Below are 72,089 nucleotides of genomic sequence, written 5' to 3'. Positions count from 1 at the left end.
GAGCATGATGTGTACATGAGCACAGCGAATTTTATAGGTTCATATGTTCATAGGTTGGTATTAGGCTATTGGCCCTAGGACCTATACAAGCCTAGCCATAACAATTCCCTGACTATTTCTTCCCACACTATTTACTTCCCTGGACCCCTGTTTAGCAGGATGACTAACGTGATCCCCAGGGTGAATTTCCTTTCTCCCATCCAGTCATCAAGATTTCTTTTGAAGAGGGCCAAAGAGGCACTCTTCTTGACATGTATGGACAGTTTATTTTAGAGTCTGGGGAGTCTCTGGGTCAGGAACCTATCCCTCCAGCATGTTTTGTTTATTGTGATGACAAGGTTTAGATCCATGGAGCATGTGGCCCTGAGGGATTGGGATTTCTTTAAGTGTAGCATGTCTAATAGCTTTGGGTTTGACATGGCCTTGTATGTTAAGCAGAGATCGCCTCTGAGTAGACGATATGTGACAGAGTATAGCTGGAGTTTTTTAAGGTGGTCAGCGTAGGGCATCTGCTTTACGCCTGTGATTCCTTTAGTGAGGTATTTCTGCGGCATTTCCAGTTGTTGCAGATGCCTTGAGAGGTACATGCCAAATGGGGCATTGTATTCTATAATGGGTCTAATGAGGGATGAGTACAGGGGGACAATGACATCCTTTTTTCTGGATGAAAAGCCCTTAGTGATGAGGTGTGCCACATAGAAGAAATTCCTGACTGTTGTGGTGATGTGGTTATCGAAGATGAGACCACTGTCCACCTGTGTTCCTAAGTCTGTTATCACACTTTCAGTGTTTAGTGTACTGCCATCTATGTGGTAATTCACGGGTACATGTTTTTTCCCAAAGGAGATAACTATATATTTCTTGACATTGAGCTTCAGCCCATGGCTCTAGCACCAAGCCTCTGTTTCTGTAAGGTCATTTTGTAGAGTATCTACATCATTTGGGGATTCAATAATGGCACCCAGTTTGCAGTCATCTGCAAACTTTGTTAGCCAGAGTCCCTTTGTGTTGGCCTGTACTTCATAGTAGTAGATGCCAAACAAGAGTGGTTCCAGGACTGAACCCTAAGGTACTCCACATGTCACTTGCTGGAGCTGGATTTAGAGTGGGCTACCTTTACAGTATGGGGTCTGTCAGTAAGCCAGTTGGCAACCCATTGAGTAACGTAGGGATTAATGCCCTGCTTAGTAAGTCTATCTATGATTCCAGAGTGGGGGATGGTGTCAAAGGCCTTGGCAAGGTCCAGATAAGCTGTGTGGATGGCCTTACCCTCATCCACGGCTCTGGAGACTGATTTGAAGAAGTCAATCAGGTTCAGGAAGCAAGATTGGCCCTTCATGAACCCAAACTGGGTAGGGTCTAGTGTTTGAAGGTTGCCAATGTCTTTGTTTATAAGTTCCATGATAATACATTCCATGGCCTTGCAGATCAGGCTCATCTGACTGATGAGGCAGTAGTTCACGGGATCCAAGATGGATCCCACCTTGTGGAGTGGGATAACTGTAGCTGTGCGCCACTCGGCACGAAGCCTGAGGTGAGGCTATGATTAAACATGACACTTAGGTGAGGTGCCAGTTCATTTTGTAGTTCATGTAATACACAGTCTGGGATGTCATCTGGTCCCATGGATGCTGTATTCTTAGCTTTGGAGAGCGTGTTTTTTACCTGTGTGGCCGTTATTACCGGAATTTGGAAATCTTCCAGTACTGAGATGGGCCATTTAGGAGGTGAGAGGGGGGTTAAGTTGGCACTGAATTGATCTGTCAGGATATTGGCAATTTCCTTGGGATCAGTATATTTAATGGCATTCTGTTGTAGCTCAGAGCAGATCTGAGCATCGCCATTTAGATTCTTGACATAGTTATAGAATGCCTTGTGGTTTTCTATGGAATCTTTGGCAATTTTATTTTCATAACTAGCTTTGGAGGATTTTATGAGGGATCTCAGCTTCTTACTGAGGCTAGTAAGGGAGTTTTTTGCATCCTGGGATTTTCCTCTTTTCTGTAACAGTTTCTTCCTTTTGTTGTAAAGTTTGTTTATGGCAGGGGACCACCAGATTGGCTTCCTTTTTTTGGAGGAGAACATCTTGGTTCTATTTGGGATGGCACAATTCATGCATGAGTGGATGTATTTGTACAGTGCCTTAGGGTAGGATTCAGCAGTTGAACTTTCAGTTCCCATCTGCATGGATGTCATGAAGTTTGTCACTTCTGACTTGAGTAGCATGAAGTTTGCTTTGGAGATATTTTTTATGGAGGTTTCCTTACAGGGGGTGGGGGTGGGATGTGGATGTTAAGGGTGATTAGCTTATGGTCAGACCTGACCAATGAGGGGGTAATCATAGGTGTAGAGCATTGATTTCCCATGTTGGTAATGACCAGGTTAAAGATATTGGAGCCCCTGGTGGGACTATGGGTTAGTTGATCCATGGCATTGGAATTTATAAATCCCAAGAACCGTTGGGCAAAGGTGTTGGTACATGACTAGTTTTCCCAGTTAATGGCAGGGTAGTTGAAATCACCCCATATTAGGGTGTTTGTTTGTATCTTAATATTTTCCAGTATGTTTAGAAATGTGTATGAGAATCTGGGGGCATGGTGGGGGATCTGTAGCAAGCTCCAATTTTGATTGCAGTCTTACCTAGTTTTAGTTGCACCTGGAGAATTTCAGACACATTTTGTTGGGCAACTAGCCTGGTGGTGTGAATATCCTTGGTGAATATGGACACTCCTCCACCTTTAGTGTTTTGGTCCTGGTGTGCTGGCTGAAAAGTGTGGTAAGAGTTGTAGCCTGGTATTGCAGGGGTGCTCTCTGAAGCTTTGAACGAAGTCTCAGTTACTGCACAGATATCGATGTTCTTCATTTTTGGGAGTGCCTTGAGAGAGTGCATTTTGAGGTTTAGACTTCTAGCATTCAGTAGCATTACTTTCAGAATTTGCATGCTTGTACCTGTTACGGTGGTGGTATTGTTCTTTGAACTTTGCCTAAAAAATGCACTATAGGGGTGGCGAGAACCTTAGCCAGTAACCTGAATCCCAGGGGCAAAAGGTGCAGACCATCTGTGGCAAAGTATTGTGGTCTGTCGATCATGTCGTCCCAGGCAGACAGATACTGGATCCCCTTTGAATGACACCAGAAGCTTAGCCAATTGTTGAAGTAAATCATTTTGTCTTTATATTGTAGTATCATTCTGGGTGAAGGCAGGATGCTACTCAGGACAAGGGTCATACGTGACTGGGCCACATGAACCAAGAGCTCTTTCATGTCTCTTTTCATGTAGTCCAGGGGGGTACATCTCAAGTCATTCACTCCAGCATGGACAATGACAGAGTTATATTTTACTTGTTGAGGAGTGACTTGAGTGCATGCATTATGTGGTGAATCCTAGTACCCAACAGGCAGCTGACTGTAATTTTCTCTTTGTTCAGCCTGGTGAGTGGGACATCAGTGTGCTTGACTATAGAGTCACCTATGGCTAAAGTGTTAGGTACGTTGTCTTGCCTTAGGGGCTGTTGCTGGGTGGCACACTGGTTTTGTGAGCTATGTGATACTTTGGTTGTGATTGGTGTTTGCGTTTCAGCTTCAAATGTCCTTGTTGCTTGGGCAGGTTACAGTTAAGGGCCTCCGCATATGTGGATTTAGTGCTGCTATGTGTGGGTGTTGGTGGTGTGAGTTTAGAAGGGCTATGTGTTGCTTGAAGTGTAGTGAGGGTGTTAACCTTCTCCTCTTGACTGTCTAGCACAATCTTGGGTGGAGAGAGCTTTGGTTCTAGTTTGGCTATGTAAGTGCATCTCTCACAGGTTGTAGTGTTGGGTGGTAGGAGGAGTGGGTTGTCTGTGTACATGAAGAAATTGCTGCATTGCCCCAGTATGCCCAAATTCACCAGGTGGACAGGAGAAATCAACAGAAGGTGACCCTTGGACATGCATGGTTTGGTGCATTTTTTTTAAAGTACAGGAGCTGTTTCCCTTACCTTAGCAAGGTACTTTGCAAATATAGGCTGTTTAGTGCCTATGATTAATTTCTTCTTATTAATAAGGAGAGTTGTATCAGTTTAAGGCTTCCTAGTACTTCCCAGCAGGTATTAGAGCAAGTGCTAGTCACAGGGATGCTTAAAGGTAAGATGAAAAAAAAATGGTTTATCCTAAACACTGCAGTGTGTACTAGAGAATTTAGATGTGAAAGTAGGTAACTTAAGTTTTACCTGTCTAAAAAGTTATATTTTAGTGGAGAGTCACGATTTTTAAAACAGCAAGATAGACTGAAAGGGGGTGATCACTTTTGTATTCAGGTACTATGGAATACAGTAGAATGGCCAATAAATTTAAATAGTTGAAGGGGAGTGATTTCACAAAATGATAATTTTGTGCTTACTCACACAAGCCAGTGAAAGCAGAGAGGAAATGAGATATATGGCCAAATTAACATAAGAGGCAGGCAACTAGAAAGACAGTGGCATTTAAGAACACAACAGTAAGCGGGTAGGTGGGGAAAAACTTCTGGGTGACTCACAAGAGACAGAGATGTGGTCTCTTTTCAATTTTTAATATGCAGTTAAAAGCAGAATAAAAGTAAAGCACAAGAGAAAGAAAACACGTTACAGTATTGAAAATAAAAAAGGCAATAAAGTAATAAATAATACAACAAATAAAAAGCAAAGTAACATTTCCTTCACAGCAAAGTGTAGTAGAGTCTGGTGAGCTTTGCTAGTAAAGCTCTGAAATGTTTTATTTTACCCCTTAAATAGAAGGTTTAGTTCCTAGCTCCACCCCCTCAGTTCACAAATGATTAACCTTAAGCAACTTCTTCTATCCTATGTCGGAGTCCTTAATTGATCAGTTCTAATTTCTGCCTGACTCACAAGAGACATAACTGTGTTCTCTTTTGAAGTTTTAATATGCAGTTAAAAGCAGAATACAAGTAAAACACAAGGTAAAGAAAACAATTCACAGTATTCAAAATATAAAAAGGCAATAAAGTAAGAAAAAATACAACAAATAAAAAGCAAACTATCCTTTCTTTCACAGCCACGTGTAGCAGAGTCTGGTGACCTTTTCTAGTAAAGATTAGATTCAGTAAAGTCCATGTAGCGGTGCACAATCACGTGCATTCATGTGCATCAAAGGAAAGTTATGCGGGATGCAAATTCCAGCATAAATAGTTGAAATTTGTGCTAATTAAGCAAACCAGCACAGTGGGGAGATCCAACAACCCTTCTCACAACTGTGTAGGCTCTGTGTCCATGTTGGAAATTTTCTGCATACTAGAGCTTACACAGAAGCCATGGCATGTAGAAGTCATGAAATATGGACAGAATGCCCATGAAGAGCTAAAAACACATATTTAATGGCCAAGGATGTTCAAAAGAATCAGGGAGGTGTGTCAGATCACTTTAAATTGTATAAGTTTTATTTTAGCACAATTATGCACAGTGTGCTGCTACGTGCAAAACATTTGAAAATGATTAATATAAATGCAATTTAAAAGATGAGTATGATGTATTGCCACAATAGGTACAGTAATACCCTGCATTATTTCTTTAACTCCATGTTTTTGTGCTGTTGCCTAGCTTACACGGCTACTATCCATGTAGTTTCCATGCTGTCAGCATGGTTATTATATAAACAATGTAAAAAAGTGTGGATTTCTTGAATCACAAAAAGCAGGACCCATGCAGGGCTGTTCACTCTGTGTAAACTCCTACATGGCATTTATATTTTCCATGGATGTCAATGACATCGAAGGGGGGTGTCAGGTAACATTGTTGTTATTTTATTGGGTCTTTTGCATGTGTGTGCACAGTGCACAGCTTCAAGCACTCTGCAGTGATTATGCACTCATTATTTGTGTGAGCAGACCATCCTTGTACCAGACATGAGCTACACATCCAAAAATAGAAACCAGATGCATTCAGTCAATATTGTTGAGAACTTCTGGCCATTGAACAAATGTGATCTGCGGGGCTGCACTATATTAATTCCCTCTAGTTAGATTTTTGTGCTTCAGTATTTTTGTAGTGATAATTGTTAAGTATTGGAGTAGGGTGCAGATACTCTTGGGTCAAGTACAGGGTATGACAGCTTTTATCATACTGTGCTGATATTGTACATCATAGAAATGAAGCGCAATTACCAGTAATTAGCATACTCTGTATGTATCATGAGAATAGGAATGAAATTATATAATGTTTTACATGAGTTACTGTCATTATGCACAGCTGCTCTCTGCTGCATGCCGGTGAGCAAACCGCAATACTGCACACTGCAGCAGGAGTTTTAAATCCTGTTAATTATATCCTAAGCAGGTGACTGTCATTTAAATTAGCCAATACCACATGGTGGTCTTAATCAAGAAATGTATAAAGTATGCATACAGCCTACATTCTGATTTTCCACTGATACTTCAATGACATTGAAGTAGAGACTTGGAACTTTTAACTGACATAATGCAAGGGGCTGCTGCAGCTACTCTACACATGTATACTGAATAGCTGCAGCAGCACCTAGCTTGATGCTGAATTCATTGCTGCTGGTGCTGATGACAATAGGCCTAGGCCAAGAAAGAGAAGAGTGTTTAGGGCCAGGGTAACCTTCTATGTGCTACATGAGCTGGAGATTGTACAGCACTACAGGGTGGACAGGGAAGCATTACAAGAAATCTGTGAGGTCTGCCAGCCTTGATTGAGAGCCAGAGCCAGCCGAGAGGAACCTATCCCATTGGAAACAAAGGTATGTGTAGCCCTTAGGATGTGAGCTACAGGTACTTTTCAAAGACCAACTGGGGTATGATGGGGGTTTCACAGGCGTCAGCATCCAGGATCCTCCATCAGTTCATGGATACTATGCTTATACACGCCAAAGAACAGATATATTTCCCCACACTGTTGAGGAGAAGACCATCAATATATAACACTTATATCATGTAGCTCATGACCCTGAAGTACTGGCTGTCATAGAGTGCAATCATGTACACATCAAGGCACTACCTAGTAAGCAGGGTAGAATCTACATTAACTACAATGGATACCACTCCATCAACTGCCAAGTTGTGTGCAATGCCCAGGGGATTATCTTAAATGTGTGTGCTGGCAACCATGGCAGTTATCATAACTCCCATATCTGGCCCACATCACAGTAACAGATGTTTGCTAGGGGGGACATCCCATAGGGCCATTTACTGGGGAATGCTGGCTATGTCCTGGAACTGTGGATGATGACACCCATCAGAAATACACACACACACACCCACAGAAGAATGCCATAATCAAGCACATACAAACTAGGAACATCATAGAGTATGTGTTTCAGCTTCTAAAGTCACAATTCCAGTGCCTAGATATATCCAGTGGAGCCTTGTGGTATACTCCACACACATGTGCACAAATATTCGCAGTTTGTGCTATGCTCCACAATCTGATCATGTGGAAACAGCTGCAGCAGGATCAGCAAGGGGAATGGACACACATCCCCCTACCACCAACAACTAGGTAACCATAGCCACAGTCACAGGAGGACTCAAAGGATGAAACCCCAGCTGCTGAACCTGTAGGTGTGCTCAGTATGCCCTTGCTTTGGCTACGAGACAATACATAACACATTCACTGACCACCTAGGGTCTAATATCTTCATCCTACACATATACATGTAGTAAAATTGATGCCAGGCAACTCACACAACCTTTATCTATACATGTATTGGCTGTGTACTGCTTACATCAGACAAAGTCAGCCCAGAACTAATGCTGTGCCAACTGCCGCATTTGCAAGGTAAGGCCCAAACTTAGACTGTAGTGTTGAAGACTATTATGACATATCCTTGTATATGTTTTACCTTGTTACAATATGCAAATGTATAGTGATGCTTTGTAGAAAGCTTAAGTTAACATGTGAGTACACACACTTATATTAATACAATGTTACCATATGTAATGTTTATGCATTAGTCATGAAACACTCACACAGTCCAACCACAACTGAATACTGTTACATCATGCAAGAGAGAAGTTAGGAAGTGGTTCTAGTCCATTACAGTTTCTGACTTCAAACTAGTTTGCTAGTTTGTATCCTAACAGTAAATATGTTATTTTCCTCCACCCACAAAAACAGGATTATAAGATAGAGAGATGTATATGTGTAATCATAATTATGGCAGGATTTGTATCTGCTAACTGGTCTGTGTCCAAATATAAGTCATAAACATACTTGTACAATATGCAGTGCATGGTTTGATAGCAGTGTAAATTTTATGAAGGTGGTTGTGTGAGGAATGACTCCAGTTCTGGAAAGCTGCTTCTGTGGCCAAAAGGACCCAGGCGGCCATCCTGCTTGATGAAGCTTTAATGGTGTTGAGAGTTCAAATCCTGATGTAAGCTGAAGTTTAGGAGGTGTTTTTGCAAAAGTTATTTTTCTTTACAGGCTGCAACTCTGTGTCCCATAATGTTTTTATGTGTATATTTTTAGTACACATTTGTGTGATGTGTCACACAATGAAAATTGTTTAATAATGTTTAAATATTTTGTGAGAGGCACAAAACTGAAGAAAAAGGAAATCAGTACATAAAAGTTATGTCAAACTGGTGATAGCATACACTGGATACATTCAATTATTGCCTGTTACAATTGTGAAATCATGGCCTGGAGCAGTGATAGGAGTAGGCTGCAGTAAGACATATATATTACATAATAGGAAGGCAGGATGTTAGCAATGTACCTCGTGTTTGCACACTGCTTACATGCATGTGGGTGCACTTAGCACAATAATCAATGCATTTTTGCATGCCTAGCTATCATAGTTCTCAACTGTCCAGATTTATAAAGAATGCCCATATTTTTACATAATATTTGTAGTGTGTTCCCGCAAAATGTTGGTTTCTACAAAATTATTGTAAATTCATTGTGAACAAAGTCAGAAAACAATGACATATATTTCATTTGTGGATGTCATACCCTTCAGAAAATTCATGCTAATGCAAAACTTGTTATTCCATCAACATTTTAGATTTGTAAGGCCAATATTTAAACATTGACCCCATTTTTGATCCTTTATTCCTGCATTAATTATGGCTTTGTGTAGATTTCTTGCAGTAAGAGGTTGAGTGTATGATAACTATTACATCACATACATAGATCTGTGTTCTAACTGTTCTATATTTCTCAGAATGCTTTGTGTTACCCAAGACTACATGTGAAAACATTGCAAACTGAGGGCACAGTATTACTATCTGTACAGAAATGTAATAGCCATCCATGTGTTTCCTCACAACCATCCTCAACAACAATCGCTACAACCATGGGATCTTCTTAATTCTATAACACATACATCTGATGCAAAACAAAGGTATAATATATAATGGTGTGCAGTTCCTCATGGACACAGCCATATAGTTGTGCTCACAGGCTTGAACTGCCAAAGTAAAATATCCAAATATGCTCAATAATGGACTTGTGTTGTCATACAGCTATGACTTCTAATCGGTAAACTACTGTTAGTGTACCTGCCTCAGATGGCACTAAGGAGCAACGTGCCTATGCAGGCCTCATAAGCTGGTGTTCCCTACATCCCTTGATGATGTCATCTACTATAAGTTTGCATGCAGTCTTATCCAAATCAAATGTATATAGTGGAGCTTGTGTTAAAAACTGTGTTCTGTAGTCTGTCTACTTAAGTAGTTGGGGTTAGGTTCTCACTGCAGTAGTATATGTGTGTGCGTGCATGCTTCTGTGTGTGTCTCCATAAAGAAGAGGGGGAGGGTGCATCCACCCTTTCCTTGGCAAATGTCATGGTTTTGCAGTGTTTTTGTGCTTGCAAAATCATCCATTTGTAACAGCCCTCAAACCTCTTGCCCCACACAGGGTCTGATGGTGTCATCTACTATATTATCACCAGCAGTCCTCTTAAAATCAGACTTGTGCTGTGGCATGTGTGTTAAGTGTTGTATTCTCTAGTATCTAAACTTAGATTAGGTAGGGGGGTTCTAATCTCATTGCAGTCAACTTACTATGTGTGTCTTCATGAAGAAGAGTGGGAATGTGTATCAAACACTTCCTTCGCAAACATCATGGTTTTACAGTGTTTTTGTGCTTATGAAATCACCCATTTGTAGACTTGTGGCAGGAGTGTACATTAGCAGTATTTATTTGAAGGTTAGTGTTTCTGGACCCAGTGTGAGCTTTAACAGTGTTACCTTGGATTACCCTGCTCTGTTCTGGTTTATGTTCAGAGGCCTTAACACTTTGCCCTCATACATACAGAAATGCCATTGCACTCATTTTCCAATACAATTGGCTGCTGCTATGCAGCACAGCAGAGAAACATCTCTTACTAGCTGTCATACCTTGTGTTACATAAGAAGCAGCAATTAAACCACTTACCATTCAATTAGAACTATAGAGCCACCTTATGAAGGACCTCCTAATGTACACTCCATAAGGTACTCCCCTGAAAATACGACTCAGATCACATATGCCCCTCCTTTTAGCATTCTCTATGCAGATACCAGGTTCAAATCTCCCATCCTCACCTATTATTTTCACTCTCTTTAGCCTAGTTGACATGATTATTTCTACTCAGTGCACATAATGCCTTATATGGATAATTATAGGAGGACAAACTGACTAGCATAAACAAAGCTGGAGGTTGAAAACTAAAATGCCATTGAAAAAAATAGTGCACCACCACGCTGGGGTCTATAATATGTCAGACCTGTTCCTCAACTATATGAGTGAACAGTGTAATGGCATGTGTGGAGTGCCTGCGCTGTTAATCCAACCATAGTATGTGTAGAATTTGGAATACCTAATGAACTCCCTAAAGAAGGACTCGGGTTCAGAAAAATCATCCAAGGTAACTGCTCCTTCCTAAGGGACGAAACAGATTTTTAATGAAAATTATATATATATATATATATATATATATATATATATATATATATATATATATATATATACATCAATGGATCCACTTTCAAATTTCAAAATTCCACAACTTTGAACCTCTAAATATCGAAGCCTAGAAGATCGAAGTTGTAGAATCTCAAAGCAAAAAAAAAAAGTCTAAAACAATAAAACAGCAGAAGTCACATTTTTGCAGGGGGGCAAGCCTTCCTGCACCCCCTGATTCATAGGGCCCCTGTTATATAAATAGACCAACTCCGAGATCACACTACAGTGAAGAGAATGATAAAGTTCTCATTCCGCACTGTTTGGTGATCTCCATTGACAGGTTTCTAGATTCCACAACTTTGATCTTCTGGGCTTTGATATTTCAAAGTTCAAAGTTGTGGAATTTCTAAATTTTAAAGTGGACCCACACATTTATATATATATATATATATATATATATATATATATATATATATATATATATATAAACTTCAGAAACGTTTGCTACTTTGGAAGGAACATAGATGCTAGGCTATTCCTGGTGTTTTGGTTAGTCTTTTATTCATTTAAATCACATTTTGAGTGCTTTCATTCATTATAAAGTTTTTGGTCAAACTTCATCAGAAAAAACATAAAATTAACCTGGTCTTATTATTTAACTGGTGTGGTGGTGGTGGTGGTGGGGTTAAGGAGTTCCCTAATCCATGAACCTAGACTTATTGTTTAACTGGTTTGGCAAGCGGGGGATGAGTTAAGTAGTTACTTAATCCATTTAAGGACAATGGAAATGATCAGGTTTTCATTTAGTCCTGAGGGTGGGTCTGCTTGCAATTGTATCTGCATTTTAACTCTTTAAGTAACAGTAAATTCTCTGTGTTCCAAAGAGGGTCAGTAATCCCTATGGGATTTGTGATTTTTTCAATTGCTGCAATCTGGAATACAGAGAACTGAGAGCTCGTTCTACTATGCCTAGTTAGTGCATTGTAAGATTCTCACTTCCTGATGGCTCTCATGTATTCTTTTATTTGGATCTTAAGTAGTCTTATGGTTTTTCCAATGTAGCATTCTTTAATTTGAGAGCATGCTGCAATGTAAACTACATTGGGGGTCTCACAGTTTAAAATGGTCTTTTATGTGAATAACCACCAGTGTGGGTGAGATGTACCATGAGGATTTGAATGATAAAATTGCACCAGTGGCATTTCCTGCATTGGTGCATGCCTGGGGTGCATTTTCTGATTCAAAAGTGGCTTTGAGGGACACATTCTTTTTGTACCATAATTTCAGCTGGTTTCCAAGGATTAGGGCTATGTCTGGGTGCTAGGGTGTGAGTGCCCAGTTTTTAACAAAGATGTCTTTGGTGCTGGTCTCATCTAGAGAAATGGGCAGGGGAAACCTTGGGATAAAAGTACATGCGGGAGCCATCAGGAAGTGATCCTGATCTGTTCTGGGTAATCTACCAGTGTAGTACCTCACAGTTAGTTTTGCGCAGCTTTGGGCATTCCGTCAGTGATTAGCACGTCAAATGGGTGGGGATATCGAGGAAGACTGGCATGCATGCTAATTCATATGTCACGTCATGTAAACTGCTAAATACTCACGCACACAACGAACTCCATCATTGTAGAAATTATTACTTTTTCTTCTTTTTCAGGGGGGCAAGCCCCCCTAAACCCCCTTGTGGGGGCGCTGCACCCCCACAACCCCCGCTTCTTTTCAGATTTGGATGACTTAAGGCTGGGTGACCAGTTCAGTACTGAACAAGTGCTGTGCAACAGTGCTGCTAGCATCTTCGGGAAACATTTTCAGCCGTTATACCGTAACAGTATCATTTAGAGAAACAGTTTGGTTGTGTGAACTGAATGTCTACAATAAAACATTGGGTTGCTTTCTGCACAGATGCTGAATATTAATTACATTGCATTATGCACACTGTTGAATAATCATGCTGCTGCTGCCTCAACAGGGCTGGAGGCATGTTTGGGGCAGGCTGTGCTACTGCCCATCCTATGAGGTGCTACACTGGTAGATTACTCTGTTCTGATGATGCACATTGTTTTCATCACATCTATCTTTCTGAGTACTTTTGTTGATGTCTTCCCTTTTCTCTACTTTTCTAACAGTGACCCTTCTTGTCTTAATTGCTTTGTAGTCTTCTCAATTCGATACCTCCATGATGGTATTTGATTTCTTCCCTTCCTTTCCCTATTTGTCCTGTATTTTTATGGTAAGACTTTATTTGTTATTAATTTGGCTGCAAAGTAATATACCCTATTTATTTCTGTTATATCATTTGAATTTCAGTTAACAGTCTTGATTACTGTGTTCATTTGTTTTATCAGACTCCTAACATTTTGAGTCTTATTGACTTTCTATAATCTATTTCTTTCACTGATCTTACTATGTTATCCATCGGTTTACTATTGCTTATTCAAACGGAAAAACATTTTCCATTCAAATAAACGAATGGTAATACTGAAAGTAAAAAATATAGCTTACACAATGTCAAACCAAATGCTCGACATGTTTGACTCGACATTGTTGTCAAAAATACCACGTGATAGCTGTACAGGAGCTGATGTAAATCAAACTCTTATACAGCTATCACGTTTTTGCAGGGGGGCAAGCCCCCCTGCACCCACCCGCACCCCCCTACTTATATATTCTAACTCAGAGATCGCACTACAGTGGAGATGTGGATGAATTTCCACTCCCCACTGTACTGCGATCTCCATGCATATAGTCAATTTCAACTTGTGCAAATGCAGTTGTGCATTCGCATAAGTGGAGTCTACAATCTGGTGCAAAAGTGCTTGTGCGTTTGACATTCTGTTTTTCGGCACATTGCAGCCGATAGAATGTCGTTCGCACAAACAATAATAAACCTTATCCATCTCTGTTAAATCAAGCAAACTTTCCCTTAGATATTTTTCTTCTAAACTGATGGTGCATTCTTTATTCTCTACAAAAAGTTCCCAAAACATCCTCCTGTGACATATACTCTTCAGCTGCATCATGCATCATCCATTGCTCTTTTATACGGGAACTCACTCGTGTATCACTTCACAACATTTACTGTATCACAGTTGCCACCATTTCCTTTTTCTTCCCTTGCTGTGCAACTCCAACTGAACTTTTTTGCTGATTTCCTACTGAAAGCTCCAGAGTATCTCCATGTGGAAACTGATGGGATGCTTCCCATTTCATCTGCTTCTCCTTAATTTGGGCACTCACTGTTCCATCATGCTGTGACATTACCAAGAGTTGGATTTTCTACACTAAATCCTTCATTTCAATGGTAATCCATAACTTCAGTTTGTATTTCTTTAACTTTTCCATTACAAATCCACTTGTCTACTTTTACCCTCTGTTTTCTTATTTTTTTTAATATGGCAAAATGTTCCATATCTGATGTCTTTGCCTGTATTTCTCTTTAAATATTTTTGGTGTTGCATTTTATATTGATTAGTTGTGCTTTCTGCTTTACATAAATATTGCACTATATTAAATATTTTTTCATTCCCATGTCCATATTTCATCTTCGGGTATCTCCTGTTCCACCTGTTTCTCCTTACTTAGGGGGACTCATTATTCCATCATGCTGTAACATAACTGTGTTAGACTTTCTACACTAAATCCTTCACTTTGCAGGTATTACATAACTTCAGCTTCTATTTGTTTAACTTCTACTTTACTAATCTTCTGTTCTAGATTCCCCGTTGCGATCTTATTTATTTGTAATGTTAAATTTTCCATAGATAGGTGCCTTTGCCTGTATTTTCTTCAAATATTTTGGAGTTGCTTTTTTGTATTGATTAGTTTGGCTTTTTCCTATGCATAAATATTACACCATATTACACCATATTAGATCACTCTTTCTGTCCCATGTCTATGTTTCTTGGCTATACCTTTCAAAGGTGTTTTTCATAAATCTGTTCCATTAACATGAACAAATTTACATTGAAGCTTGTGACAGTTTTCCTTGTGCAAGTATTTTCCTTTCCTCTATTTTCTTTCTTAGTCTTTTTGAAAATCTTCTCTCTGGAAACAATGGGCTTCTGGCATAATAGCAACAATTCATAATTTCTTTCTTATACTCGATAGTCCACTCTATCATCTTTATAAATCTTTTTTGGCCTGTCAGTTTTTGTGTTTTTTGTGTTCTACTAATTCCTTCTACAACTTGGAGCCATCCTCTTCCTGAGCCTGACCTAAGCCCATTGAAGGAATGTTTCCATGTCTCGAGGATTCTATGTTGTCATTTCTTCCAGTCCTGGCACCAGTGCACCTACCAGAACTGGACACTTTTTTTTATCCTTGGACTTGTACACCCAGCTGTCTTTTTTTATTTTTTAACCTTCTTCTGTCCATGACATTTGTTGTATAAAATAAAGTCTATATATCAGTGTTGTCTTGGGGATTTTTTTACTGTGTATAAAAGATCATCTTTTACATCAAACTATGGGTATAAAGCAACTGGAATCTTCCTGTGGTCTATCTACCCTGCAGCTTTATATGTAGTTTCTTTTGCATTAAAGTATTGCCTTCCTGTTTGCTTTTTTAAAGTTGATACTGCTTACCTATAAGTCGGCACATTCATAGCTACTTTCTTCTCAAGTGTTTTTTGAGATGGATGGTATAGCCTCCTCTCATAAATACACATAAGCATTGGAACATCTCCTATGCCTTCATTTAAAGGGGGGCAATCCCATATAAAAGTCTCCTTTTACTTTCTCTTCCTCTTGGATGGAAATGAAAACATTGCATTTTAGCCTATCTCTCGTTTAATGCTCACCACAAATTCTTTCCTCTGAGGGCCATCCTTTAAGTGTCCTTATTCCTATATTTTTATGCTTTTTGTTTCAGTACTACCACTTTTTGTGATTCTCTGTATGGACATTTGTCATATACCAGTTTTACGTAAGAGTTTTCAATAAGTTCACCGTTAATTCCTATGCTGACATATCTTATAGGTTCATAGGTTCATAGGTTCATACTAGGCTATCTGCCCTAGGGCATTTATAAGCCTAGCCAGAATGTGTTTGGCTTTCGCCACCCATTTTAAATTTATTTTGCTATGCCCTTTTTTGAAGTTAGTATACTGTGCCTCTGTCTAACAGTGACACAGAAGTGATACCTGGGGTAAACCTACGATCTCCCATCCACTCATCAAGATTCCTCTTGAAGAGAGTCAATGAGGGACTCTGCCTAACCTGGACTGGGATTTTATTCCAGAGTGAAGGGAGCCTCTGGGTTATGAATCTGTCCCTCCAGCATGTCCTATTTATTTCAGTGCTGAGGTTCAAGTCTCTTGAGCGTGTAGCTCGATGGGATTTGGATTTTCTGAGGTGCAGCATGTCCATTAATTCCGGGTTGGACATGGCTTTATAAGTCAGGCACAGATCGCTTCTGAACAGGCGGTATGCCACTGAGTAGAGCTGGAGTTTCTTTAACCGGGCAGCATATGGCATCTGTTTGAGCCCTTTGATCCTCTTGGTGAGGTACTTTTGAGGTCTTTCCAGTTGCTGCAGGTGTCTGGTAAGGTACATCCCAAAAGGGGCATTGTACTCAATTATGGGCCTGATGAGGGATGAGTAAAGAGGCACGATGACCTCCCCTGCTCTAGATGTGAATCCCTTCATGATTAGGTGGGCTATATAAAATGTTTTTCTAACCACTTTGGCCACGTGGTTGTCAAATGAGAGATTGCTATCAACTTGGGTCCCCAGGTCCCTAATTACTTCTTCTATACTTAATGGATTACCACCTATGTGGTAATTTGTGGGCACTTTGTTTTTGCCAAAGGGGATGACTATACACTTTTTGGCATCTAGCTTGAGGCCATGGCTCTGGCACCAGTTGTCTGTTTCTATGAGGCCCTTTTGGAGGATGCTTGTGTCGGCTGGAGAGTCGATTATGGCACCCAGTTTGCAGTCATCTGCGAACCTGGTCAGCCACAGTCCTTCCGTGTTGGCCTGTACCTCCGAGAAATATATACCGAACAAGAGAGGTCCCAGGACTGAGCCTTGTGGGACACCACTTGTAACTGGTTTGGAGTCTGACATGGCTCCAGCAATTCTAACCATGTGGGTTCTGTCCTTGAGCCAGTTTGCAATCCATCTAGTGACATAGGGGTTTATATTTAAGCTGGTGAGCTTATCTATAATGCCCGAGTGGGGTATTGCATCGAAGGCTTTTGCGAGGTCCAGGTAGGCTGTGTGGACCACCTTCCCCTCGTCAATGGACTTGGCGACTGTTTCAAAGAAATCAACCAGGTTTAAGAGGCAGGATCTGCCCTTAGCAAAGCCGAACTGGGTAGGATCCAGTGTTTGTAGGTCCCCAATATCTTTATTTATGAGGTCCATGATGATCCTTTCCATAGCTTTGCAGACCAAGCTAGTCAGGCTTATGGGGCGATAGTTTCCAGGATCCGTTGAGGCACCACCTTTATGGAGAGGGACCACTTCTGCTGTACGCCACTCTTTGGGCACATATCCTGTAGTAAGGCTGAGATTGAACAGTAGTTTTATGTTTGGGTTTAGCTCTTCTTGGAGTTCATGTAGGACGCAGCCCGGGACACCATCTGGTCCCATTGATGCTGTGTTTTTTGCTTTGCAGAGGGCGGCTCTTACCTGAGCATCTGAGATGTCAGGGGGGGCACACTCTGCTGGGATAGATATTTGCCCTTTTGGTGGGGAGGGGGGGGGAGTTTGCACTGAACCTTTCAGCTAGGATGTTGGCAATGTCTGTGGGTTCGGCGTATTTTTTGTCATTTTCGACTAATTCTGAGCATATCTGGGAATTACCACCCAGGTTCCTAACATAACTAAAGAAAGCCTTGTAATTATCCTTAGTGTCCTGTGCAATTTTTCTCTCGAAGCTGGCCTTAGACAATTTTATGTGTGCCCGTAGGTTTTTGCTAATACTGATCAGTGATGCCTTCCCTTTTTTGGATTTTGCTCTATCATTTAGTAGCTTCCTCCTTCTATTGTATAGTTTGTTTATGGCTGGGGTCCACCAGACAGGACGTCTGCCTTTGGAGGATTGGGTCTTGGTTTTATTTGGGATCGTATGATCAATGCATTCCTGAAGGTGTTCATAGAATGCGTTTATAAAGGATTCTGCGGTCTGGGCTGTATTTTCCACAGGCCCGGGGGCTTTGAAGGATTCCACCTCAGTTTTGAGGAGTGTGAAATTTGCTTTAGAGAAGTTTTTCACTGTGGTTTTCTGGGCAGGGGGTGGGGTCGGGATGTGAATATCCAGTGAGATTAGTTTATGGTCTGATCTTACCAGTGAGGGATACACTTCTGGTCTGGAGTCCCCATGTTGGTGATGATCAGGTCCAGTATGTTTTCCCTTCTTGTGGGAGTGGTAACAAGTTGTTCCATAGCATTTGAGTTTATAAATTCTAGGAACCTTTGGGCTAGGGTGTTGGAGCTGGAGTAATGCTCCCAGTCTATGTTTGGGTAGTTGAAGTCGCCCAATATAATGGTGTTTGGAGAGATCTTCATATTTTCCAGTGTTCTCAGGAAGGCCGAGTGGGGTTCCTGGGTTTGGGAGGATGGTCTGTAGCAGGCTATAAACTGGAAGGCAGTTTTACCCACTGTTAGTTGCACATGGATAGTCTCTGATGCTTCGTGCTTTGCCATCAACCTGGAGGTGTGGGTATCTTTGATGAATATTGATACTCCCCCTTCTTTTGTGGTTCGGTCCAAGTTTTGGGGCTGAAAAGCATGGTATGAGGTATAACCTGGTAGTGCTGGGGTGCTCTCGGGAGCCCTGAACCAGGTTTCTGTTACTGCACAGATATCGATGTTCTCCATGCTAAGGAGAGTTTCGAGTGTGTGCATCTTGAGGTTTAGACTTCTGGCGTTGAGTAGCATTACTCTTAGTTTCTTATCCCTTGTGATACCTATGGAGGTGGGTTTGCTTTTTGAGCCTTGCCTAAAAAAGGCACTATGTGGGTAGCAAGAGCCTTTGCCAATATCCGAAAGCCCAGGGGTGACAGGTGCAAGCCGTCCCTAGCGAAGCATCGTGGCTTGTCGAGCATATCATCCCAAGCTGATAGGCATTGGATCCCCTTTGAATGACACCAGTACTTAATCCAATTGTTGAAATTGATCATCTTGTCTTCATATTGTGGCATCATTCTTGGTGAGGGTAAGATGCTACTCAAGGTCAGGGTCATACCGGCCTGGGCTACATGCTCAGAGAGCTCCTTTATGTCTCTTTTCATGTAGACCAGGGAGGTACGTCTCAGGTCATTCACACCAGCATGGACAATGACTGAGTCATATTTGTACTTGCCTTGGAGTGACCTGAGTGCTTGTGTTATGTGGCGGATCCTAGCGCCCAACAGGCTGCTCACCGTGACCCTCTCCTTGTTCAGCCTGGTGAGCGGGACGTCAGTGTGCCTGACGATAGAGTCACCTATTACAAGTGTATCAGGTGTGTTGTTTAGTCTAAAGGGCTGTGACTGTTTGGCACACTGGCTTTGTGAGATATGTGTTGCATGTGTTTTGTTTTGGGGTAGCGGCTGCTTGGGTGTCTGCTTTGGAGGTCTCTGCTGCTTCGGCAGATCTTTATTTAGAGCCTCCGAGTATGTTTTTGTGTGATTATGTGTTTGGTTTGCTGTCGTGGTAGGTCTATGTGAGACTGGAATTGTAGTGAGTGTGGTTTCCTTCTCCTTCTGACTGGTTATGCCAGTACTGAGTTGAGAGAGCTTAGCCTCCAGTTTGGCTATATGGTTGCATCTCTCACATGTGTTGGAATTTGTTGGGAGGAGGAGAGGGTTGTCTGTGTACATGAGGCAGTTGTAACATTGCCTCAAGATTCCCAGATTCACCAGCTGGACTGGAGAGGAGATTGACAACTGACCTTTGGACATGCTAGAATAATATTGGGAATTCCTTAATAATTGAAAACCAGGGCAAGTGGGGAGTGAGGGTGTAGTGCTTTTAATTTTTAGTGCTGACTTATATAATTGCTTTAGTGAGCAAGTGCCAGGTAACTTAAGTGCAATGTGTGAGTAAAGTGATTGGTCACTTAAAGTGATTGGTCACCTTCTGATCTATCACTGGGACTAGTTCCTGTTAACTCACAGTATTCTGTTACCTATCTAACCACAGCCAAATACTAGTTGTTTTTGCAGCTGCAATACTAATTCCCTTCTTCTGGTTTTGGGTATTGATCTCCATGAAAGCATGACTGGTCTGCTGTCCTCATCCTTATACTAATGGGTATACAAAGCTTTTGGTTTCTCTCTTTCTATGTATATTGGTCTGGCACATATGTCTATATATGTTCCCACCTCTTACATCCTCCACAATACCTTAAGATATGGAAAATAATTTCCTACTATAACATTATGAGTCATGTTAGAAGCCACAGTTAGATGATGCAAAAACTTTGCAGAACTGTTTGAACATCTATGTGTATGTGAGGAGATATTAGCTTTTATCACTATGAATTTATACCACCTCCACCTTTTTTTTGTTATTAATCTTATACTCACACAGACACTGGAACTTCTGATAAGGGTAATCTTACTTTTAAGAATCTAGTAAGGCTTAAACTTTTCTCCTTTGAAAAAAAGGTACAGTTTACTAACTTGGGTGTAACATACTGACATAATGCTAACATCACATAATGCTGATTCAATGATCCTTGCTTCAACCTTCTCACTTTCCCTCGGAACCATTTCATCTTTAGCACGCATACATCTTTTCCAATTTTTAATGCAAGTATTCTCCACAGTATTAGAAAATCTGGCTTGACAGCCCATTTCTCCATATCTGAATCAAGTTATCTCATTATGTGCTTCTTTTTTTTTTGTTGCTTATGAAATTATACATTTCTGATTGCAACTCTAGATTTAAAAGTAGACAACACAGGTTATAATGTGACATTAATAGCCATTATATTAAATATATTAACTTGTCAAAGTTCTGGGTTCATTTTGCAATACCCATGTTTGCCTATTATTAGATGTTTTTTATGTCTTCCCACTGTTAGAATTTCTGACATTTTCATTTTAGTGCTATAATCATGGTCTAGCTATGGCTCTGTAATATGTTTTAAGTCATGTATCTTCATACTTTCCAGTGTTTAAGCATTAAAAATCCAGTTGTGAAATGTTACTGCTTGTACTTCTGACATTATCAGACTTTATCCCATCCTTAGCTAACAGTTACATTCAGTTCTTTTCATGGTCAGTTTTATCAAGCCTTTCCTTGTCCATATACATTTTTGAAGCTTATCCTTTCAGATGGAAAGAGAATTGTGGTCCAGCTTGAACTGTCCCAGTTATCTTGCATCCCTAAACATGTTGATTATTTATGGTTAAATATGCCATTAAACATGCCTTTCCTCCCAGACCACAACTAGATAGTCATGTGCATGACAGGCATTCATGTGATTGCCTGCTTCTTAATAAAATGATACCCCAAAGTCCATGTCTGGACTGACAAAATAAACTCCCACCTGCTTGAACTAACTATATATAAAATAAAATAAACAACTGGATCAGGTCTCTTAGGGAGTCAGCCTTCTGGCCTAATATGCCACAATATTGATGTGTCCTTGCAATATTTTTTCCTTGATGCAAAGTGTATTTTCATATGCCTCTCTTATGGCTGTTTATGCAGATTTATTGACATATATATGGATTCATTATTAACTGTATTTGTTTCACTGTGGATCCATTTAACAACTGTATATTATTAACACAATGAATAAACTAGCATGCCGTCTTATAACTTCACTTTGATTTCTTTTCATTGAGGCTACTTATTAAATGCATTACTTAATATACCTTTATAGCAGTGCCTTTTGTGTTGTTTATAACCACAAGTAATGTCATAACTGTCAATGCCTGCTTAATTCAGGTGTTTGTCAATCTTTCCTTGAGTTCTACTTTTGCATCATCATATAACTGTTATGTAGTACATGAAACATTGTTATTATACTAAAAAAAATGATTAAATGATATCCTGGTCTGTTGCTGCTATAGCACAAGTTAAGGCAGGGTCTGCACTAAAAAACAGCACTAACCAGTCAATAACAACAGCAGAGCATGAAATAGCATCATTTCAACTTGCGTTTCTGCTTGCTGTCTGCTAAAGTAGACAAACTACTTTGGGTACAACAGCTTCTGTTAGAAAGTGAAGACAAAAGGACATCGACCACTTCCCACCTGCTTTATTGGATTTTAAAGTCAACACAACAAACCATGTTTTTTTTTTAACTTACGTTTGACTAATTTGTAGTACATGGTGAAAGTAAATTTCCATGCACTACAAAACAATCATTATCAGATCTGCAATCACAACTACAGTATGTGTTCTTAACATGGTTGCCAAGATTCACCTGTTGAGTTTTGCTCTCAAGGTGAATTTCTTGTGATGTGCGTCTCAAATACATAATAAATAAGTTATGATCTGTGACCTAATTATATTCCTCCGTATGAAACAATTTATAATATATATATGTAAATTAATAACTAAACACTGCTTTGTTCATGATTTGACTGTAGCTGTTGTGTGTTAGAGCATGTCAGGTGGGTGAAGCATCTAAGAAAATTAACATAAAAATTAAAGTGAGTCCATAAAATCTGTATACAGAACTGCCTTGTGGGCACTGGTGCTTTACAAACAAGCATTATAATCGCATGTATACATTGTAAAGGCACATATTAAATTATATAGTGGTGGTAGGCCAAGCTATTAGTCACAAAATAATCTAAAATCAAGAGGAGCAGGCATGTGTAGTACACTTATAATAAAAGACCTGAATCAGTGAGCAAAGTAGCATGTGGAACTATTAATTTTACTGAAAAAATAAATAAATAAAAAATAGGGGAAAATGTCTATGCAAGTACAGAATTTACTTAATTATCTGTTACTTTTTAAGCCCAAGAGTGGCTATATTTGTGGTCTTTCTGAAATATCTTCCCTACCAAACCATCCGGTTTAAAATACACATTTTCTTCCATTTGTCACATAAGCAGATTCCAGTTTATTTCAGCATGGTATTAGTTTAGTTTATAATAAAAGGCACTGTCTCATGTATTGATTGCTTCATTTTCACAAATAAAATAAGAAAAAAAAAAAAAAAAAAAAAACATTAGATAATCTTCATCTAATAATGCAGACAATTACCAGACAAGCAGTACTGCACCACTATGCTGTTGAATTTCTCTTGCAAACCTATTTAAACACTTTAATATTTCTTATATTTTGTGGCCGTCAATATCAGACAGCAGGAGTTAAGAATGGAACTGCTTTTTCTCCAGTGTTTTTATTGATTATAGGAATGAAAAGTTGCTTTGTAACCTGTGATCTTAAATAACTCACATATAATGATCTGAGCAATAAACACAGGTTAAATACTATTATTGTGGAGGGTAGACTGCTAATCTGGATGTGAGAAGAAAGTTTAACTGTTGGAGAAGATTCAATTATGGCCATTTTTCTGTGACATTCAGAGAGTATGAAAATGTCTTAAGATGTTAGTTTAGAAAGCTGATATGTTTTTAGAAAAATAGCTTCAACACTTTAAACATTCAACATGACCAGCGGTGTGCATCTGTTGTGGCAAGCAGTGTCTGTATTCATTCTAATTTCTTATAAGAGAACCTAGAGGAAAAAGCAACACTCATTTTGTGTAACCTTGAAAGTTTGCTGAGTTACCAAATGTCATTAACTGATTATCAAGAATAATTTTTGGTAGGTAGACATTGCCCGTTCGATTCTCAGTTAGAGTGTCTTCTGTGTGGCGACATGCGTGAATGGGCGTTCCTTCGTTGAAGGTTGTGCGTTAGGCCCGGCAAGCCAGCATGTAAAACTCTACTGCCAATCATTAGCGGACCGGAGTTCCGCTGTGGTGACCCCTAACTGGGAAAAGCCGAAAGATACAAACAATTTTTTTGTAACAGTGTAATGTTACAAAAATGTCCAATAAAAATGTTTTGATTAAGCGATGCTTTCGCATGAATGACATTTAATATGTACTAAGTCATCAAAATCTAAAAGCTGCTTTAATGACCTCTTTCATCTGGGGGTACAGATAGTATTCCATATAGTACATGTGATGGCTATTAAAAGCAGTGGCTACCCATGTATCATCTTAAAAGCATTTGTGACTGTAGTCATGGTCAGATAATGGAATGAACTGGATAAAAAAGAACAGAATGTGCAATTATACATACCGTATATTAAAAGTAAGATGGGTCAGACAGGGGCAGTTTGTAGATGCCCCTATGGCATATAACAAAGCCATTTTTAGTCCATATACATTGATAATTGAAAGATTAGGGCATGGATGGCTGGGCTTAAGATGGCTCTATGGCCATTAGCCTAGTAACTTCCTCTGATTCGGTTTGACTTCTTGTTTCTTAATGAAAGGCAGACAACTATGAGATTTCTTTGACACAAAGCATATTATATGTTGAAAAACAATTGTAGTTTAACACATTTATGTTTAGAAGAAATATTAGAGACCAGTAGATCATTAATGTTGTTACAAAAATGTAACTGTATCCTTACTTCCTATACAGGAATGATCAGTACAGTAAACACAAATAATAATGTCAACAAATGTTAATTATTAAGGATAAGATTCTCAAGGAATTGAAATATGTCAGAGAGCAGTCTATATGAGACATGAATGCCTTGCACACTTTAATGCTATAATTTACATTATTACATGTTCTTGTCTTACAATGTATAGGTTCATAGGTTCACAGGTGTGTACTAGGCTAATGGCCCTGGAGCCCTTACAAGCCTAGCCCATCGAAGTGCCCTGGCATTGTGCTGCCCAACGTTAATTCCCAATGCCTCTATCAAGTAGAGCCACTGGAAATCCCTGGTGTGAACTTTCTATTTCCCATCTACCCATCAATATTTCTCTTGAAGAGGGCCAGTGAGGTGCTCTGCTTGACATGTATGGGAAGTCTATTCCAGAGCATGGGCAGTCTCTGGGTTATGAACCTGTCCCTCCAGCATGTTCTATTGATTGTGGTAATGAGGTTGATGTCTCTTGAGGGTGTGGTGTGGAGGGATTGAAATTTCTTTAGATGTAGCATTTCTAACAGAGCTGGGTCAGACATGGCTTTATAAGTCAAGTAGAGACCTCTTTGTAGATGATATGAGACAGAGAATAGCTGGAGTTTGTTGAATCTGTCTGTGTAGGACATGTGTTTAAGGCCTAGGATCCTCTTCGTAAAGTACTTTTGTGGCCTCTCCAACTGTTGCAGGCGTCAAGTGAGGTACATGCCAAATGGGGCATTATACTCTATGACTGGTCGAATGAGGGAATAGTAGACAGAAATGATGACCTCTTTCTTCCTGGATGAAAAACCCTTGGTAATGAGATGTGTCACATAGAAGGACTTTCTGACCACAGTGGCAATGTGATGATCAAAGGAGATGTTGCTGTCAACCTGTCTCTCCAGATCTCTTATAATGCCTTCAGTGTTCAGTGGGCTCCCATCAATGTGGTAATTAGTGGGAATTGAATTTTTCCCAAAGGGGATGATGATGCATTTTTGGCATTAAGCTTAAGGCCATGGTTTCGACACCTGTCATTGGTATCAGTGAGGCCTTGCCTTAGGATGTCTGCATCACTTGGGGAGTTAATAATGGCTTCCAGCCTGCAGTTGTCTGTGAACTTGGTCAGCCAGAGTCCCTCAGTGTTGGCCTGGACCTCTGAGAAGTAGATGATAAACAGGAGAGGACCCAGGACCGATCCCTGTGGGACTCCACTCATGACTGGTCAGCAATCTGACTTGGAGTCCACTACTTTCACACTGTAGGTTCTATCTGTGAGCCAATTTGCAACTCACCTAACAATGTAGGAGGTGATGCCTAGTTTGGTGAGTTTATCAATAATTCCTGAGTGAGGAATGGTATCAAAGGCCTTTGCCAGATCAAGGTAGGCTGTATGAACTGCCTTACCCTCATCCACAGCTCTGATGACTGATTCAAAGAAGTCGACCAGGTTGAGCAGGAATGATCTGCCTTTCACAAAACAAAATTGCATGGGATCTAGAGTTTGGAGATTCCCTATATCCTTGTTAATTATGTCCATGATGATGTGCTCCATAGCCTTACATATCAGAATCATCAGGCTAATGGGGTAATAATTTCCAGGGTCTGTAGTCACTCCTCCTTTATGGAGAGGGATGACTATAGCAGTCCACCATTCGGTAGGGACAAAGCCTGAGGTGAGGCTGTGAGTGAACAGGGCACACAGATGTGGTGCCAATTTACTTTGTAATTCATGTAGAACACAGTCAGGGATATTGTCAGGACCCATGGAAGCTGTATTCTTGGCCTTGGACAATGCAACTTTAACCTGTGCTGCAGTAATACTGGGTGCCTGGCATTCTTCCGGTACTGAGATTGATCCTTTTAGGGGGAGAAAGAGGGGTAAAGTTGGAACTGAATATGTTGGCTAGTATGTTGGTATTTGTTTTTGTTTGATTGTGTTCCTTGAGGTTGTGCCTGAAATTAATTAAATGAGATCAGCACACTACCCAAGTAAACAAAAATAAATAAAATAAAATAAAATATGATTCTACCATGAGTGCATTTACATTTTCTGCAGTGGCATAAAAGAAACCTTTCACAATTGGATTGAATAGTGAGGAAAAAAATCACATAGTATGGCAAAAGTGTCGTATGTAGATCTCCATTATTGTGAAGTATTGTACACATTCTTAACATATGCTGCTTCCTTTCCCCATCCAATATAACATTTACATAACTCATGCAGTCAGTTTTCCCAGAATGATGGTAAAATGTGGTCTTTGTTTAGTGTGTCTTTCTTCAATTAGCAGACCAATGGCATCCTTTTATTGTGATTGTTATCCAGTGGCATCACCCATCAGATCTGTGATGTAGTGTTGCTTTCTCTCCTAGTATAGCCCCTTTCAGTTTCTTATCATAAAATACTAGTGATCATTATCCAAAAGTACACCCGCCTGTCCTTAGTAGAATGTAGTAATGCTCATTTTGCAGGTCAATGCCTCTTTCTTAACTACCAGGGATATGCTAAATCAGTCTGGTATACTATGTCTGAATGTGCCATACCAAAGTATTTAATTCATATTATGCTGATTCACTACCATGCAATTTGTATACCTTTAGGTCACCAAGGCACTGCACACCTAGTGTTTCCTGGAGTCATGCACATAATGCAGGGATATCTTGCTGCAAGATGCAGCAGACAGCAGCACAGGACATTTTAGCAGATGTGGCACTACCATGATAATAAATGTGGCTTTGAGAAGTGTCATTACCCAGTGATCAAGAGAACAGCTTCTGTCCATGTGCGGACCCCAAGTATCATAATATATCCCAGAAAAGCATAGCTTGTGCCAGCTGGATGTGCCATACACCACCACTGCTTAAGGATTTGGGAGGTTCTGGAGCATAACATAGGAGATGCTTTATTAACATTCCTCTTTATCATAACCCCAAAGCATAGCACAGGCATACCCCTCAAACTCTTAGCGCAAAAAAATCCAGACAAAAGCAAAAAAAAAAAATAGGAACAATTTTTAAATATTGCTCTTACAAAAGTTGATAGAATAGCAGGTTTTACATTAGCATGAATGTTCTGAATGATATGAAGTCTGAAACTCATATGTCTGTCATTATTTTCTGACTTCAGTCTTTAATGATTTGCCAATGATTTGCTGGAAAACCACAATTTTATTAAAACTGGACCAAAAATATGAGACAAAAATCTGGACATTGTGCGAAAATCTGTACAGTTGAGAGGTATGAATTAACTCCGTACTCTAGTCTGAGCTACACTATTTTATTGGTAAAGTGATGCATTCTGAAAACAGTGTTACTCATTGCTTAGAAACATCTGCATATGATAGGCAAACCATGCCTCATAATAATTTTTTTTTTTTTACAAATTTTATGTGTCATCCCCATTTCATAGTTTAATTGCTCTGCTGTTTAGATTTTTGTTACACAACAGTGAATGTTAAAGCCATTCGGTAATACCAGCCATTTACATTTAAAGTTGTCTTACTCTTTAGAAAATATGTATTAATTCACATTGTACAACTCATTTAACTTTGAAAGTGAATAGCAACAATATATAAAGTTTGGGACATTGATCCATTTAGTTTTGCATCACTCTGATTTCTGAGAAAAGAGCCTGAAAGTTGTGAGGGGGTTAGGGTTGGCATAATGGTTAAGGCATTTACCCCTATGACAGTAATAATAATTAATGCATTCATGTCAGTAAATCTGCAGAAAGAGCCATGACAGAAGCATATGAAAACAGACTTTTCATCAAAGAAAATTTGCTAGGTTTAAAATGGCCCCTAAGAGCTAGCCTTGTATGTACCTATGAACATTATGCTATTTGACGTGAGTTGCTGTTTTGTTGTTGTAGTTGAATAAGGCACAGCACTAAAGTAAACTAGGGACTTAAACCTTGTCACCACAATAACCAGGACATACTGTAGGGATAGATTCCTTTCCCAGACACTTCCTATATACTCTAAAACAAGCCACCCATCTGTGTCAAGCAAAGTTCCTCATTAGCCCTCTTCAAGAAAGATCTTGATGAGTGGATGGGAATTAGGAAATTCACCCCAGGGATCACTTCTGTGGCTCTGCTAGACAGGGGCACAGGAAATTAACTTTCTTGGGTGGCGTAAGCCAGGGAACCTTGTTGGCTAGGCTTACTTAGGCCCTTGGGCCGATAGCCTAGTACCTACCTATGAACCTATGACCTAAACACAGAGTAGGGGTGTTTAACACTACCCAAACCTTGGGGGGGGGGGAGTGCTAGATTTCTGACTGCAAACCATTTCTAGCTGACCATCAGATATGTATGTGTTACAAAGGTAAATATAAGTATGTTTCACTTTATGAAGCCAAAAAGTGACAATAAATCAGTTCCTGAAAAAAACATTGCTATTACTGCCATTTTACAGATATCATATGATAGAGACTATGATGAGAATTGAAATTAAAAAGAAGTAGTAAGGGAAGGTTGGAGTATGTAGTCTATAGAGGGATTCAATGCAGACACAAAAAAACTTGGAGTATCAAAATATGTTGACAAAACTCTGCCAGCTAGCCAAAGACACCCAGTTATCAATCTCAAGTGACTCTTGTGAAGAAAGAAACTTGCAGTGACAAAGAAAAATGTGATATTATTCTCAAATAATTGAAGCAAGTAAAGAACTTCACCAAGTAAGTTGCCACCAATATAGCAAGGCACTCTGCAATACTTGATTAGGCCAAATGGATAATCTTTGATGTTGATAAATGGAGTTCCTATTGAATTGTCGACAGATTAGATTGTCAAATGCTTAATCATTGACACCTAAGTGTAGAAAGCTTGCAATAACAAATGGCCACATCATCAAATTCTTTCCTCGGGAAAGAATTCACATGGCCGTTAACGGGGATTTGCCCTTTCCCCAATGTAGAGCAATCTCGGAGTTGGTATATTTAGTTAGAGGGGGTGCGAGGGGCACAAGTCCCCTACTATGTTTGGGCGTGTTTTATTTTGTTTACGGACAGCCACTCAAATTATTTCCTGAGGAAAGAATTTGATGATGTGGCCGTTCGCTGTTGTTAGCTTTCGACGCTTAGGTGTCGATGTTTTAAGATTCGACAACCTAAGCTGTCGATGTTATGATATAGATGCGATAAAAGGGCCCCTTTACTTGAATATCTCCTTAAAAAGGTTAGAAGAACTTATCAGACACTTCTAAATAAATTCCTGTTTCAGAGCAACGGATTGCTAATCTAGAATGAAATTCAAGGACAAGTGGTAGTATAATTTCTAAATGAAGGTATGAAAAGCATGCAAATGCATAAATGGGTACATAAAATAAATCTTTCTTATCTTAGCTGGCCCTCTATCTTTTATTGCTAAGTACCTTTTATTTATTTTATTGGATTAACCTCTGTTGACCGGATTAGTACCACTAGGCTAATGGACTCTTTTTTATGGAGACCTGAGGTGGTATTTCTACTACTAGAGGAAATTTGACCAGGGCATCAGGCCTATTATTTCTGATAGGTGGCATGGGATTTTTTATATCCACCTGAGCTATGACCAGCTCAAGGAAATGAGACCTTGGTTTAACTTCTCATCAAAAGGATGAGTTTGAATTACCTACATGAAAATAGATGCATTTTAAGCGTCCTGCATCCTCTGGTTGCCAATGCAAGGCTTTGTTTTTGCGATATTATCTGTTAACATACAGACAGTGATAGTAAAGAAAGGGCTGCCAAATAAAAGGAGAAGAAGCTGCCCTTTCATTTGGTAATTTCTCAGAGGGTAGAGGAATCACAGATGTCATTTCCCAGCACAATAAACGGCTTTAATCATCCTGAATAAAGATTTCACATGTACACCACTGAGGCACATATGACATACACACAGTGAATGTTTGAATTTTATTTCACCTACATGCAACTTCTCTTATTCAGGATATCTCAAATATAGAGAGAGACACAGGCTGCAGGCAGACAGCTTCATCAGCAATTACTTTAGGCTATGGAACACCTACAGGTACTAAACCATGTGGCTTAAATTATGAAGTCTGATATGAACTAAAGGTACAAATCCCTTACTACAATATACATAATACATTACGTCCTTTTTCAAAAGCTAAAATCGCCTGCTTTGTAAAAGTTAATTTTTTATGCTCACAAATATATACCAATATCAAAACTTTCCATTTACAGTGGTTTGGATATTAATGACACTAGCTAACAATTTATATTACTTATGTGAGAAGACATTTCTAATATACCGTAGCATGTTTTATTACAAAAACAGAACCTTTGAGGAATATAATCATTATTTACCATTTTTTTCAACTGTTTGAGAGTTTATCCACATTTCTAAGTAATTTAGAATATCCGAGAAAGTCATTGGCCTGCAATTCTGATGCCATAGTGCAGCATAAGACATCAACAAACAACATATCAAGTTATTGCTATTTCCACTGAATACATTTCTGCTCATTTTCTGTATTAAATGCCACTTGGTACACTTCCATTGATTATTTCATGCACAGTTAGAGGCATGAAATATTTATTCTGAAAAATATCTCTGATAGCTTCACATACATTTGCATTGCTCATTGTGTAGTACAAATGATGTAAGGTTCTTAACTTGCTTCACAACCACTGTTGTTGACTATTTCTTCATGGAACCATGTTGTATTCTCACTCTTTCCCTCTCTTCTGGTCCTTTTCTACTCATACCATGTTGCTAAGGCCTGAAACTCCTTACCAGTATCTATCAAATCATTACACTCCCTCCCATCCTTAAAAACCATTCTAAAAGACCTCCTAGCTAGTTCCTAAATGTGAACAAAAACCTATTCATACCTTACATCTCCTATTCTCCCTTCTTCACTCACTTCCTTACCTCTATCAATTTCTCTCCCCTGGCTTTCTCTATAAATATACCATAAGCCTGCTTTTCTCTTGCTTCGTATTGCAATTCCTGTTTGTACTATATTAACTTTGTTTTGTATATAAATATTGCATATAAATTTTGTATATAAATATTGCATGTCAGTATGTTTTTGTATTATTTTTAAAGACTATAAAATTATTGTTCTTAAAATGTTTTGTAATACTTTGAAGATTTTCTACCCAGGCCACTGCTGAAAATGGGTCATTTCCCTGTAATCAAATGTCAATAAATAAATAAATAAATTTACTGAAGAAAGTGTTTTTTCATATGTTCATCGGTAAGTATTACCTGCCCTTGCAGGCCAATTTAAGACCAGCTAATTTCCCTTTTATTGCTTGAATTAGAATATCCCATTTGGCATTAGAATGGCCTTACTGATCCCATGTTTGATAATTATATATTATCTCCAATGAAAATACCATAGATAATTTGAGGTGACCAATGGGTGGGGTAAAGCATTTACGAGCTATCTCTATCCATTAGTAGAGCAGTAGGCAGTCCTGGGGTAAATTCTTTATTACCTATCCATAGATCCAAGTTGAGCTTGAATATGGATAGGGATGAGCTTTGATTTCCATAGATGGCAAATCTGTCTAACAGCAGTGATGTTCTCTGTGAGATCTGCCTGTCACTTTGGATTGTGCAGCTTATAAACTCCATTGATGGCTGGTGTCTTTGTGGAGGTAGCTTGTCCTATTTTCATCTCCTACATACTGTCTGTGAGTCAGATGGCTAAACTGTGAGTGACAAAGGGACTGATTCTCAACTTGTTTAGCTTTTCTACTATGCCTGCGTTAAAAACTTTGGTAAGGGCGAGGCATGTGGTGTATACTGTCTTGCCTAGATCCATTGCTTTGGTGATATTTTCAAAGAAGTCCAGCAGATTGAGTAAGCATGATTTGACCTTGAGGAATTCAAACTGAGACAAGTCCAGTGTTATAGGATTCCTTATGTCCTTATTGATTACTTCCATGATAAGTCTTTCCATGGTATTACTTATGAGGCTGGTCAAACTTATTGGTCTGTAATTGCCTGTGTCCATGTAAGGTCATCCCTTATACATGTGAATGACAGTAGCTGTTTTGCATTCACTTGGTGCAAATCCTGTAGGTAGAGTAAGGTTGAACAGTGCTGTTAGGAGGACAGCTAAATCGTGCTTCATGCTACTTAAAATACATCCAGAGATGTTGTCAGGAACCATCTGATGCAGTATTTTTAGCTCATGATAGCAGTTTCAGAACTTGGTTTTGTGTGATAACTTGGGATGAGTAAGTGTCAGTTATGTCTTTTGGGAAAAAGAGGTAAAGTTTGAGCTGCATTTATCTGCCAGCAGGTTAGCTATATCTTCAGCCTTAGTGTAGACATTCACAATCAACTTTGTGCTTTGTTGTGCTGGGTTTCTGAGATTACAAACAAAACTAATAAAGGCCCTGTGATAGTCTTTGACTTGAGTTTTTATTTTACTCTCAAACTTCAATTTATGAATCTTTTTAAACTCCTGAGTTGTTTGCTGATTTTAATCAGAAGGTCTCTATCTTTCTGGCAATTATTCTTCATTCTTTTGGTCAAAACACTTTTCCTTTTATTGCAAAGCTTGTTGATATTATGGTTCCACTATAGGTAAGTACTAGGCTAGTTGCCCTTATGAGTCAATTGAAGCATAGTCAATTTCTGTCAAATGTGAGAATCAAACCCTGTATGGTGTGCCTGTGTGTTGAATACCTTTATCATTATGCCATTCCTCAAACCAAGGCGGCATGTTTCGCACATTTGCCCTGTGCTTCTTCCTACAGGGTACAGCTGCATCCATGCAGTTGTTTACATACTGGTATACTGTGGTGTTTTACATTTCTGCATCAGACACAGATGGGTTTGGTGAGGATTTGAAGCTGGCAATGTATCAGTTAGGTGGAGGTAGTTTATCTTGTTAAAATATCTAAAGATGCCTTTGGTAGAAGGTATCTCTGGCTTCAGTTTTATTTCAGAAGAGACAGCTTTATGTTCAGATCCAACAAGTGACAAACATACACAAGGGATGTTGTAAGATGTCCCCATATTAGAAAGGAAAAGAGCACAGATGCTGTTCCACATAGTGGGTGCTGGTGCTGTTACTATTTGTTTCAGGGTACTTGAATCAACAAAGTCCAGGAATCTCTGTACTTCTGCACTATTGATGATGTAAGTTTCCCAGTCTATAGTTGGTTAGTCTAAACCATCTAGGAACATGGTATTGGGTTTAATACTGAGTTATTCCCATTCCTTTAAATAGGTGTTGTGGCTTTCATGGGTCACGGAAGGAGTTCTGTAGCTAGCTAATGTATTGTACAGGACCTTTTGTTGGTTATTTGGACATGAAAAATCTCTACAGAATCATGCTGCTTTACCATACTCTTGTGAGTCTCTTCTGGATCAGTACTGAGATGCCTCCATATTTTTCACCTCTTGTGCAGTAGCTGGTTTAAACATGTGGAAGCTGTTACAGCCCTGCACAGCTAAAGTGCTCTCCTCTATTTTAAACTATGTCTCAGTTACTAAGTAGAAGTCTACGTCCTGCATAGTGAGGCAGACTTGTAGGGGGTGAAGTTTAATCATGTATTATTTTTGCCTAGACAGAATGTGTCTCAGTCTCACTTGATTTGAAATCAGATTCTCAGGCTGCATCAATAAAATAACAAACAAGATTCCCCTGTTTAGTCAATGACCATTACTAGCTGATCCAGCAAAATGCATGCATCCTGCATGGGAATATTGTTATATTCCAGCAAAGATAAGTACATATTTATGTAGCAGTCATCATTAATGCTCTGTGATTTCTTAATGATTTTTTTGTTTAAGTAAGAACTATCATCTCAATTTTAATATTTGACCAAGGGTACCAACAGCTAAAGTCATGTTTTAAAATCCCAGTTATTCTGAAAATTTCTTGAATGTCATATTTGTACACTGTGGACCATATCTGCTACTACCACATAATGAACGAGCTGTCCCGAACACAGGGACTTGGATTCACAGATGACTGATGCATTTCAGTCACTGATTGCACTTTTTGATCAGTGGTGTTGTTGCATTTGTGTCTGTTACTGATCACTGTAGTGTTACTGCATTTTAAAGCTCCTGCTCTAAAACACCACACTAGTTAATACAGGGTTACCCATGTGATATAGTTTATTACTCACCTGGCTGCTATACTGATACTGTACCGAAAATCCTAATTTAGATTATGTGCAACTATTACAGTTATGCACCTTGAACCATTGGGTTAGACTCTCTGATGCTTTGTCTAGTTAGGTAGAGACAACATTACTAGTATTTGATTTAAATTTGACACTTGTGCTGATTACCTTATTGCTCTTATGTATTTTTGTTACTGTTGCATTTTTTTTGCACTGGATGAGTTTAATGGGTGACTTTAGAAAGTAAATGGCTGGCATGATCTTGCTGAGGAGGTAAGGGATGCTACCCCTTCTGCTGAGCTGTACTAACAGTCAGAAAGCCATGAACTGCTTCATTAGCAGAGGGTGGTGGTTCAAAAGACAGAGCATGAAGTGTACAGTAAGCATTTTTCTGTAGTATTGTCTTCAACCCTTTTGTATACTTAGGAGTACATATTTTGATTTCCAGCGATAGAAAAGAAACATCTGAATGTGGTGGAGTACTGCAGAAGGTGGAACTACTTCCCCTGGCAGAAGGGTGGGTATGACATTTATGACAGTTCATTGTACAACTGTGAATATGTTTATAGCATATGTGTGCAATCATTTTTCCTACTGTGGCATCATTCTGCAGGTCCATTTGTGGAAGAGAAAGAGGTGAGGCTATGGTCAACTTGGGCCATGGCCACTAATTCTTATGGTATTGGGTTCCCTGCGGTCACCAGGTGACTTGAAGGAGACAATGTGCTTTCTCTGCCCACTTCTCAGTCATGAGTGGTGAAGGTACTTTTTCTAAAACTGGACTAGAGTGGGTTATTCCTGATCTGCCAGCATCAGTTTTGGAGGTTGCTGGGTACAGAGTTGCACCAGAAAATGGATGCCTTCTGTAAGTAAGCAGACTTCTTTCGGGCATGCCTTATCAATTCACATGATCAAACGTTTGCCCTCATGAAGTCAACAAGAGAACAAAAAGAGCATAAGATTGGTTACCTAGGTGAGTGATTCCTTAGGCAGTTGGCTTCTTATCTGGACTGGCAGCCAGGTGTGACAGGGCTTTGCTTCCACTTCCAACCTGGTTTTATTTTCCTTTTATTATGCATCATCAACCATTTCATTTTTAAATATACAACGTTTAGTAACATAACATATCCACCATCTGTATGTCTTCATTAATCCAGAGTCCTATCAACCATTTGTGTGGATACTGCCCCTGTCTTTCTGTATCTGTGTTTTATATTTGTCCTTCTGGTATTGTAAAAGGGTCTATATTAGATCACCAAATGCTTAAAAAAATGAACTGTGATTGATCGACTCTATGTAAGTGAAAGCTTGCAATGTCAAACTGTCAGAACAGTGATTTTTTTCCCAAGGGAAAACAATTGCTGTTCCAACAAAAAAAAAAAACAAAAAAAAAAAAACAAAAAAAACCCCAAAACAAAACACTTTAAACATTACATTAAGTTGGGGGTCTTTACCCCCCAACTTATATATGCCAACTCCGAGACTGCACTACAGTGGCGAAAGCAGCAAAGTACCAAAGCGGCCAAGCAAATTCATTCCCAGTGAAAGAATTCACTTAAAAGCCGCTTCAATATTTTGCCATTTCAGTCTTTTAATTTTGACCAAGATGCATTCGAAAGAATGCTTCTTCAGTCTTCCAATAGGAACCCTTGTAACATACCCTTCACTTTCTATTCCATCCACAGCCATCTAAAACTACATTTCCTACCTTCCATTCTTTTGCTAATCTAAAGCTGCTATTTCCATACAAAAAGAAATATCCTTACTTTCCACCATCATTCATAACTTATGGTTAAACATGTGTGTTTCTATTTGTTTGTGCTTCCCAAGCACTGGGGATAATATTCATGATAGTGGAGTTTTGGTTGCCTAGGATGCCTTTAATTGGCCTTCTACTTTAGTTAGAGACCCTCATCCATGTAAAACAAACCTCATTTCTGTCCATATTCAAGCACAACTTGGACTTATGGAAAGAAAACAGAAAATTTCCCCAGGACTGCCTCCTGTGCTCTTAAAGGACAGAGACAGCTCCTAATCACTTTATTCCATGCATGGTCTCTCTCAAATTACCTGTGGTATGATCCTGGTTATTCTCACTAAGGGTAATTTATAATTGTCAGCCATAGACTGGGTAAGACCAATCTAACATAAAATTGGATAGGTTCATTCAAGCAAAAAGAAAGGAAATTACCTAGCCTTAAAATGGCTCACTATGGCAGCTATGAACATCTGAAGCTATTTGACAAATTTAGACCCTGAGTTACATCTTCTAACCCTTAGATGTATCCTTGGGTATAAGCTGTTGTCTTATGTTTCATGCCTGGTGTTACACATCATTGGTGGCATAAGCTGTTTTAATGCTGGTAACTTTGGTATCCTTCTTTGTTTCTCAGTACTTCACAGCACTACTAATTTGTTCCCTCTATCATAATTGGTCCATTGACTTGATAGACAGAGAGCATGAAAATCCCCATGCCTGCTGTTGTTGCTAATCTGTGTCCTGTTGCTGTTTTGATTAACGTCTTACAAGACAACTTTGGTCCTGGTTGCAAGTGTATTTCCATATCCTCTCCATGCGAGGCAATACATTGTTCTGTGAAACTTGTGTAGAATTTCTTTGACGTTATGAAGCATCAAAGTGTTTGGGCTTCTATGTTAGTATACTTTGCTATACTTTGGTTGTAAAGTTCTTAAAATTTCTGTGGAGTGGAGATTTTTGTGCTTTAGCAAACCAGAATGGCGACTGATGAATTTATTTCACCATCAGCAACCTTTTTTTTTTACAGTATGTAGTTCTGCTTTAATGACATGGACCATTGTGATCTAGTTGCTGTTTTATCCATATTGGATGATTGTAGTTATGACAGGGGTGACCAATGAGTTGTTTACTCTTTGCATTAGTTATGAATGTAGCAGTATGTGAAATAAATTACAAAATGAAGAAGGTGGGGTATATGTCCTCGTAACATATGCAGATGACATTATAATAACTGCAAAATAAAAATTTAAATAAAAGAAGTAATCATTTGCACAAATGAGTATCTAGAAGTAATAGGGATGGCTTTAAATAAAGGGATAAGTAAAGGTTTCGGTGATGTAGACAGAGGGTATTTACAATTAATTAAATTTCTGTGTTAGGTATAAAATTTGGGAATAAAAATGTATGTAGAATTCAATGGAAAAACAAGAGAAGAATTAGAATAAACCTCCATTTTCTGGAGAACATATAAATTATCAATCAGAAAAAGGCTTACTTGATACATTCAGTAGTGATGGGAGGAATAGCCTACTTAGCAAGTGTATTATGTCACCAACAGTTTTTGAAAAGGAATTATTACAGATAATTGTTCCATTTATATGGTGTTCTAGATTAAACCTAGTAAAAAGAGTTGTGTATGCAAATGAAAAGGAAGGAGGTTTACTGTTAATTAATCATTGTTATATGCTGCTTCATTAAAATTAGTACAAGGTGTTAAAGTAGATAAATTAAAAAGATTAAATTAGTAGTAAAATTGTATAAACAAAAAATATGGTAAATTGTGGGGTATTGTAAAACAGAATAAAATACAAAATGAGTGCATAAATTAAGAAACGAAATGTCATCAAAAATATTTTTGTGGAAAATAAAAAACGATGATACAGAAAAAGAAAGAAAAGTATGGTATAAATATAAGAATGTAATGATAAAACATTACTGTAAAAAATATGGGAAAATCTAACAGATGAAAAAAATAAAGCTATAAAAAAGAAGCATATGGTGAAATAAGAAATTAGAATGTCAAAATTTTTGTGAAGACTGATACTACTTAAATTACCAGTAAAAGGAACTATGCCATATAAAAAGAAAATTAATAGAATATGTTTATATTGTGAAGAAAAAGGAGCTGCTAAACATGTGATTTTGATATGTAAAAGAGTAAAAACGTTCTGGAGAAAACTGTGTAAAGAAGTTTTTTGAAGATATAAAGAAGTGGATAAAATAAACATGGATATTTTTAAACAGGAATATTATAAGAATAGAAGTAAATTTATTTATTTATTGCCATTTGATTATTGGGAATATCAGACTGGGTAGAAGCCCATTTTTAGCACAGGCATGGGGAGAAAAGCTCCAAATTATTACAAAACATTTTAAGAACAATAATTTTACAACCATCAAAAATAAAGCAAAAAATCTGCAGTTTAAATAATTATAACAAATTGGACATAATATAAAATTTTGGTTAAAAATCATTAAAGGTTATATAACAATCATTTGATATTTAAAGAAATTTTAAACAGTTTGTAGAGAAATTGTTTACCCTGGTTTTGAGCAAGAACAAAGTCAGATTTTAGCTAATAAGTCTTTCAGAGTGGTCTTGAAAGATGGGAGGGATGGAGGGTATTGACCGGCAAGGAATTCCAGGACTTAGCAACCTTGTACAAGTACAGACAATGCCCAGCAGATATGATAGGTTTGTAAACAGACAGAAGTTTTTGGTCTCACAATGGCCAACTGGAAACATTGTTGTGTAGAATATTTTTTAGTGCTGGACATGCAGTAAATAATATGTTAAAAGAATAGACAAAAATTATTTTCTATCATATGGGTTATATGAAATGAAAGAATAAATAAAATTAAGTTTAATGGTAAATGGATTTTAGCAACAATATTAAGTAAAATTGATGGTGGTTATGGAAAAAGAAGTTGGGGTCTCACAGAGATGAAAATTTAATATGATTGTAAGGAAAATTATGAATATGTGTACATTTGTTTGTATATCTGTATATATTTCCACATTATAAGAGCTCTTTTTGCATATGATCTCTACTGTTTTTGATAGGTATTATGAGATCTTTTCCATCCACCTGAGCAAATATCAACTCGGGTAGATGGGGTCTCAGGTTAATATCTCATCTGAAGGATGACACATTCGTAGCTAGAGTACCTCCCTTATACTGCACTGTAGTGTCAACAGTCAATGTATCTTATGTGGGAATAGAATCAATGGGCTTCTGCACCAAAGGTAAGTGGGCTACCTGTTGCACCACTGACTTCTTCCATACCAGCATTACATAAGCTTCTTTATGTTAGACCAAGTTAAAAAAGTCCTTGATAATTTGGCTATAACAGTCAGCTGTTTTCAAAAACTGTAAGGTTAATATATTGGATCTTTGAGTGCCATTCATACACTTCTTAAATATAATATCATGTATTTAAATGCTGAATGACAGGCAGAGAAGGATTAAAGTCTGAGTGCATTTCATCTGACATTATTTTCTAAGATGGTAAGGAGACTGCTCACAGCTTTTCATGCATTTCCATGTAGTCCCAGTTTGCAAAAATAAATTTGAGTGGTATATTATTATTATTGACAATTTTTCTAGGAATTTATGGTAGTTGCCATCTAGCAGTAAAACATAAACTCAGTTATCACATACTCTTAGCTGTGGGTGCCTCAACATTGCCTCCATTTTGTCTTGTAACCTGTGAAACCATCTTTATTAATCACATGTCCACTTTTGGAAAATTATTTTAAGATCACACATTTGTTTGCATTATCTCAAACTCTATATGCATTTAATCTTGCTAAGATTATTTTCTGATTATTCATGTGACCTTAGTCATCTCCGTTAATTACTAAAATGTCATCAATGTAATACAGCACATTGACAATTCCCTAAAGTATTTGAGCCATCACTTTTTTATCAAATGGCTGGTGCTTATATCACACTAAAGACAGAACAGTGACAACAGATTAAGCCTTTATGCATAATCTTAGCCTGAAGGTCTGTTTGTGCCAGATTAATCTTTGTCAAACATTGCTCCACTGTTAGTTTTCATTTTTTGGTAATGAATACTGCACAGCTCTCAGGAGTAGGTTAAAAATAACCATACAATCTCCACAGTTACTCACCTTTCTTGCTTTGACACATTTTAACATAGGAGCAATGGACACAACTCACTCATTACATTCCACGTTGGTATATTTCTATAAGCTTTCAACTAGTATAACTCTTGGTTCACTTAGCGAAACCAGTGCATATGGCACCATATAAACCTTATGAATTTATGGTCTACAATTGTCACCTAACTCACTCCTGACCCTTGTACCCTTCCATGATCCCATATCTTTAGCAGAAAGGAAATGATCTGGCACCCATTAGAAGCATAAACAGGTTTAAACTGTGACACTATGACAGTCATTTTGTTTTGGCACAAGTAGCATCTTAATGAAAAGTTGTCTAACTGGTAGAAGACAGTCAATACAAGTTAATATTTTAGTATAATTTGTTGAACTGTTTTTGATTTGTGAGGGTCGCTACAAGATAGACTTTCCTTTGACCTCAAATTGCAACTAACCCTTCAGTTGTATAAAGGACATATACCCCTGTAAAGATAGTGTTGGACCCCCCCCCCAAAAAAAGGAAAATAAAAAAATTTGGGATTTTTTTTTAAGCAGATCGAGTCTGCTTTAGTTCACAATTAATTCATTTGAACTGTTATGAACTGTTGTCATGAAATCACTCTAGACATATCATAGTGAAGTAACACTTATTTTTTTAGGATTTTATTTTTATTCTGTACCAGCAGCCCACCTCTTTTTTAACACATAGAGGTCTAAGTTGTATGTCGTACCTTTACAGGTCACCAATACATACTCTAACCCTCAACACACAACTCACCTGCAAACATCTTCAAAACTACCCCTACTTCTGGCATGTCTGAAAATAAATAAATAAATATATAAAAGTAAATAAAGGCAATGCTGTTTTGTATTTAATTCCATTTTCAACTTTTCTCTTTTCACTTTAGAGGCAGCCCATATAATTTTCTTGTCATCTTTCCATTATATAATGTGATTCTTCAGAAACTAAATAATCTTTTTAGTGGCATTGATTTTTGCTTGTTTCACTGCTTCATCGTCATGAAGACAGAATCGAAATTCCAAGAAGCAATGTAAAACCATTTGGCTGAGATGTCATCAATGTCCTGAGCCTAAGTAGCAGGCTTGCCCCTATATATAATGTGGACAAGATAGTGGGAGCAACAAAATCCCAAATACATCTTATTCTGTGATCACTCCCTCCAACACTGCTCAAATTGCCAAAGATAATGCAAGCTCTATAACATTAATTGATGACAAAACACTTTTTTTATGCGTGGTGGTTCCTGAAATTGTTAGACAACTACAAGAGACTGAAAATGTCCAATCAGTTCATCATCAGTTGTTTGCCGGACAGGACAATACTTCATCAGATCTAAATGCAGTCTGATAGCTGGTGGTATTAAAGGAGGAAATCAACAACAGTAGAGAAAGAACACTTCTAGAGGAGTTCTAAACATATGCCATACTATCTGAATACACAGCCAAAGATATCTCTATCTCTGTCTAAATCTCTATCTATATCAAGATCTAGAACTATATCTTTATATCTGACTTTATGATATATGATTACATAGCAAACTCATACAAGCAGAAACAAATGCACCCAATGGAGAAAAAAAATGGTTAAAAAAAAAAACAATTTAATAAGAAATTGAGTGCTTTCATCACTGACAAACCGGGGACTTCATCAGAATCTAACATACCATCTTGTAAATCCACTTTAAATATACTAAAATCAATTCCAATTGACAAAGCCTCCACCAATCCAAAAATTTCTTTGCTAATCACGTTATACGGTCAAATACACATTTTTAACAAAACATAAAATTACTTGAAACATAAAAATATGATTATCAGAACCACTATGAAAATAATCCTTTCATAAAAATGAAGAACTTTGTAATGTTAATTAGACCACCACATTTATAAATTGTCTGCTTTTTCTTTCAGAATTGGAACTAATGAACTAGATTAATTTAAGCCTGGAGGAAAGGTTGCAGCCAGCCTTAATTGCAACTGCATTTCTCTTTTGTTTAACAAAGTCTTCCAATCCCCTCCCCTAGGGTTTGGTATAATTTGTTCAACAATTCCAAAGGTACATTTTCTAAAATATTTACAACTAGTAGAATATTTGAGTAGAGCACTGGTCACCTTAAACCTTCTGTCCACTTATGCTGTGCTGATGAATTCAGCTGGTATATTTTGCAGACACCTTAATGGTTATGGACATCAGCTGGGTATAAAAAGCCTGTGTTTCTAAAGTACAGCCAAACAGTCCACTTAAGCTGTCCTAACAAAGTCATAAGAAGGTTGAAAGATGCCTGTCCACAGCTAGTGGAGTTTGGCTTTATTGGCCTGAAAGTGTCCACAAAGACTTAAAAAGAACAAGTATAAAGTCACGGCCATTCAGAAGACATATAGCTGAAACAGCTGATGCCCTTAAGGGGTCATTTGCATACAGCCCTTGAGTCTCTATTATAGGAAGTTTAAGGTAACACGCACAGTGAAAAATGTAACTTGGCTAGGTTTTTATTGTAGTGTTTTTTCTGTATAACTCTACGGTATGAAGTTGTTTGTTGGTCTGGGAGTCATAATATATCTTCACTCAGATAAAAACATAAATAAAAATAATAAAATAAAAATATCAGCATAAATGGGAGCAAAGGTTACCCTCATTGCTATGCACTTATCTGTAAATAACACCTATTAAGAAAATAAAAAAAGATTCTTAATATTAACTCCAATAGTTCTAAAATAAACTGGGAAAACAGTGGCATAAATATCTTAGTGACCATCAAATATATATATATATATATATATATATATATATATATATATATATATATATATATATATATATAGTTCTAAAGTGATCAATGCAGTTCTATCTAGTGCAACATGCTCAAGAATACAGTTAATAAAAGAACAAATATACCTTTGAAAGCTTTCACATGAAGGACTGTTTCCATTAACCCCATGGAACTTATACATACACACATATATATATATATATATATATATATATATATATATATATATATATATATATATATATATATATATATATAGATAGCAGAGAGAGAGAGAGAGAGAGAGAGAGAGAGAAATAATATATTTGAGATTACATAACAGTTGGAAACTCCCAAATCTGCAGTGTTAAAATTGTAATCAGTAGTTTTACAACAATTCAGTATACAAGTTTGTCACCTGTCTGGTTAATATGTAGTCACAATAAAATGCATTGATCATTAGAAGGATATCCACACACACACACATGCACACACACACACACACACACACACACACACACACACACACACACACACACACACACACACACACACACACACACACACACACACACACACACGCACAGTTACACATACATAGCTATCTAGCTATATATATATGTATATATATATATATATATATATATATATATATATATATATATATACATATATATATCTATATATATCTATATATATATATATATATATATATATATATATATATATATATATATATACATATATAGATAGATAGTTAAACAGATATGTGCCCCTTAATGTGTGGGATAGGTCTTAGTCTATAGAACATTAACTGATGAGGATGTTAAGCAAACATCATATTCTTTACATTGTGATTCACTTAATGTCCTCCTGCATAATATCCGACCACATTTACACCCATACCTTGTAACCTCTTAGAGCGAGAAATCTGTATAAAGCCATAATATATGGGGGTATAAAGGACCAAATATATGGAAATTTTTTACATATTGCTCTTATAAACTTTGAAAGCTTATAAAATAATAGGTTTTGCATTAGCATGAATTTCCTGAAGGTATAAAGTCTGAAACTTAAATGCCTGTTATTATTTTCTGACTTCAACCCTCAATGATTTATTGATGATTTGCCAGAAAACCACAATTTTTTGAGAAACAGACCAAAAATATGAGACAAAAATCTGGACATTCTATGAAAATCTGTACAGCCGAGAGGTATGTTTAGGCCTGTTTATCACAGTATGGACATAAATGTGGTCAAGCATTGTGCATAAAGACGTTAAGCAGCACACACATGGAGATATAGAAATTATAGTATTTGTCTTTCTACAATGAAGGCTTTTTGAGTCTATATTTTGATACATTAGTATTTTAAAATATACTCATATAGATCAATGGATAGATATATAGATGGCTAGAGAAACAAACACCTTGGGCTGTATGCCACTGTGTCTTAAAGCTAGGACATCACTTAATTGTAATTACTGCACACATGCAAACAAATATTAAATTCAACAGATTTAGCTTCTTACAAATTACAACATGGCATACAAAATATGTCTGCTACAATGTGAATCTGCAATTTTCATCCCCAAGAGGACCACTTCAGGCACTCATCAAGACTGGAAAAGTAACAGACTCAATATTAATAGTCATGTTATTCATTTTGTAAAGGGTAAATATGCAATACTAATGGAACGTCATCTGTTGTAGGCAGATGTGAAAAGGATGATGGAATGCTGCCTATAACAGCAGGGGGGAGCATAGCAAAATTAGATTTATGACAAAAATCTTGCAATAATTAGCACTATAATACACATGGAAAAAATTTTCTTTTGAAAATACTTTGGCTACAATACTGTATGCAAGGATGTAGTGGAATGTCTAATAGCAGAGATTATATAGTGCCACACATTGATGTATAATTAGAAAATTTCTTGGTTCTTCTGTTGCATTTGTACATTGTTATTGTGATGATAACTTTGTTAGGCAAGTTAAGATTTTGGTTGCCAGATATAACATTTTACAGGGGCTACATATAGTGCATGTTTGACTTTTCAGGCATTTTCCACCAATTTAAAGTAGTCCTGGGGTTTGAGACAGCAATTCTGCCTTTGTATAATGCATGAGACTGCATAGAAAAATTTGTGCTATTCTTTATCTGCATATATTAAATGAGAAACCAAGGACACCATCTCTTGAGACTGTCTATTTAGAACAGACATTTGCAAGCTCCTGATAGTGTATGGCCATATGTGCATATTGCTTTGAAGTCTGTTTCACTGCTTGCATGCACCATCTTTTGCATGATAAACCCTGCATCTGATGAAATATGAAACAATGCAATGTTTGCAACCAAATGCAAACCTACAAGTTCATAATTAATTTTTCCTAATGCGGTATTCCCTTTTACTATGGAGATACATACTTAGAGTGAAAAATATATAGAGGCTTGAAAAGGAAGATGCGTCTAGATGCAAAAAAAAAAACATGTTTTATCAGTTTTTAATATTTTTAGATGAAATGCATTTGTATAGTTTTACTTTTGGTTATCCTAAACTGTGTTGTTTTGTGATGAGTTGATGCTTTAAAATTAGTGCTTATCTGTCTTTGTGTGCATTCATATGTGTGTGTGTGTGTGTGTGTGTGTGTGTGTGTGTGTGTGTGTGTGTGTGTGTGTGTGTGTGTGTGAATAACAGAGTTAGTGGTTGGATTAATGGACTGGAAGTGGATAGTGTGTGTTTATTTTGATTTGTTAAGTTTCAGTGGTTTAAATGTTTGATGCAGAGTGATCAATGTTTTACAGGCCAGAATTTTACTGTTCATTTAAGTGTAATCCATATCTAACTATTCCTTTAAGTGTAATCCATATCTACCTGTCTCTCTCTCTATATATATATAAATATATATATATATATATATATATATATATATATATATATATGCATATATATCTATATATATATCTATATATATATATATATATATATATATATATATATATATATATATATATATATATATATATATATATATATATATATATATATATATATATATATATATATATATATATATATCTATAAAAGACTGATATGTAAGAAGTCAAATATTGCAAGCATGCAATACCTTGGTTCTTTTCTATCTATCTATCTATCTATCTATCTATCTATCTATCTATCTATCTATCTATCTATATCTGGTTCCATACCTTTCCTACTCCATTTTTCTTTCTGTAAATCAAACATTAAGAACCAAACTGAACGATTACTGGAAGGCCGAACTTGCTAGTTTGAAGGGTGATAATGTTGAAGCCACGGAAACCCAAATTTTTTCCCAGGGAAAGAATTTGGTTGGCTGTTTCTGCGGCTTTGGCATTTTTGGATCGGGTCAAGGTAAGTGTATGAAAGGTTAGTGATGGACTTTAGGGTTAGGGCGCAGGTCAGGTAAGTGTGCAATAGTGATGGACTTTAGGGTTAGGGCGCAGGTCAGGTAAGTATGCAATAGTGACGGACTTTAGAGTTAGGGCATGGGTCAGGTAAGTGTGCAGTAGTGACAGACTTTAGGGTTAGGGCTGGGTTACGGATAGTGTATAGATAGTGGTGTATGTTAGGTTTAGTGTAGGTTTTGAAGGTGTTTGTTGTGATTGTGTTATGTATGTGTTTTTTGGAACAGCAAATTTTTTCCCTAGGAAGTTTCAATGTTATCTGAATTAGACCTTCCAAGTTTGAACTTATGGTGTTCGACATTTTGAATGTTTGATTTTGTGATATAGACCCATATATATATATATATATATATATATATATATATATATATATATATATATATGTGTGTGTGTGTGTGTGCCTGAATTGATCTGAAGAGCATAGGACTGACAGTAAAAACATCAAGATCAAAATATTTCAACTCAAAAACATGTAAACACAAAACACTGACAAAGTCTACAGCTAAGCCTTTACCATTCATTCACACAGCTCCTGGTAGTTATATACACAAACTAGAAGGTTACACAACAGTCAAGAAAGGGCATAAAGCCTTTCCTAGTATAACTTTGATTTTGTTAACATTTCATGTGTAGATTTTTTTAAATATTTTATTGATTTTAGTAAATAAATAACAAATGTTAACATTAAAGTTAAAATAGAAATAGAAAAATGTAAAGTAACAAATAAACCATACCTAAACAACTACTTACTAAGGTGTCTACAAGTAACTTTGTTGTGTCTTTCGGCTTTTCCCGGTTAGGGGTCGCCACAGCGGAACTCCGGTCCAAGTAACTAAAACTCTAATATTCTTAAAATCAATTAAAAGAAAAGAAAAAAATATATTTTTACTAACATATTAACATATGTTTATTCAGGAGTTCTTTAAGTTTTATCCAGATGTTGTAAGATGTAGTAATTCTCGTTGTTCTCATTTTGATTGTTAGGAGTTCATAATGACAAATACTGGTTGCCATATTTATACATTTTTTCATTTTGGAGTTTGTTCATTTTTCCATTTTTTTTGTAATCATTTTTCTTGCTGTTGATAGAAGACTCCATAGAAGTGGAAGTTTACTTACTTTATGGATTCAGGTTCAGTGTGTTGAACAAAATTAATGACTTGTTTAGACTGAATTTATGATTAAATAAAGACTGCAAAAATATTAACTTTTCCCAATATGGTTTAATAATTTTACAATCAAAAAACATATGTTGCCGATCTATAATAAAAGAAAATAGATAGAGTTGCTATTAGTGTGAGGTCACTTTAATGCCTCAATAATTGACATTGCCTCATTGGTTGTTTTAAAAACTTGAATGTTATATATCAGTGTTTGAAATTAGGCGAATGTATTTTATGTCTGAAGAAGCTTTTTAAGCGAAAGTGCTAACATTTCTCTGTCTGGATATTCTCTAATAAATATTTGTGTGGATTGAAGCATCCACATTTTTTGTATACCTCTGGATTCATTTTGCTTGGTTTGGATTGTTTTCTGGAACTCTGAGCGTTTTTACGCAATTTGGTATTACCGGAGACTGATTCTGCTTCGTTCTATCCTTTTGTTTTATGACATTCACTATGTTGCCAATCTGTTTTACCACTTGTCTTATATCTCCAACATATCACTTTTTTCTTATTTGCTAATTTTATCTTATATGGAGTTATAAAGATTTATGCATAACTTTCCATGTAAATAATCTCCACCTAATAGAAGATGTTTGTTTTGAAGACGTCAACATGCATTCTTTTATCTTCCTTACTTGGATAGTAATTAGTCTAGTTTTGAAATAATCCTCATAGTTTTCATTAATATATTCCTCTACATTCTTAATGACTTTATATATTCTAGATAAAAGCCATTATTTTCTGTTGTATTAATATTATTAGTAAATCAATGAATGTTGGAAATAGTGTTTTTTATTAACAGATGCATTAACTTGATCTTATTGTCTATTGAATGTCTACAGTTCTGTATATCTAACCACATATCTTTGCTTAGATTAAATTTAATGGTTAAATATTATATGGTTTGCAGTTTATTCCATCCATCAGCTGATATCAGCATATCAAATTATTCTCCTTAAATGTATACATTGTATTTAAATTAAAAGTACATATATTATTTTGTGTATGTGCTTTTGGAATAAAAAATGCCCTATATTCTGTTTTTTGTAAATATAAACTTTAGAAATCGTTAACATTGAAGTAAGTAGGAAACATTAAACATAATATTTCTATTTTCTAATATACAGTGGGCCAGATTCACAAAGCCTCCGTGTAAGAGTTATAACTCTTACACGGAGGCTGCAGTTAAACGGTGTGATGTCAGCATGTCATGCATATGCATGAGATGCATGAGGCATGCTGAATCACACTGTAACTCTTACACGGTCCATGTAAGAGAGTAGGGGGCATGTCCGTAGGCTAAGCCCTGCATGCGGACACGCCCCCAGAAGTGTAGAATGGCTGAAAGTAAACAGCCACGAGAGAGGCCATAGAAATGTAAATAAACACACTACACAACACATTCCCCCACAGACCATCAGTGTACAAAGTGAACAGAGGCTATAAAATGAAAATAAAAACTGTTTTATTTTTTTTAAACCCCGTAAATGTGTGCTACTGTGTGCGCTCGTGTCTTGTGGGTGTGCTACTAGCGCAACTGCAGTTAGCAATCAGTGGAAAAGGATATGAGAACTAAATATGCAAAGTAAGCCAAAAAGAAATAGCTTAGCGGTAGAGTTGCTGGTTTAAGAGTAAGCAGGCAGGGTTCGAGCCCACACAACAACCTTTTTTTTTTTGTAAATAAGCACTAAAAAGTACCCTGACAGTATTGTACAAATGTAAAAGTATACCCTTTTGTAAAATGGAATGAAATGGAGCATATATATTGAAGTAACACAATAATAAAAATAATTAGAAATGTACTGATAGCTAAGCTGCTGTGAGACAGAGTGCCCGTAGCTGCATAGTGTTCAAAAAGATGCAAACTGTATGCCCGTTGCTAAGCACTGGTTTAACAGGCTGAAACTGTTTGCAACTAGCTGTGCTTAGCTTAACATGTGTGTCACTAGCCAATTAAGGTTTATCCCAGTGCACACCGTTTGCACGCCACTCCCACAAGCTAACTGCCAGTGCGCATGCGTTAGCTCTGCGCAAACGAGTGCAGACCTGCTTTTAAGTGCTTAAAAGTGCTTATGGCATGTTTGATTGACAGGTCCTCAACTCATTTCTGTCATGAAAATTAAAAATCAGTGGTCAGATTCAAACCCAGGATACCATGCACTAGAGTCAAGGTACTAAACCACTAAGCCATGACAGTAACACCTAACAATGCAGAAATAGCATATATATGGGATAAAATCCAGAATGAAGCATGATAAAGCATTTTCAGTGAAGTAGATACAATTCCAAAATGGCCAATCACAGAAATGTGTGGGAAAACCGGTATATATAAGCCCCATAGGCAGGAATACACAGCATAACCGATTGTAGAACAGACCTGCAGTCAGCATGAGTGGAGTAGGTGAGGGACGTTGCTTTTGAGCACAGCGTTGGGGCATTGAGGAGTCCAGATACATGGTCTGGCTCCTAGTCCACCGTCATGAGGCCCAACTCATGCAGGGCCAGGTCTCATGGGGAGCATATAGGGCGGAGGCATGGGACCGGTTGGCTCATGATCTGACCAGTGCTACTGGCATTCCACGCACTGGTGAGCAGGTCCGTCACCACCATGTGGACCTGAAGCGGCGTAAGCAAGACCAGTTGACCCAATGGATCCAGGAGGCCCGGGATATGCCCAACGCCCCACTACTGAGTAAGTTACATTTTACTCATGTATGTAAGGATTTCAACTAGCTGATACCATGGAGATGTGTAGTGCAATATTAATTCCTTTGTATTACAGCTGTAGGTGTCCGCTCTGCGAACCGCGAGATGCATGACCGTAGGCTGGCGCGGCTGCGCCACCATGCAGGTTAGTAACCCCACCTAGTACTTGTAAATAAATATTATAGTGTAGCATGTATCGGAACACTGCAGTGTATTGATTAAAAGTAATCTAATGTGCAAGCAAGAATTGAAAGTCTGCAAGTATGGCTGCAACAAGTTCATCAGTATGCAAGTGTAACTGGAAATATAGTTGATACAAATAAATAGTGCTGTAATACAGATGTCCCAACATTAATTAAATATAGTATAACCTGCAGTAGTCTCCAGAGTACAGCTTCAGAATCTGAGGTAGTCACATGTGAGATTTATCCCCTGTTGAAATGCTGAATCATGACAGAAGTGAGGCTGTTGGAAAGTGTTTGAATCACCACAGGTCTAATATGTGAACAAAGCCTAGAAGTACCAACCTGAACTGTGAAGTTACAGGATGTGTGAGACTGACAGAAAGGGTCATGTATGAATAAATAAAGTAGTAATAACCCCTGAATATATAAGCCTCAGTGTGTTTCTACAGAACTAAATGCATGTGGGAAGTACAAATTAACATCCCAAACTGATTTCAGTGTGTCTGAATCTGGAATGTCTAGGCCAAAATCTGTATATGGTGATAACAGTAAACAATTTGCAGATAGAATGAATGATTATCTGACAGACTAAACAGCCATAGTTGTCCCCTGTCCTGTCATCAAAGTGTAGCAGGATGATGTATCTGATCAAATTCAAAATAAGTAGGATAGTGATGTATTTGTAACAGGTCTAGCATGACAGCCAAATAAAAATCATTTTAAAAAATCAGACTCAAGTTAATTGTGTACCTATTACAAATGTATATCAATGTGTAAGTTATGAATGTGTCATCATTTCCTTTCTCCACCCCATTCTATAGTTGCAATTGTAAACACCCACTAAATATTGGTATGTGAACATTTCATTAACCATGGACATTTGTCCGTTTAAAAAATATAGGCATGTCTGTTTGTGCATGTGCCCTGTTCATACCTGCAAACCTGATGGCCTGTTGCCATCAATCAACCCTGCATGTTGTTTGAATGTGTATCCCTGTTCAAATAATGCATGTGATATTGATATGCCCGTTGTGCAATGGTGTGAATATCTGGGTGTTTGTTTAATGGGAATACCAATGCATGCTGTTACAACTAATTTGAATGGAATAAAATGCCACTAACCCAAACTAACATAACTACTCATAAACCTAGAACGTTTGGGAAGGCGGGTCCCAGTGGACCCACCTCTCCCACCTCAGCTGGCGACTGCACCTGGCACTAGTGCCCAGGCCGGACCCTCCTCTGGTGGCCCTGTGCCACCTTCGGGTGGAAGCGCTGCAGGGGATGGGGCCCATCCCCCCTCTACAAGCGTGGCCGGAGGAGTACGTCCACTCACCCTCCAAGGTGTCTAGTCTGTGGTGCGAAGGGAGATCCAAGACTCTGTTCTTGGGCCCCTACGCCAGCTCGAGGCTCGGGTGGCACAGCTTACGGGCATGCCCGTAGCCCCGCCTACACAGCCCCCAGCACAGCCCCATCCTGGGCTGTGAAGGAACAGTGGCAACTGCCTATGGGTGGGGATATCAGTTCCACTGTTGCCATCTGTGGGCTCATGCATCTTGGATATCCCAACCTCCGTCCCCGTCAATTGTGTAACCCCCCCACTTGTGTCATACACTGCCCCTGTATGCGTCTTGTCTGTCTTGTCTGTTAACCTACCCAACCTACCTCCCCAGCTATACCGACTTCCTTCACCTGACATACCACTCTCACCTGAAAAAAAAAAAAAAGGGCACTCTGTCCCACAAAAAAATTATGCCCCATACATAGCTGTCCATGTTGCACACATGTCCGCTGGACATTTAAACTGTTAATTACAATTGGCTCTACAACAAATATTAATGTTGTCCTGACACCTCTCTCAGGGGTGGAAGGTTTCAAATGTCTCACCAAAATACATAGAAATACACAGCTGTTGCTGCGAAAGACATGGGCATCTATGGGCCTTACCTACATCCTTCCTGCAAATCCCACGCTTGTTTCCCTACTGTCTTACCCTCTTTGTGACCCCTTTTTCACCACTTTCCTGTCACCCCTTTTTCTTTTCTTTCAAAGAAAATAGCGCGGGTGTGCGCTTGTGTGCGCAGAGCTAAACGCCAGTGCGCATGCGTGAGCTCCGCGCAAACGAGTGCAGACCTGGTTTTAAGTGCTTAAAAGTGCCTTTATGGCACTTTGATTGACAGGTCCTGTACTCATTTTGAAAACCTGGAAAGAAAAATAAATTCCCACTGCCAGTCTCGAACCCAGGACCTTGGTAACATTAGTCTGAATGACTTACCACTAAGCCATGACTTTGATACAAGAACATGGTGCTAAAATAAATATAACATGTAATAGTAGGAATCAATATAAAGGCAATATAGGAGGTGTACTACCCAGAGCATTTCAGGTAGAGTTTTAATGGCCGAATTACTGGATTCCCACACTAGTTCAGTGTTAACAGAAACAGCCCTACTAATTGTTCGCTTGTACATAATAATGTAAGGTAATGTACACATAAGAAGGTATGTATATGTACACATACATATATATAAATATATAGTAATACATATGAAATATAGTCGTAGGTGTCAGTATCCATACACACTCACTACAGGAGACAGTGAAGATAAATGCAGCAGCCAGAATCTGCAACACAGCCTGACCCCTCTGAGACCCACTAACCCTTTTAACTGCTTAAAGGTGGCTTCAGCACTCTGATTGACAGGTCCTGTACTCATTTTGAAGGTTTGGAAAGAAAAATAAATTCCCACTGTCAGTCTCAAACCCAAGATCTTGGTAACATTTGTCTGTATGACCTACCACTAAGCCATAACTGCCATATGAAAACATTGTGCTAAAATAAATATAACATGTAATAGTAGGGATCAATATAAAGGCAATATAGGAGGTGTACTACCCAAAGCATTTCAGGTAGAGTTTTAATGGCTGAATTACTGGATTCCCACACTAGTTCAGTGTTAACAGAAACAGCCCTGCTAATTGTCAGCTTGTACATAATAATGTAAGGTAATGTACATATATGAAGGTATGTATATGTACACATACATACATATAAATATACATTAATACATATGAAATATAGTTGTAGGTGTCAGTATCCATACACACTCACTACAGGAAACAGTGAAGATAAATTGCAGCAGCCAGAATCTGCAACACAGCCTGACTCCTGTGAGACCTACTAACCCCTTCACTGCTGGAAGGTGCCACCAGCACTTTGATTGATAGACCCTGTACTCAATTTGAAAGCAAAATACAAGCATACTAGTAGGCCCTACCACAAGACCATTGTAACACTAGTCTGTATGACCTACCAGCAAGACATGACTCTCATACAGGAATATAGTGCTAAATAAGTGGAACATGTAATAGTAGGAATGAAGATAAAGGCAATATAGTATGTGTACTACCCTAAGCATGTCAGACAGACTTTCACTGTCCCAATTACTGGATTCCCATACTAGTGTGTGTTAACAGAAACAGCCCTGCAAATTGTTAGCTTGTACCCAATATTGTCAGCTAATATACATATATGACAGTATGTATATGTACACATATGTATATATAGCAATACATAATAAATATAGTTGTAGGTGTCAGTATGCATACACACTCACTACAGGGAACAGGTGGGAGAAATGCAGCAACCTGAATTCACAACACAGCATGAAGCATGAGAGATGTACTAACCTTCACACTCACAGAACATTTTCCAACAGCATACCAGCATGGTCCACGCCCTTACAATCTGAAAGGGCAACGCCTATCTCACATACCTTTTTATAGCATTGTCCTGAAATCACAGTGAGACATGCAATCAGTACACAACTGGCTGTATGCAATTAGCCAATGCTGCCTTACAATTGGTGCAGAGGCCATCACATGGGCCTATGCAGATACCTACAAAAGCATTCAGTACCCACACTCCACACATGCAATACAGTCATTGCACAAACCTAATGAGAAAGAGAGCGAGAGAGACAGAAATAAGAAAATATACAGACTGCCAGCAGCAAAACCAGCAGCAGCAGCAGAAAACAGCAAGCAGCAAGCAGCACCATTGACACAGCAACAGCTGCCACAAACACAGGTAATGCAAAGTAGCAGGTTAATACTGTGTTTACTGTGACACCTCCAAATGTATCATAGTTCACTATCTATACGTATGTCCATGAGATAGGTTGTGTGTACATAGTCCCGAAATATATACATATGTAATATTGCTGTACATGTTGCTCATACTTAAAACTTCCATAGCTTAGAATACAAGGCCAGTTGTGCATATGATGCAGTAGTTACCAGGGTCAGTAGAGGTTACTCCTCATTGGTGTGGGACCACTGTGTATGTATGGCACTGTTCAGGTACATATCCTGTAGTATGGCCAGGGATTAATATCAGTCTGTCATGTTGTGCTATGTCCTCCAGGGGTGAACGTAGCACACATCCAGGGATACCATTTTGTAACAGTGATGCTATGTGTTCTGCAATGTTGAGGGTGGCCCTCACCTGGACATGTGACAGGATAGGGAGGTTACAGTCATCTGGGATAACTAATACCACATGTGTAGGAGAATGGGGGGGGGGTACCTGCACCTAAACTGTCTGCAACAATGTTGCAATTATCTGTGCATTTGGTGAATGTGAAGCATCTTAACACTGATGACCACAGATGCCTTGCCTTCATGTGAATCTGCCCTGTGCTGCAGTAGCCTCCTGCTATTGTTATACAATGTGCCTGTATCTGTAGTCCACTGGACAGGATTAATAAGTGGTGTGCAGATGTTCTGGGTTAGATATGTGTGTGCACAGTACATGCAGTATGTGGGATGTCTGTGGTAAGCATATGCAAAGGGGCCGGCAGTGTGTGTTGTGGCTTCCACTGGCCCAATGGACTGCACGGATAGCATCACAGTCATAACTAGTGAATAACTGTGTAATTACATGCATACATAGCAAGGTAGTGTACTGTGCTTGTGGTGTTGATGGGATATGTATATCCAGGCTGAGTAATGTGTGTCCACATCACAGGGTCGGATGGCAACACACATCCAGTATGTAGGGATGAACACCCAGAGTGTGTCAGACGTGTCGCCTGTGCAGAAATATCTGGCCATTACCTGTGCATCCCCCACAACACACACACATGCAACATATGGCAGAAGTACTATAGCAGTACACACATGTTCATAGGTTCATACTAGGCTATTTGCCCTAGAGCATTGATAAGCCTAGTAGAATGTGTTTGTCTTTCGCCACCCAATTACAAGTTATGCTGCTATGCCCTTGTCCGACATTAGTATACTGTGCCTCTGTCTAACAGTGACATAGAAGTGATACCTGGGGTACAACTATGATCTCCATCCACTCATCTAGATTCCTAGGGAAGAGAGTCAATGAGGGACTCTGCCTAACCTGTAGTGTGAGTTCATTACAGAGTGAAGGGAGCCTCTTGGTTAGGAATATGCCCCTCCAGCATGTCCATGTATGTCAGTGCTGAGGTTCAGGTCTCCTGAGCATGTGGCTGTATGGGACTCTGATTACCTGAGGTGCAGCATGTTCATTACTGCTGGGTAGGACATGGCTGTATATGGCACGCACAGATTGCCTCTGAACAGGCAGTATGCCACTGAGTCCAGCTGGATTTCCTTTACCTGGGCAGCATATGACATCTGTTTGAGCCATTGCATGCTTTTGATGAGGTACTGTTGTCCTGTACCAGTTGCTGTAGGTGTCTGGTTAGGTACATCCCAAAAGGTGCATTGTATGCAATTATAGGCCTGATGATGGATGAGTAAAGAGGCACAATGACCTCCCCTGCCATACATGTGAATCCCTCATGATTAGCTGGGCTATATAACATGTCTTTCAATCCACGTTGGCCATGTGGTTGACAAATGACAGACTGCTATCATGTTTCTTCCCCAGGTCCCCAACTACGTCTTCTGTACTCAATGGCCTAACACCTATGTTGTACTTTGCCACCAATGTGGAGGCGTGGGAATCTGCGTTGAATATTGATACTCCCCCTCCCTTGTTCAAGTGTTGGGGCCGACAAGAATGGTAACAGCTATAACTTGGTAGTGCCGGTGTGCTCCTGTGAAACCTGAAACAGGTTCATGTTACTGCACAGATATCGATGTCCATAATGCTAAGTAGGGTTTTGAGTGCATGCATCCTGAGGTCTAGACTTCCAGTGTTGAGTAGCATCACTCTTACTTCCTCATCCTTTGTGATACAAATGGATGTGGGTTTGCCTTATGAGCCTTGCCTAATACAAGCACTATGGGTGTAGCAAGAGGCTCTGCCAAATTCCAATAGGACAGGGGTGACAGGTGCAAGCTGTCCCTACCAAAGCATACCACCCCAAGATGGCAGGCATTGGCACACCTGTGAATGACACCAGTATGTTAGTCAATTGTTGGAAGGGATCATCGTGCCTTGATAATTTGGCATTTTTCTTGGTGAGGGTAGGATGCTACTCAAGGTCAGGGTCAAACTGTCTTGAGCTACGTGCTCAGAGAGCTCCATACTGTCTCATGTCATGTAGTCCAGGGAGGTATGTGTCAGGTCATTCACACCAGCATGGACATTGACTGAGTCATACCTGTACCTGCCTTGGGGTTACTTGAGTGTTTGTGTTATGTGGCAGGTCGTAGTGCCCGACAGGCTGCACACCGTGACCCTCACCTCATTAAGCCTGGTGAACGTGATGTCAGTGTGCCTGATGATAGAGGCACCTAGTACAGGTGTATGAGGTGTGTTGTTTACTGTTAATGGCTGTGAGTGTTCAGCACATTGGCTTTGTGTGATATGTGTTGCACGTGTTTGTTTCCGTGGTAGTGGTTCCCTGAGTGTCTGCTTAGGAGGTCTCTGCTGCGTAGGCAGACCTGTAGTCCGAGCCTACAAGTATGTTCATGTGTGATCATGTGTTAGTTCTGCTGTTGTGGTAGGTCTATGTGAGACTGGAAGTGTAGTGAGTGTGGTTTCCTTTGCCACCTGACTGGTTATGGCAGTATTGAGTAGACAGAGCCTAGCCTCCAGTTTGGTATATGGTTGCATCACTCATATGAGTTTGAATTTGTTGTTAGGAGGAGGGGGTTGTCTGTGTACATGCAGCTGTTCTAACATTGTCTCTGGAGTACCACACTCACCAGCTGGACTGGGGAGGAGACTGACAACTGACCTGTGGACATGCTAGAATACTATTGTGAATTCCGTAATAATTGAAAACAAGGTCCAGTGGGGAGTGAGGGTGTACTGATATTACCTACTACTGCTGACTGATATAAAAGCATCAGTGAGCAAGTGCCAGGTAACCTAAGTGCAATGTGTCACAATTAAGTAAATGCAACAATGACAAGCAGTCACTTGCTGTCATGTGTAACATGGAAATACGTACAGTAAGCAATGCAGATATCAGTAGTGAGTCACAGAAGTGTTGAGAAGCTGTGTATTATGTGGAAGTAGCATACCAGTAAAATAACAAGCTAACAAATAACAAGCATATAAACAAAGGTAGATCCAGGAGGCCTGGATGTAGTGTTTGCTACAGCAAACAAGGTGTAGCAATGTCAGTAAGATACAGCTCAAATATGCAGGCACTATAAACCTGAAACCAGATGTCCCCAGCTATGAATGGCAGAGTACAGCCTATTGTCACACACAAGTACAGACCACAAACCTTGATAATGTTAAGTAACTGGCCTGAAGGCCAACTGCCTATACCAGAACTAATACACTTGGGCACTGGGCCCTCAATCAGCAGTTCCCAACTTCAACGGATGAAAGATATGTGTCCTGCCACCACAGTGCTTGCCACAAACCTCCCTAATGTAAAACAACTGGTCTGAAGGCCAAGTGCTTAGTCCAAATGACTTAGAATGATAGCTACACTTTAATCAAGTTACAACCAAGCAGTAATAAGTACAAATTAATACTCCCTGTATAGAATGTGTACCATGTATTGCTGAGATACTATGCTGATAACCTGTTTGTGTACCTTTCCAGGTTAACATGGCTCCAAAAAGGAACCCCGCATATTCTGCTGCAGAGGATGAAGTGATTCACCAGAGCCTGGTGCGTGACTATGCCATCCTGTTCTCACGCACCACCCAGAATCAGCAGGAGAGGTCTGCACTGTGGCAAAATCTAGTTAGCAAGATAAATGATGTTGACATGCATGATAGGACATATGAGCAGGTGAGACATCACCGCAGTGATTTGATTAGAAATGTCCGCCAGCGTGCTGCAGATATCCGCAGGCAACAGGTTGCCACAGGTGGGGGGAGTGGCCACACATCCCCCCCTCACCAGACAGGAGGGGCTACTGCTAAGTGTTGTGGATCCAGCCCCAGAACAACAACAGCAACAGTCATGCATCATGATGGAGGTTGGATCCACACAGCAGCAAGACACCGAGCGTGCAGGTAAGATGCCATATTTATTTATTGTTATTACTTTTACATTTGTTGACCAAGATAGTCTAGCTGGATATATGTCCATTTTCAGTAGAGGCCTGGGGAGAAAAGCTCCACACATAACATAATAAAGGCAGACAGACAAGTTGTTAATACAGACAGCCAACATAACAGAAATATACACCAGCCTGTTAATTAAATCAACATACATTTAAGGACCTCAAACAGTTTAAAGTCATACACAATGTACTGTCGGTTTCAAAGCAATTCTACCTAAAGCATAACGGTTATGCAATAAGGCAAAAGCCATATAGATAATAGTTAAAGCTCAGAAGGGTAGAGAAGTAGAAGGAGTATGAAAGATAAAATAATAGGGAAGAGGCAGGAGTCAAGAAGGGAAGTGAGGAAAAGAAGGAAGACAGTCAAGAGGAGGTGGGAGGGATGGGAGAAGTAGGTCAGAGAATAGAAGGACATCAAGGTGAAAGAAACAGGGTAGAAGCTAGTTTTTATGCACAATGAGGGGTTAAAGGTAAAGACAGGGTGGGGAGAGGGACGTTAGCCTGGAGTCCAACAAGAACAAAGCCAGTGGTTTTGGAAGTACAGTTTGAGTTGTCGTTTGAAGAGAGGTAAGGGTGAGATTAGAGTTAACTCCTGGTATGTACATATGACTGTTCTGTACACTGTTACTTCATGCACGCATAAGGTGTGCATGTGGTATGTATCTGTCATCATGATATGTAATTGTGCATGTGTGATACTGACATTATGAGCAGCTGATGTGTATAAGGGAACTAGTGTACTACTGTACTGTATCATGTGCAAAACAAATGGCACACTTGTGCCCACTGACATTACTCTCTTCACACTTCCAGGTCCCTCCCATCTAGCAACGAGGCAGGCCATACATGCTGGTGAGTGTGTTTAACATTACCTGAAAAACAATTTATAATACTAGTAAGAGTAGTGTAACTCTGTAGTATACATGCTGGTGAGTGTGTTTAATAATACCTCCAATACCCAGTGTAACGAAATTAAGAGTAGTGTAACACAGTACTGATGTGTGTGTGTTTACTGTGGGGTGTGCATGTGTGCGAGTGTGCCTGTGCCCATGTGTGCATGTGTGTTAGTGTCCATGAGTGCATGTGTCCATTTCTGAATGTGTGCATTAGTATTGAAGTGCATCTCTGTCAAATATGTGTTGAGACTGTAATCTGTGTTCCCTGTTTCCTCCCGTAGGTTCTGGTGCTGCTCTGGTGACCTGCAGCAGGGAACCTGAATCTTGTGCCCCAGGTACTGATGATGATGAAATGTCTGTAATGGTGCAGGAAGGTGTGTCTGGGTCTGCCATTGGTCAGCCAATTGACAGTACACAGCTGTCAACCCCGTCAATGCGCACAGTCATCCTGCCGTTACATCCTTTGTCACCATTGTCCCTAGGTGATGGACAGTCTGCAGTGGGCATAGATCAGGGTAATGTGGTACCTGTGGTACATGCATCCCCACAAGGCAGCCATGAGCGGGGTCCTCCAATGGTACCACGCAGACAGTCGCCCATGGGTTCTCGTGGGGGCATCCGTGGCCGTACTGCCTCTGGCCGACGTGCCCAAGGAGGTATGTCAACCTCCACTATGTTTCGAACTGTCATGCAGGCACAGGCACATATGGAAAGGTACACCAGACAGGGTCTGAGGGAGCTAAGAACATGTCGCACAGCCATGACAGACGGCATGCGTGACGTTGCGAATGCTATCCGTAACTTCACAGATGTCGTTGACAGACGTTGTGGGGGCATACAACAGCTGCTCCACAACCAGATGTCCATGGGCCAGGGCGATGGTGTGCGTTTGCGACGTCGACGTGGCCGTATGCCAGCAACAGCACCAGCTGGCAGTGGCCGCGGCGACAACAGGCCCACTCACGCACCTCAAGTGCCAGCACCAGCCCCAGCAATGCTGGGTCTGTGCTGTCATCAAGACGCCCCAGGAGACCACATGCACGTGGCTCTGGACAGTCCCAACAGGGAACTGTGTCCAGTCAACACACCCCTGTTTCTGACGACAGTACCCAGTCTGGGTTAGTACTGGATACGGCCCGTAGCACCCCTGCCAGGCACAGGTACCGTGTCCGTGCCCACAGACACTGATCTGGATGACCTGACAGGTGCAGTCTGTGGCTGTCCACAAAACCCTGTACATGGCAGCCATTATGTGGGACTGTGTGCGTGCTTACACACATGCAGAAACCTACCACCTAGGGCAAACACATACACACACACACTGCACCAACACTGGTCCACCCTGTACAGCTGCCCCTCACAAACACACATACACACACATGTCAATTGGTGTTACCAGTGGCTGGCTTGGGCATACCTAACCCACACCCTGTGCATATGATGACACTGTGCCACCTCCTGCATACTACAACATTGGTGCAGGAAAAGGTAAACACATTGCTGATGCACAGGGTGACTACATAGATGTGTATAAGAAGTAACATGTTGGTAACTGTTCACTGTTCCACTATGATTGTGTGTATATCCCAGCAGTCCTGCTGCAGTAACTGTATGAATGTCCTCAATTGTTATCTGCACCCATACTACTTACCAAAGTGTACCAGCTGCACACCATCACATGCTAACATTGACTATGGGAATGCACATCATGTGCTGTTATGTAGATTCAGCTATATGTATCTGTTTTGTCACACATGCATTTATACACACCCTGCTACCCACACACATGCACACACTCACCTGCCATTCCCATTATTTATTACCCTACACGAGTAGCTGTCGATACATGACAGGTACACATTTGAGAAGTGCACTATGTTGTTTACTACTGACTTCCTCTTCTCTACCTGTACTCACAGGGTGCAGGCAACCTCATCAGTTCAAAGGTGTAATGTGCATCAGGTACTGTGGTACCCTGATTGCCACATCAAACATGTTTCCCATACGGAAATGCACACACAGACACATCCCACATCCACACACTTGCCACATTCAGGCTTCAAAACACTATCTAGGTATATTCTGGTACATGTGCATGTTACAGTAGCATGTAACACTATACTGAGTACTGGCAGTTGTCTGTTGTCATGTTGTTTGTATAGAGTAAAAGAATTGTTGGATTATCCTACTTCGTTTTGTGGACATTACTTGAAGAAGTGTTACCTTACATGTGTTATTGGTACCACCACCTTCTCTTTTGTAGTTTTGTTTGTATAGGGTGCTGTCAACATCACTGCTTGTTAAGGGTAATGTGCACCCTGCAGTGCATAGCCCCATGTGGCAAAAACCACATCCCACCCCCATCATTGTGAACACACACTAACCCCACCCACAGTAAAACACATACTTTCCATTTGCAAGATTCAAACCCATACCTAACTGTGTTATGACAGTAGAAGCAGACACATTAGCAGAGTGTGCTATCTGCAGTAGTTGGAGAAATCCTTTCTAATGCTGTACTTAGACATCATCTGTGTGTAGGAGGAGGGATGTGCACCCTGTAGTGTGTTCTCCCAGTTGGCAAAAGGCACTTATCCCTCCCAGCATAATGCACACACATAAACCCCACTCATACTAACACACATACATTTCCTTTGCAGGATTCAAACCCCTACCTAACTATGTTATGACACTGGAGAAAGACGCATGAGCAGAGCTCGCTATGCAAATTACTGGAGGACTTTAATACAGGTAATATAGTTATAGAGTCCTGACATCAGTGTTTCAAAAGGGGGATCTGCATCCTGTACTGTACTGTCACAGTTGCTAATAGGGGCATTTCCCACACACACATCGATGTGTTCGAGGTTTGCATATGTGGGGGATCCAGTACTCCAGTGTGATTAGTATATGGTTTGATTGCAACAATGAGGGATATACTCCCAGTGGTGAGCATTTTGTACTCATGTTTGTGATGATCAGGTCTAGTATATCTGCCCCTCTTGTGGGAAGGTTGATTACCTGTTCCATAGCTAAAGAATGTCTGATCTATGGGAACCCAAGAGCTTGGGTATTGTGGCTTGTGTAATGTTCACAGTCTATGTTTGGGTAGCTGACATCACCCAGTATGATGGTGTTTGCAGAGCAATCTATACTCTCCTGTGTGAGCATGAAGGCTGTGTGGGAGTCCTGAGTTTGAGAGGGTGCTGTAAGAGCTCCTCTGTGTCTCTTTCCATGTGGTCCAGGGAGGTACGTCTCAGGTTGTTTGCACCAGCATGGACAATGACTGCCTCATGGTTGTACTTGCTGTGGAGTGACCTGTGTGCCTGTGTTATGTGGCACATTCTATCACCCGACAGGTAGCTAAATGTGACCCTCACATTGCTCAGTCTGGAGGGCGGCACGTCTGTCAACAGCTCATGTCAAGCAAGTTCACACCCCTCATAAATGATGTGGAAACCTTCAAAGGCCCCAGGCCTGTTGAAAATATGGACCAGATGCAGATACCTATATAAAGGCATTCTATGGACACATTCAGGAATGCATGGATCATGAAACCACATATGAAAGCATGACCCAATTCTCCAAAGGCAGACGTCCAGTGTGCCGGACACCAGCCATAAACACACTATACAATAGAAGGATGACGCCACTACATGATACAACAAACTCCCAAAATGTGAAGGCATCACTGATGAGTATTGGAAGACAACTACAGGCACCCATACGATTGTCTAAGGCCATCTTTGAGAGAAGATTCCACAAGCCACTGAGGATAATCACAAGGCTTTCTGTAGTTAAGTTAGGAACCTGGGTGGTACTACCCAGATATGCTCAGAGGTAATCCAAGATGTCACACGAAATACAAAACACACAGACATTGCCATCATCCTAGTGGACAGGTTCACTGCTGCCTTCTCCCCCCCACCACACCAAAAGGGCAAATATGTCTCACGGCAGAGTGCTGCCCCCCCCGACATCACAGATGCTCAGGTAAGAGATGCCCTTCCCAAAGCAATAAACACTGCATCAATGGGACCAGACAGTGTCCCAGGCTGTGTCCTACATGAACCACAAGAAGAGCTACACCCAGACATAACACTACTGTTCAATCCCAGCCTTACTACATGATATGTGGCCAAAGAGTGGCGTACAGGAACAGTGGTCCCTCTACATTCAGGTGGTGCCTTCACGGATCCTGGACACTAAGCTATGTCAAGGATCATCATAAACCTCACATATCTAGATATTGTGGACCTACAGACATGTCACCATACACAGTTTGGCTTTGTTAATGGCAGATCCTGCCTCTCAAACCTGTTTGATTTCTTTGAAACAGTCACCAAGGCCACTGTCAAGGGGAAGAAGGTCTACACAGCCTACCTGGACCTTGCATAAGCCTTTGATACAATACCCCACTTGTGCATTCTAGGGAAGCTCACCAGTGTACATATTAACCCCTATGTCACTATGGTTATTGCACAGTGGCTCAAGGGCAGAACACACATGGCTAGAATTGCTGGAGCCATGTCAGCCTCCAACCTGGTACAAGTGGTGTCCCACAAGGCTCAGCCCTGGGAGCTGTCATGTTCATTATATATTTATCATAGGTACAGGCCAACATGGAAGTACTGTGGCTGAGCAAGTCGCAGGTGACTGCAAACTGGACACCATAATCAACTCTCCAGCTAACACACACATCCTCCAAAAGGGCCTCTTGCAAACACACGACTTGTGCCACAGCCATGGCCTCAAGGTGAATGACAGAAAGCGTATAGTCATCCCCTTTGTCAAACACAAACTGACCACAAAGTACCACATACGTGTTAATCCATTAAGTGCAGACGAAGGAATTATGGACCTTGGGGTACACAGGTTGATAGCATTCTACCATTTGACAACAACATGGACAAAGTGGTTAGGAAAACATGTTATATGGGCCACATCAACATGATGGGATCCACATGTAGATCAGGGGAGGACATTGTGCCCCTTTACTCATCCCTCATCATGCCCATAATTGACTATGATGAACCTGTCGGCATGCACCTTACCAGACACCTGCAGCAACTGGAAATACCACATACGTACCTCAACAAGAGGATCAAAGGGCTCATACAGATGCCACATATTGACTGGTTAAAGAAACAGCAGCTCTACTCAGTGGCATACTGCCTCTTCATAGGCAATCTGTGCCTGACATATAAAGCCATGTCAAACCCTCACTTAATGGCCATGCTGCACCTCAGAATATCCAGATCCCATCAGGATACACGCTGGAAAGACTTGAACCTCAGGAGTGATATACATAGGACATGCTGGAGGGGCACATTCACAACTCAGAGGCTCCCTTCATTCTTGAATATTATCCCAATAGAGGTTAGGCAGAGTGACTCAGTGACTATCTTCAAGAGTGATATTAATGACTGGATGTGACATTGTAGGGTTACCCTGGGTATCACTTTTGTGTCACTGTGAGACAGAGGCACAGTATACTAACCTTGGAAAAGGGCATAGCAAGACAGATTTACAATGCATGTTGAAAGCCACACATTCTGGCTAGGTGGATACATGCCCTGGGCAGACATCCCTGTATGAACCTATGGACCTATGTATCTTGTTCACCATTGGCCCTATGTGCTGTTAATCACCAATGCAATCTCAGTACTATGGTAGCATGTGCAAAGGTCAGTTGTCAGTCACCTCTATGGTACAGTTGTGGAATATGTGTGTCATGTAGCAATGTCACAGCTGCCACATGTACACAGTCAACCCTATCCCCTACTCATGGATGTACAACACATGTATGAGATGGAAACACATGGCCAAACTGTGGACTAAGCACTCTGAACCCAGTACTGGCATAACCTTTCGGGTGGCATGAAATACTACAGTGACAGCAATACCAATCTGATGTGGACCTACACAGACAGCAATACAAGCATGGAAACACACTGGGCCAGTTGTGGAGCCTAAGGATAGCATCCTGCATGACTGGCAGACATCTCTGCAGCTGGCACACAGGCATACATTAGGCCTGCACACAGCACGCATAACACATAGCACACAAATCCTGTGTGCCAAACAAGCACAGTCTGTACAGCTATACAACGCTACTGCCGCAGTTGTGTTAGGTACTTTTATTGTCCAGTACAGTGAGAACATGCTCACCAGGCTGGACAAGGTGTAGGTCACAGTGATATGCTCATGGGGCACTGTGGTCCACCACATAACACAAGCATACAGGTCAGTCAGATGCATGGACACATATGACTCAGTCATTGTCCATGCCACCACAGCTGATGTGGGATGTCCCTCACTGGGATACATGATAGGGAACATGGAAGGGATCACTGAGCAAGTGACACAGGCTGGTAGAACCCTGACCTTGGTTGGCATCAGACCCTCACCAGAGATTCTGACATATTACTGAATGCTAATGAATTAGTGTAGCTACAACACCCTAGCTGAACGGTTCTTAGCATGCAGTCACTGCATTGCTATGGAATAACGTCTTACCACTCCCACAACAGGTGAAAACATGCAGCACCTGTACATCAACAACAGGTAGACTATATGCCCCAGCCCAGGTGTGTATCCCTCACTACTAGGCTGATAGCACCTACATCTCACACTGTATATACACATCCCACATGCAGCACCTGCACAGAAGACCACAGTCATAATGTTACCCTGTGCAAATACCATGTATTCACATGTGGCAGGCATCACACATGGTAACTATTGAAGGTCACAGGTACATATGTGTTTTTGGCACACACATACATCATGTGTGCATTGCCATAACTGGTTTAATCAATGTCATGCATTATTGTGAGGGACAACCCGCACACATGGGCATTCTGTGTGGGCAAAACACACATGGCATGTCTAATCAAAAGCCATACATAATTGTGATATCGTTTAGAAAGGGGTATGTGCATCCTGTAGTGTGTTTTCCCAGTTGCCAAAAGGGATATTTCAGTCATACACACTTACCCCCCCTTCACACACACTTGCTGGATTCAGACCCCTACCTAACCATGTTATGACACTAGAGATGGACGCATTAGCAGAGCGCGCTATTTGTATTACTGGGAGATTTCTTTTCCCCTGATATACTTATAGGGTGCTGACATCATCATAGTTTGGAAAGTGGAATGAGCATCCTGTGGTGTGTTTTCCCAGTTGCCAAAAGGGATGTTCCTTTCATACACACACACTTACCCCCCTTCACACACACTTGCCACTTGCTGGATTTAAATCCCTACCTAACTAGGTTATGACACTAGAGACGGACGCATTAGCAGAGTGTGCTATTCGCATTACTGGGAGATTTCTTTTCCCCTGATATACTTATAGGGTGCTGACATCATCATAGTTTAGAAAGTGGAATGAGCATCCTGTGGTGTGTTTTTCCAGTTGCCACAAGGGATGTTCTTTTCATGCACACACACTTGCCGAATTCAGACCCCTACCTAACTATGTTATGACACTGCAGACGGACGCATTAGCAGTGCGCGCTATTTGGATTACTGGGAGATTCCTTTTTTCCTGATATACTTATAGGGTGCTGACATCATCAGAGTTTAGAAAGTGGAATGAACATCCTGTGGTGTGTTTTCCCAGTTGCCAAAAGGGATGTTCCTTTCATACACACTTACCCCCCCTTCACACACACTTGCCACTTGCTGGATTCAAACCCCTACCTAACTATGTTATGATACTACAGACGGACGCATTAGCAGAGCGCGCTACTCGGATTACTGGGAGACTCCTTTTCTCCTGATATACTTATAGGGTGCTTACATGATCAGTGTCTAGGAAGGGGAATGAGCATCCTCTGGTGTGTTTTCACAGTTGCTAGGAGTAACATTTGGACTAAGTGTGTGAGCATGCCCAGTTCAGCCTTCCCATGGCATGTTGCATGAAAGATGTCTCATTTATCTAAGTGTGTGAGCATGCCCAGCGTGGGCTTTCCATATGTTGAACTCTGCAGCCCATCACATTTGTGGATGAGTGTGACCTTCAACAAATACCTCCAGTTTATGGTTGTGTGTTCTGTGCCATGTTGTGTAGTTACTGTCCAAATGCTTTTTGTGTGAACACAACAGGGAGTGTACTGTGCCTGCAGGTTTTGCATGGGATACTTTGCACACAATTGTCAACATCCATTCATACTGACCTAACACTGTAGTACTGTATAGTGTAGTGGTTCAGTACTTTCACTGTGGTGGTCAGTATCCTGGGCTTTAGTCCTATCACTGCTTTACATTTCCATAGTGTGCACAACAGCCTGGTTAGGGTCCAGTTGTGCATATCTGCACAAAGGTGGTGCCTCTACGGACCCTGGTAATTACTGCCCCATAAGCTTAACAAGTCTAGTCTGCAAAGCTATGGAGAGGATCATAATTGAGCTCATAAACAAAGATATAAGGGACATGCAGACATTGTACCCATCCCAGTTTGGCTTGGTCAAGGGCAGGTCATGCCTTTTGTACTCGGTTGACATCTTCAAAACGGTCACTTAGGCCATTGTTGAGGGAAAGGCAGTCCATACAGCCTACCTTGACCTTGCAAACACTTTCAACACAATACCCCACTCAGGTATTGTGGAAAACCCTACCAACTGAAATGTAAACCCATATGTCACAAGATGGGTTGCAAACTGGCTTAAGGACGGGACCCACAGGGTTAGAGTTGCTGGCACTATGTTAGACTCCAGGCTGGTCACAGGTGGTGTCACACAGGGCTCAGTCCTTGGCCCCCCTATTGTTTGTCATGTACTTCTCAGAAGTACAGGCCAACATGGGAGGACTTTGGCTGACAACGTTTGCAGATGACTGCACACTGGGTGCCATAGTGGACAGTGCATCAGACATGGATATCCTTCAGAAGGGACTCACGGTAACTGATAGCTGGTGCCAGAGCCATGGCCTGAAGTCAAAGTGCACAACATGTGCAGACATACCCTTCGGGAAAAGCAAGGTAACTCCAAGCTACCATATAGGTGGCAATCCTCTAAGCACAGAGGACGTTATCATGGACCTGGGGACCCAGGTTGACAGTCGCCGTTCTTCTGACACTCACATTGCTAAAGTGGCTAGAAAGACCTTCTACATTGCCCACCTGAACAGGATGGGATTCACATCCAGATCTAGTGGGTCATTGTTCCCCTGTACTCTTCACTTATCAGACCGGTGATCGAGTAGAATGCCCTATTCTGGATGTATCTCACCCAACATCTGCAGCAATTGGAGACACCCTGAATGTCCCCCACCTAAAGGATCAAGGAACCCCAACATCTGTCATATGCTGCCAGATTGAAGACACTCCCGCTCTATTCACTCGCATACCGTCTGCTTAGAGGTGACATGTGCCTGACATGCAAGGCCATGTCCAAACAGGGATTAATGGACATGCTCCACCTCAGAATCGGCAGATCCACCTGAACCACTAGTGCAAGTGACTTACACCTTAGCATGGATGTACATTGGACATGTTGGAGGGATGGAGTTATCACTCGGAGACTCCCTATGCTGTGGAATACAATCCCGGTCCATGTGAGGCAGAGCACCTTGCTGGCTGTGTTCAAGAGGTATCTTGACCTGTGGATGGAAGGTCATACGTTTAACCCGGGGATCGTCGCTGTGTCACTGCTGGAGAGAGGCACGACAAAATAATGGGCACAGTACTGTTTCCATATAAGGGGTGGTGTACGCCAACAAACTCTGGGCTAGGCTTATACCTACCTTAGGGAAGATAGCCTAGTATAAACCTATGTATCTATGAACCTATCTGACCATGTTGCATTATGTTCAGATGTGAACTACTTACAACAGCCTCATCCAACATCAGTAGTGTATTCCACAACATGGGTGTACATTGGCAAACACTACCGATGTGCCCTAGGCCATTTCTAATGCTAGTCGGAGAGTGTGTTTGTCTGTCAACACATTGTAAGTGTAGTTTGCCATGACATATGTCTTGTTTAGTATACTGTGCCTCTGTCTACCTGTGACATAACATTGATACCCAGGGTAAACCTACCATCTCCCATCCACTCATTAGGATTCCTGTTGAGGGAATCAGCAGTGACTCTACGGATAACCTGTGCTGGTAGTTTACTCATGCGTGTGGGTGGCTTCTGTGTTATGGATAATGCAGTACAGCCTGTCCTATGTATGTCAGTGCTGGGGTTCAGGTCCCTCATGTGCATAGCTCCCTGCCATTCAGATTGTACAAGGTGCAGCATGTGCATTGATTCCAGCTTGGACATGGCTTTCTACATCAGGCACAGCTTGCATCTGGTTGGACAGCATGGCAGTGTGTGGAGCTGCACTCTGTTTAATCAGGCGACAGATTACATGTGTTCCAGCTCTTTCATACTCCTGGTGAGGTACTGTTGTGGACTTTACAGTTGCTGGATGTGTCTGCATGAGGTACACCCCACAGGGGCTGTTGTGGTCATTTCTAATGCTGATGAAAGATAACTGCAGAACCACAATGACCTCCCCTTAGCTAGATGTCAGAAAGCATGGACCATGCAATCACAAATAAAAACAGGACCCTCTCCACAAAGAGAAAGTGGCCTGTCTGGTGGACCCCAGCCATAAACAAACTGTATAACAGATGAGGGATACTAATGCAAGACAGAGCTACATCTCCAAAAGGGAAGACAGCTGTGATTAGCACTAGTAGAAAGCTACATTATCTCATAAAGACATGCAAGGTCAACTTGGGGACATAAATCACCAAAGACAATGAAGGTAACCACACTGCTTTCTTCAGTTATGTCAGACACCTGGTTGGGAACCCTCAGATATGCTCAGAGTTGGTACACAACAACATATATTCCAGTGACCTGACAGATATTGGCAACATTCCGGCGGACAGCTTCAGTGCGATTTACCCCCTCCCTCACCCCCAAAAGAAGATAGTTATCACAGCTGTATGTAACCTCACTGTCATCTTGGATGTCCATGTGAGAGCCGCACTCAGCAAAGACAATTTTATTAGCATCAATGGGACCTGATGGTATCCCCGGTTGCATGCTATGTGAACTCCAGAAGGAGCTGGACCCGTATATACAAATGCTATTTAACCTTAGCCTTGCTACAGGATATGTACCTGAACACTGGCGTACGGCAAAAGTGGCCCCACTTCACAAAGGAGATGCCTCCACAGACCATGGCAACTACCACCACACAAGCTTAACCAGCCTTGTCTGCAAAGCTATGGGAAGAGTCATTATGGAGCTCTTACACAGAGACATTGCTGACCTACAGACCCTTGATCCCACCCAGTTCAGCTTTGTACAGGGCAGATCCTACCTTTTGCACCTAGTTGACTACTATGAAACTGTCAGTAGGGCCATTGATGAGGGCTACGCAGACCACACAGCCTACCTGCACTTGGCTAAGGCCTGTGACACAATACCCCACTCAGGCATCATAGACAAGCTTAACAGCTGACATATAACACCATATGTCACAGGATAGGTTGCAAAATGGCTAGGAAACAGAACCCATAAAGTCAACATTGCAGGTGCCTTGTCAGATTCAAAGCCAGTCACAGGTGGTGTCCCACAAGGATGTGTCCTGGGACCCCTCTTAATTGGTATTTACTTTTCAGATGTGAAAGCAAACATAGGAGGGTTGTGGCTGACAAAGTTTGCAGATGACTGCAACCTAGGCACCATAGTGAATACATCAGCTGGCACACACATCCTACAGCATGCCGTCAGAAAGACGGATAGCTGGTGCCAGACTCATGGCCTGAAACTGAATGCAACTGATGTGTAGTCATCCCCTTTGGGAGGAACAAAGTACCCACAGATCAATACATAGACAGCAACCCACTGAGCACAGAAAACAAATCAGACACCTGGGGACACGTGTAGATAGTGACATCTCGTTTGACACCCATGTTGCCAAAGTGGTTAGAAAGACTTTCTATCTTGCCCACCTTATCATGGAGGGTTTTCCATCCAGATCATAGGAAGTCATTGTACCACTATACTT

Source organism: Protopterus annectens, chromosome 5.part0 (assembly GCF_019279795.1).
Source record: "Protopterus annectens isolate FY-2018-M chromosome 5.part0, PAN1.0, whole genome shotgun sequence".
Classification (NCBI taxonomy): domain Eukaryota; kingdom Metazoa; phylum Chordata; order Ceratodontiformes; family Protopteridae; genus Protopterus; species Protopterus annectens.
The sequence above is the reverse complement of the archived record's forward strand: the minus strand, read 5'-3'. Positions refer to the sequence as shown.